The sequence below is a fragment of the Panthera uncia genome (genome assembly GCF_023721935.1).
Source record: "Panthera uncia isolate 11264 chromosome D3 unlocalized genomic scaffold, Puncia_PCG_1.0 HiC_scaffold_8, whole genome shotgun sequence".
NCBI classification, from domain to species: Eukaryota; Metazoa; Chordata; class Mammalia; order Carnivora; family Felidae; genus Panthera; species Panthera uncia.
The window spans coordinates 84,172,878-84,241,979 of record NW_026057586.1 but is presented as its reverse complement, the minus strand read 5'-3'; the positions used below and the strand labels follow the sequence as shown (position 1 = coordinate 84,241,979).

Here is a 69,102-nt window from a genome sequence, read left to right as displayed (position 1 = left end):
CACACACACACACACCGGTTTTAGATCTATATACAGCAAAGAGCTTCAGTGAAAATTTAGTTCTCCTTACATTACCTGCATTTCTTTTCATGTTTCTAATGTTTGGTTCTTGCTATCTTGCATTTTTTAAGCTTGCCCAGTTACACTTTAAGGTATTTGCTTCATTACTAGAATTTATTTCTTAAATAAGTAGTAAGGAAAGAATCTGGGTAATATGTTCCCTGGAAGGGAAAGGTATCTGGCCCTTAGAGCCGATCTTTCACACCGTGTTTATATCTTCCCTTCTCGATACCTTCAGCAGCACCAAGTCCTTCTAGCCAGCATGGCTTCAGAGTGTAGCACAGGCGCTCCTGTCGGTGTGGTTTGTGACTCACATGTCAGTAACATTGGCATATATGGTTTAATTTCGTCCCTCTTGGTTTGCACAGTGGGATTAGGGCTTGGAAATAGCCCAAGAAGCCAGCAGTGAAGACCGGCCATGAAGACAAGCTGCCAAAGGCTATTTGTCCTGTCATTTGATGTATAAATCACAAGGCAGATCCCTTTCCTAACCATGTGTCTCTTGACAGCTTGTCCAAGACACGTTCAGCCTGCCATCTTCTTCGAAGGCAGCCTCAATTAGGGGTCGTGTGTACGTGAGAAGCAAAGATTCCCGTACCTTTTACCTTCTATCATCTGCTGGTGTCTTTATCCCTCCCTGCCACAAAGACTCTGTGAGATTCTGGTTGCCTAGAGTTCTGATTATAGAAGAACTTAAATCTGTTCACCAACCCCCATATCCTGGTGTTTTTCAGTAAAAACAGTAAAACTACATTTTTCAAATTGGAGTTGGATTTCTCACCAAGTGAAGCTCTTGAAATAGTTTCCACAATGGAAGAAACTACCAAATAAGTTTAATTGAAACTTAAAGAGCCCAGGATTTTGTGGATAACTGTGGATAACGTCAGATATTTACTTTCCAGGTGGAAGAATACCTATATATTCCTCCCATTGAAATCTTTGCTTTGTTTTAACCTAAGCAAGACCCTATTTCCTAGCGAGGTATTATTCCTCACTTAGTAATTTAACAGCACCAATACCCACCCCCTCTCCAGTGTTCATATCATGCTTGGGTGTTGAATTCAAGAAATTTCTGTAAGTCTCAGATTCTTTTCTTACTACTTATTCTGGACTATAAGTGTAAGCCACACAATGAGATAAATGCAACACTTATATTTTCATCTTTGTGTAGAATTTCAATTTACCATAAATCATGAGAATTCTGTAATTCGTGTGCCGGATATCTTGGGTCTCACTAACCAGACATACATTCTGCCATTTCTAACCTGGGCCTCAGTTTCCGACTCTTCCAGTCAGTTCTCAAACAGACTGAACCATGTGACATGCTCGTGTTGACCCAGTCCCTCCTTCTAGAACCGGGAGGGATTTGACTTCTTGTTCTTGAAGTTTTGGACTCACAGGTGATCATCTACATTAATGCAGTGTTGTAGGTTGGACGGTCTGAGGACTAGCTGGGAATTTCTTCCAGTCATGCTTTTCCTAAAAATTTTTGTGAAACAAGGACTTTTTTTTTCCCTCTTGTTTCACACTGCATGTAATTTTTTAAAACTTTTTTTATTTAAAACTTTTAGATTTACAGAAGAGTTGCAGAGGCAGTACAGAGAGTTCCCACATACCCATCACCCCACATCCCCTGACACACACACATTGCACACTCCCTGGCACATTGGTCCAGACCGAGAAAGTAATGTTAGTTCAGTATGCTTAGCTAGACTCCAGACTCTATTCAGATTTCCCCAGTTTTTCCACGAATGTCTTGTTCCTCTTCTGGGATTCAGTCTAGGAAACCACACTGCATTCAGTGGTCATGCCTCCTCAGCTTCCTGCAGTCTGTGACAGTTCCTCAGTCTTTGCTGGTCTTTCGTGGCACTTTCTGAATGCATATAGTTTTTGCAGCAAAAATTTAGATACACACACGTAAACGCAGAGTAGCCTGCCCTTCTGGGTTACATCTGTTGTGTCTTGCCCTCCTTCCCTGTCTTTCCTTCATCTTCCCCTTCTTTTTCCCACCCCTTGACTCCAGGATAAATGTTTCTCTCCTGAAGACCTGGTGCCCCTCCCTCTGCTGACAGACAAATTCGGAGTCAGGCTGAGAACTTGAAGCAAGTGCTCTGCCCGTCTCCCTCCAGACTCCCCCTGTGCTTTCATTCTACACCCGGAAATCCATTTTAACATTTCTGTTCCAGCCTTTATGTAATTAGCTGTAATTTCTATGAGCAACTGAATGTCCTTTTCCGATTCTGTGGATGAAAAGTAATAATCCTTCAGTATGAATAGCAGTAATAATCTTTGCTACTGTTTTGGCCCATGAGATCTCAAAAATACATTCTTGGAAGTTGCCAAAAGTAACAAATTAGTGAGAACCAATTGATACCTCCAGCATAAAACTGCTCTGCATGACATCTGTGTATAATTGCTTTGCATGTGTGTATTTTAATTGTTGTTATTTGCTTGGTAATAATTTATTCAAAAAGTAACAGAATTCAGCTGGGGTGGGGGTTAGATTTTTAAAAGAATTCTTTGGGGGTAAAACAGTCTTGTTCTGTTTTTTTGTTTTTTTGTTTTTAATTCTACCTCTTCCAAAGTTATTAGCATGTTTCTTTAAATTCAAATGGATACAATGATATGCAGATTCTGGCATGTCTATGCATAGGTAAACTTGTTCTCCCTCACAGTGAGTAAAATTTCAAGTAAAATTTTGCAAGCATAATAGCCTTAACCCCCTTTTAAACTTCCCCATGATACTTTTTTCTTTACGTTAACTCAAGTTAATTGCGTGTCTGTCACAGGGCAGTTGGACGCTGACCATTCTCTCGGTTGATTTGTGGAATTTTTAACTCTTTGGTCTTTTAGAGAATCCAAGTTAATAAAAGAAACCGATGAAGAAAAGGCTTCCTTGCAGAAATCCATCAGCATTACTAGTGCCTTACTCACCGAAAAGGATGCAGAGCTGGAAAAACTGAGAAATGAGGTAGAGTACCGTCGGCGGCCTCTTTCTGTTCCCGCCGCCTCTTTCTGTTCCCGTGCGTGCGAGCCTCAGCTCACCTGCTGTGTTTCAGGTCACGGTGCTCAGGGGAGAGAGCGCCTCCGCCAAGTCCTTGCACTCAGTCGTCCAGTCTCTGGAGTCCGACAAGGCGAAGCTTGAACTCCAGGTAAAGAACCTGGAGCTTCAACTCAAAGAAAACAGGAGGCAGCTCGGCAGCTCCTCAGGTAAAGTGCCGGCCGCCTCCTGCAGCTGAGCCGTTCCTAGTGAGGTGCCCTGGGATGGCAGCTGTTGCGCCGCCCCCTGCCTCGGCCCGTCTGCCTTTGGCTCTCCTCCCATTGACGCAGATAAGGGTCATGACACAGGTCCTCCGCTCAGGGACGTGCCCGCCATCCCCACCTCTGTAATGTTGGCAGCAATAGAGGACGTGAGTGACGGCTGCCCTCGCGGTCGCAGCCGTGGGCTCTGAAATGCGCTGCGGTAAAGGGGAACAGAGGTGGCCCCTTCGTGAGCACGTGCTACTTGCTTGCTACTTTAACTTCCGGGTGGGTGTGATGGGCGCCCTCACCAGCCGTGGGCCAGCCCGGCGGAGAACGCCGAGGGGGTAGGGCCAGCATCTGGCTAGATCCCTTAGGGCTCCAGATGTGGGACAGGAACCCACGAACTGTTCTCAGAGAGGCACATTTGGGAATTTCACATGAAAATACGTGTCTATCACTGGCCCGTTTGTTATAGTAACTCAGGAAAACAAGATTGCAATTTTTGTAAAATCCACCCCCCCCTTTCTTTGATATAAGGTCATACTGATACTCAGGCAGAAGAGGATGAAAGAGCCCAGGAGAGTCAGGTAATATTCCTTTCCTTTGCGTGGCTTGCTCGCTATTTTTTTTAGTTTTTATTTTTTAAAGTTCATTTTGAGAGAAAGCACAAGTTGGGGAGGAACAGAGAGAGAGAGAGAGAGAGAGAGAGGGAATCCCAAGCAGGCTTCACACTGTCCTTCCAGAGCCCAACACGGGGGGCTCAAACTCACGAACTATGAGACCATGACCCGAGCCGAAATCACTCAACCGACTGAGCCATCCAGGTGCCCCTTACTCACTGTTGTGTTTGGTTTTGTTTTTTAATTTTTTTTTAAGTTTGTTTATTTTTGAGAGAGAGCACGAGTGGTGGAGGGACAGAGAGAGAGAGGAAGACAGAGGAGCCAAAGCAGACTCCACACTGTCAGCATGGATTCTGACGCGGGGCTTGAACTCATGCAACCATGAGGTCATGACCTGAGCCAAAGTCAGATGCTTAACTGACTGAGCCACCCAGGGGTCCCTACGCACTGTTGTTAAAAACCACTTAGCCTTGGGGCGCCTGGGTGGCGCAGTCGGTTAAGCGTCCGACTTCAGCCAGGTCACGATCTCGCGGTCCGTGAGTTCGAGCCCCGCGTCGGGCTCTGGGCTGATGGCTCGGAGCCTGGAGCCTGTCTCCGATTCTGTGTCTCCCTCTCTCTCTGCCCCTCCCCCGTTCATGCTCTGTCTCTCTCTGTCCCAAAAATAAATTAAAAAAAAAAACAAAAAAAAAAACCACTTAGCCTTTTGCATACATAATACATTCATATGGTGTAAACAATAAATAAAAGTATATATGGTAGAAAGTCTCACTCCAAACACCATCTCTTCTCAGTTCCCAGACCTCCAAACAGGTAATCACTCTTATTAGGATCTTCAACAAATCTTTTCAGAGATTTAAGAACATGTCCTATCCTTTTTTTGTTGTTTTTTTTTTTAAACACAAATGGTGGCATATTACATAATCTGGTCTTTTTTTATTGCTGTATAGTATGCATTATGTGGATGTACTATAATCAGTTCCTTGTCAGCTGACAGGACATTTGGGATTTTTTTAAATCTTTTTAGGTGTATTATGAACAATGCTATAATGAATTATCTTGAATATCTGTCATTTTGCAGATATACTAGTATTTTTCTAGGATAGATTCGTAAAAGTAGAATTACTTGGTCAAAAGATTCCTTGCTCCTCTTGACCTTAAAAAGACAGAGTTCTTTTTTGTTAATTTTTTTAATGTTTGTGAATTTTTGAGAGAGAGGAACACAGAGCGTGAGCAGGGGGCAGAGAGAGGGAGACAGAATCAGAAGCAAGCTTCTGGCTCTGAGCTGTCAGCACAGAGCCCGATGTGGGGCTCAAACTCAAGAATCGCAAGATCATGACCCGAGCCAAAGTCAGGTGCCTAACCAACTGAGCCACCCAGGTGCCCCAAAAAGACAGAGATCTTGAAAGCTGTTTCCCTAAAGCCAAAATTATCGAAACAGACTTAGCCTTAAAAATGGGATTATAAGGAGGCAAACTGTTTTGTATTTGGAAATATAATTGCACATAGCAACTAACTTCCACCTTCAATTTTAGCACTATATGTTGGATATATTTATCCTGTTCAAAATTCAAAAGTACAAAAGCCAGCATGTTCATATTTATTTTACCATTCTTTTTTTTTTTTTTGAGAGAGAGAGCGTGAGTAGGGGAGGGGCAGAGAGAGAGAGACACACACACAGAATCTGAAGCAAGCTCCAGGCTCTGAGCTGTTAGTAAAGAGCCCGACACGGGGCTCGAACTCAAGAACCATGAGGTTATGACCTGAGGCGAAGTCGGACACTTAACCGACTGAACCACCCAGGTGCCCCCATCATCTTTAAATAAAAGCAAAGTTCAGTGAGTTTGTGATTTGCTTTAGTCATCTGCTATCTATCTCCTTTGAAAGATATGAAAGGATTCAACAGATGCACTGACTCCCCCTGGATAGTGTTGTCTGCTTAGTCTGTGTGTCTAAGAAGCATAGACTCCCATTAACAGTGTTTTCTTTTCCCCTCTCCTTTCTGCTTCCACTTGTTTCATCTGCCGCTGCCAACACTTTTCTTCCAATCAGCAAATGGTTTGTTTTATGTTTCCTAATTTGTGAGCGTGTGTGTGTGTGTGTGTGTGTGTGTGTGTGTGTGTGGTTCCCCACTCTACCTACATCCATTTTGTGGCTTTTTCTTCTTCCTGAATTGTAGCTCCTAACAGGATAAAGTCTTAGAAAATGTAAGCCTCCCGTCAGTATTGGAAGGGGTATTCTGCAGAGAATCACAAAGCCAGTGATTGCTGGCTTTGTTTTGTAACTTGCCCCGGCAGGGGAGTAAGGCCAAATATTTTTTTTTAATTTTTTTTTAGTGTCTTTTATTTTTGAGAGAGACAAAGACAGAGTGTGAGCAGGGGCGGGATAGAGAGAAAGGGAGACAGAATCCGGAACAGGCTCCAGGCTCCAAGCTGTCAGCACAGAGCCCGACGCGGGGCTTGAACTCACCAACCGTGAGATCATGACCTGAGCTGAAGTCAGACGCTTAAACGACTGAGCCACCCAGGTGCCCCAAGGCCAAATATGTCTTTAAAACATGAAATACATCATTTTCAATATTGTAAAGTAGGACTTAGATATTTAGAGAGATTGGACCTTTTTAGTAGAAGAGGGGAAAAAATTTATTTTTAGAGTGCCCTTGATTTGAAAGGAGATGTTAGGACAAGAGTGTCTCTTCCTCATGGTCACCTTGTTACCCCACTGCTCAGTGAATCTTGGTACAGGTGCTGGCCACACGTGTGCTACCTGGGCTCTGCCCTGTCACTGTGTGCCAGAGTGTCTCCTCAGCTGAAGGGAGCCGGAGCCCTCTCTTGAAAACACCTTCGTTTTGCTCTGAAGATGACGTTTGTTTCCTGTGCCACCGTGACCAATGAGTAAATGTTAAACGGTGGTCGGAGGAGAATTTCCACGAACTTTTTCCAATCTACAGAACATCAAAGTTCTGCCTCTGTTCTACAGTTCAGTGGGACAACTCATTGGTTCCGCTTTTTGTAGAGTCTTGCTGATGTCCGTGTATATATAAAGCGTTTAAACGTGGGTTCAGGAATGGCCACTATCTCCCCCTCCCGTGAGTCCAGCACACCCTGTAGCCATAGCGTGAGAGTATACTTTCATGCCATATCCATCCTCCAGCATACACGCTTGAGACATTTTACACATCTGTTTCTCCCCCCCCCCCCCCCCGGACACATCAGATTGATTTCCTAAATTCAGTAATAGTGGACCTTCAGAGGAAGAATCAAGACCTCAAGATGAAGGTGGAGATGATGTCAGAGGCAGCCCTGAATGGGAACGGCGATGACCTCAACAATTATGACAGGTATTTCATACTAAGCGATACTAATCAGAACCTTAGCTCCATCTAAATAAAGGTTTTTAAAAGTAGGTTCCAGTGGATTGGAGAAATCATTGCCTTGTGGTTACTTGTCCACAAATGGAGTTCCACAAATCTGGCAAGAGGATGATACACCGCAAATGGTTTGGTGTGAAAATTCTGAATGTGGACTGTAGAACTTAACACTCAAGGCTCCCAGACGTGGCCTTAATTCGTTCTTATTTTTTGTCGTGAGTGATACTGTCTCCTGAGTTTCTTCTTACAGAGGGGAGTTTCTGATTTATGCACGTTAACATTTGTAGCGATGACCAGGAGAAACAGTCCAAGAAGAAACCCCGCCTCTTCTGTGACATATGCGACTGCTTTGACCTCCACGACACAGAGGATTGTCCCACGCAGGCGCAGGTGTCAGAGGACCCCCCCCATTCCACACACCACGGCAGTCGGAGCGAGGAACGCCCGTACTGTGAAATCTGCGAGGTGTTTGGGCACTGGGCCACCAACTGCAACGACGACGAGACTTTCTGATGAAGCCCCGGCCCCTCCCCCGCGCCCGGCGCCTCCCCCGCACCGGCTCCTCCCAGCACCGGCGCGGAGGCAGCTGGACACCAGCATCGTGCGGCGGCCTTCAGCGGAACTCACGTTATTTTTGACCCCCGTCAACAAATCGAAGAGAATATTTTGATCTTCAGTACATCACCCTTTTAGTCCCCCCCCCCCCACCAGAAGTTAATAAATACTTAGTAGGTGAGATTTCACCTCTAATTTTGTCTTCTTGATTTTTAAAAGTTCTAACAAGACGTTGCACCAGATGCCATTACATTCACTGTCCCTAGGGAAGCCTCATAGAACAATTCCTACCCTTACAATACCTTATTTAAGTAACTTTAAATTATGCTGTTACTTTTCATATTTGCACTAAAATTTTTCCAGGCTGCATTTGTATATTTAGATGTTTTGGTTAAGCTTTGACACTGGAATGAGTTGGAAAAATGTGCCATTTTGCATTTTCATCTACTCATTTAGAGTATTTTATTCTTAAAGAAGTATCTGAGCTCTTTGCACTACCTGATGTCAGTAGTGCCTTTATTTCAGGCTTGATAATACTTAGGTGTGATTATAAAATCATGAAACAGGTAACAGGAGGGGGAAGCCCCCAAACTGCTGTGGGGACATTTTATAATCTATATGCTGCACCTACTTACTCTACTGTGGTGTTTTGTTTATTGGTTTTTGCATAATTTCAGCTTCTATATATTATATGTATATATTTTTTAAAAATCTATATTTTGGGACAAAATACAATGTCTTTCTTTTCAGATTTTTACCTTTATGAAAAAGAAAACACATCAGGACATAATGGACTAGGCCCGAAGTGATATCACGTGGCTTTGCAAATAGTTTTTTTTTTCCGTTTTCATTTTGTTTCTTTATCAGATATAAATACCTGGGAGAATTTTCTCTAAATCTTTTTCTTTCTTCAGCAGATATCCCCGGCAGTCAGTTATTCAGATAAGAAGCCACTATCAAAACACCTAAATTAACTGATCTACAACCTTTACAGGTTTTTTTTTTAAACTGTTTTTAGATGAATGTACGATGAGAAATTCAACATTGATAATTTTGGATTTTCTTATCACAAAAAAATAAAATGAAGGACCTCAACCATCAGAAGTTTATCAACCAGTTTGAATCTATTTATCTCATTTGAATGTCTTCTACAATATGTAAAAAGTAATGTATCTTCCGTGCTACATGTATAATAAGAACTTCTATAATTGTATATATGCCTTTGATGTATTTTTTCCCTCAAGATTATCAAATGTGTGTCTGACAAGTGAAAAATCTGTAATTAAAATTTTTGGTTATAAACATTATAATAGGAAGTGTTTCACAAAATGTAAAGCAGTATTAAAATTTGAGCAAACGAGTGTTCTGTATCTACTTTAATAAATGGTTATTCTTTTTTGCCAGTGGTAGTAAACATATTCTTCCCAGGTTTATTTGTCATAATGTTTTCTTTTTCTTTAAATGAGTGAGCACTACAGATCCAAATAGCAATTTCTACTGCAGTCTTGTTGATAAACAGCTTTTAAGAAATTGATATATCCTCATCTCAAAGCATCCTATGACCCACTTAAATACCTAAGGTTGTTATCCATTGCTATATCACACTGTATTACCTGACAAAAATATAAACGGCACCACGTAGCACCAACTACCTAACAATCCGTGATGTTTTGGAAAGAAACCCTGAAAATTGCTGTGATATTTAGCAAAATGATTACTGAACCAAACATTTGTTTTATGAGCACAGACTCCCCAACAGGTCGATATTTCCAAAGCAGAGTTATTAGTTGAACAAGAACAATACTTTTACCTCCTTAAATGATACCTTGACACTAGTCCTTGACTTCACTACTAACAGTAGGGAATTAAAAGACTCAAACTGTTTTAACTTATTGTGGTAATCGTTTCGCAGTATATACTTACACTCAAATCCTGTTGTATACACCTGAAACTAATACGATGTTATATGTCAATGATATCAATAAAAACTACAGAAGAAAACACTAAGGTCTGCAATATTTATAGGGCAACTACAGCAGTATAGCAACGTTTCCAAACATCGGATCCCTATACAAGTTAAACACCCATGTTGATCATTACCTAGCATTGTGATCCTTTGGGAGAAGGATAGTTTATCATCCTGCTCTTGCTCATTTACATGCATGCATGCTTGGGATTTCACTAGCCTTGGGCATCTCACCTCTTCACCGTAAGTTTTGCCCTAATATAAGAGTTTGTGACAAGGCCTGCTGAGAACATTTATTTTCACGGTGCTAAAATAATACACCTTTTCAGTTGGGCAAAAAAGTCTGTACATGTGGTAAGAATTTGTGATCTAGATTGAGAATCACTGTGAAAACCGGGTTGAGAATTAGGGCATGAAACAGCATTGAGTAGAAATACGTTATTTTAAAATTTAAACGGTTTTGATGAAATCATGGAATTGAGTGCCAATGTGTATGTGATTGATTGGTTGCTTTTCAGCATCATCCCCAAATTCTGCTCTTTGTTTATTCAGACTCATGGGTGAGTCCTTTCTTCATTACAAAGTGTATGTAAAGGATCGAATACAGCCATCCACTCGAAGAGCAAATGTTTTCAAGCCTCTTTTACATCCCAGACAATTTCCACCCTCGAAGTATTAAAACGAATGAATCATTCTAAAACAATAGTTATTAAGCAATTAAATTCCAGGCACCCTGCTAAGTTTTTAAAATGAAACACGACGTAAATTCCACCCTCTTGATTCTCACAACTCAAAAGGTAACATACGAATTTTACTAATGGAGCGGAACTGGATTCCACATGGGATATTATCTGTGTGAAATACAATGCAGTGAATCTACTGGCGAGAGCTAAACAGACAAGTTTGTCGCAGCCGTTGTCTTTTCTTGGGTAAAATTTAGCCTACAAACTGAAAGAGCAAAGCGGAGGGCTTTCTGACTGCTATAATTTAAAAAGAGTTCCATGATAGCGGGTACGCTTGCTGCTACGAAGAAAGTCGCGATTTTTAAGCGGAAGAAGTAGGACCCAGTCCCCGTCTCTCAACTCAATTCTCAGCGTCCAACGACTCCTGGACTGAGGCAGGGTCTCGATGGGGCCGGGGGTCTTGGGGAGCTTCGGAACCGATGCAGCAGAGAGAAAGCAGCGGGCGCCTGATTCAGCAAAGACGGTAGGCGCCGGCCCACCTCAGCTTCCGCGTTGGCTGGGGAGGTGGGGGGAGGGGGCGGTCAGCCGTCCTGGTCACGTGAGCGCGCCGTCATGTGACTGCGTTCGTGGGCTACGCCTAGGGGGAAGCAAGATGGCGGCACACCTGTCCTACGGACGAGTGAACCTGAACGTGCTGCGCGAGGCGGTGCGTCGCGAGCTGCGAGAGTTCCTGGACAAGTGCGCGGGAAGCAAGGTGAGCGATGGGAGGCGGCGACACTGCTTTCCAGCCCCCCGTCCCTCCTGGCCCAATCCGGTGCCCGATTGCCTGAGCCTCTGGTGCACGAGGTCCCTGGGGCTTCCGAGGAGGGGAGCGGGCAGGACCAATGCGCGGGGGAGAGGGGTCTGCCGGTGGGGCTGGGGCACACGGCAGGAGTCGGCGTGGCATCGCGATTGCTTTGTTGCAGCAGAGTAAGCCACTGTGGTATCCCAGGCCATCGTGAACCTTAGCTATGTCAGGTGGCCCTCAGATCCACAGGGGCAGTTCTGGTGCCCCCTGGGAACAGGACGAATGGGGCGGGCCCGGCCCAAGGATGTCGATGGGCCAGTGAACATGCCTTACAGCGAGCATGCATGTCGTACCTTTAAAAGCCTGTGTAGCACTAGCATCTTAGAACCTGCTGCTCACACGTATTATGAAAGAGGTTGTAGTTATTTGCGGTTTTAACGTGACTTTTCTAGGGTTTGTTTCTCCTGTTAGACGTTTACTACCACCCAGCTCACGACTGAGAAATTGTAGATCAAGGACTTAATAGGATTTCGTCTAAGTGGTGTCATCTTTCTCCTCTCTCCTTAGGGTTTATTTGTCCCCCTAAGTAACTGGCAATACAACTCCGAAAAGGAAAGGAAAACTGGGGAATCTCAGGAATCGGTTTTAGGAGGAACAGAACTTCCAGAGATGGAGTGGGTGCTAGCAGCCATTGAGAGAAAAAGGCAGGCTAAGCCCTAGGTGCCCAGTTCAGGCTCAAGAAAGGATACTGAAATCTGAATAACATCACGGATTGGATCAATGGCAATGTTGTGGGTGTAATATTGTGCTGTGGTTTTGCAAACTGTTACCATTGGGGGAAACTGGGCAGAGCATGCAAGGGCTCTCTCTCTAATATTTCTTACAAATAAAAGTTAATCTACACTTATCTCAGTAAAAATTTCAGTTAAAAAAGGGAAGAAGAGGGGTGCCTGGGTGGCTCAGTCGGTTAAGCCTCCCACTTCAGCTCAGGTCATGATGTCACGGTTTGTGGGTTCGAGCCCTGCCAATAGGGGTCTGTGCTGACAGCTTGGAGCCTGCTTTGGATTCTGTGTCTCCCTCTCTGTCTGCCCCTCCCCCACTTATGCTCTGTCTCTGTCCCTCAAAATAAATAAATAAGGGAAGAAGAAGAAATGACACTGGAGGTTAGCAGTAATAATGTTCATGGGAGCCCAGAACAATGACCCGTGAGTTGTCAGCTGAGTTCTACACTGGGGTTCTAGTCCCCTTATACTATATGTAAGGTCCAAAGTCCCTACGTGGCCCTGGACATGTTACTTAAACTTCCCAAACCCTTTAAAACTTTCCTCTTCTGTCAAAATAAGATTCGTAATACCTACATCCAAGGTTTTAATTTTATATAATTGGATTATGTGACATTTCCATGTAAAATGCTAGACTGAGCTGTTGCCATTGGCAGTTTCCATCTGGTTCAATCTACTCGTTAATACCATGACACAAATACGCAACAAACTACAGTTCCTTCTTCCTGTTTGAGGATGGTGGTTATGTCTTAACTTTCCCGTGACAACAGTAACATCCTTGTCCAGATCCTGCTTTTCTTTAGACCTGTAAGATACGAATGTGATTAGAGCCAGTTAAAATTTTTGCTAATTCAGTTTGAAGCAAATGTTCCTACTACGTCCTCTGACTGCTGCTTTCTGTCGATATTGTTGAAATTCCTGATATTAACCCTAACAAGAGAAAGTTTCTCTCCTCCTACAGGCAATAGTTTGGGATGAGTACCTCACAGGACCATTTGGCCTGATTGCACAGTATTCACTACTGAAGGTAAATGAGCTATTTGGGTTTTGTTTGGGGATTAGTAATTCTGTGCTTTAGTAATAATAGGATTTTACATTTTTCCTGAGTAATTGACTTGCAGAGTTCTTTGATCTTTATAGACACTGATGCTGATGCATGTCTAACATTTTTTATACAGTGGCCACTGGCCAGTGATTTTATACTGATCCTAATTCTAGAGAAATTACTAGCATTGTGTTATGTGACCATCACCTGGTGTCATTGACAGGTCATCATGTGAGTCATTTGAATTCAGATGCAATAGCATTGACTTAATCCTGAAACTTTGTCCTTTATACATCTGGCTTTGGGGAATCTAAATTTTGCTAATGAAGCATTATGCACTTTTGGCTGGGAGTGTTTATGATGACTGAATCTGGATATGATAGGTAAAGTACAGGGTTTTTGTTAACCTTTTGTGTATGTGTTTTCTTAGGAACATGAAGTGGAGAAAATGTTCACACTTAAAGGAAGTCGTTTGCCAGCAGCTGATGTCAAGAATATTATTTTTTTTGTCAGACCCAGGCTAGAGTTGATGGATATAATTGCTGAAAATGTGCTCAGGTATCTCCCAGAGCCTCTGTTTGGACCAAAAGAGGTTGATCCTTCTCAGGGTTTTAACATACCTAACTCTTCCTTGCAACCTCCTTGTCTTGGCAGTGAATCGGAAGGTGGTCTTTTAGAAAACTGGGCAGGTGTGAAAGAATGTAAGAGGGGAATGGGAAGCTCCCATGAACTTGTTCAGACAGTTGGAGAAGGGGGTCATCATATAACCCCGTTTTCAGGACAACTAAAAATTTGGACCTATTATCGGTGGGAAGGACCCTGATTAAAACTACAAAATCTCTAATGGTCATCTTTCAATACACTGTATATAGTGTGCTCAAATTTCATAAGCAAAATAAGTACGAGCCGATTAAAATTTAACGTAGCATCCAATCTATAGAGGAAGTTCTTAGCCCAGTTTGCACTCTGTGGTACAGTTGATTGAAAAGGCCCTTAAAATCTTAAAAGCATATGGGCTATTTTGGGAGGCCCACTGTCAAGGAGACTAGAGGTGGAAGTCAAGAGTGATCTTTCCTTTTTCTGTAAGACTGTGTCACAGCATTGGTTTGGTTAAAGAACCATCTGTTTTTCAGTAAGACACGGACATCCTGTTTCAATAAACCTGAGAGCTTAATGCCCCATAAATGGTTTAAGAGAAAGCTAGAAAATGCTTCACAAAACACTGGCTGTGAATCAACGCCTCTTTCCTCTCAGGGAAAAAAAAAGAGAGGGAGAGAGAGAGCCAACTATGCAGCAGTTTGAGTGCGTTTATCTGATGCCCATTTATTTAGCGCCTGCTGTGTGCCAAGCAACAGGCCAGGCTCCAGGAATAAAATAGATGAAATAGCCTACGACTCGAAGGCGCATGCAAGCTAACAAGTGTTACTTCTCTTGCAGTGAAGACAAACGTGGCCCAGCAAGGGATTTCCACATTTTGTTTGTTCCACGACGAAGTTTACTGTGTGAACAGAGGTTGAAAGACCTGGGTGTTTTGGGATCCTTTATTCATAGGGAGGAGTACAGCCTAGACCTCATTCCATTTGATGGGGATCTCTTATCCATGGAATCAGAGGGTGCATTCAAAGTAAGTTTGACATTTAATTTCAGACTTTATTATTTTTTTTATTATTATTTTTTTAAGTTTATTTTGAAAGAGAGGCACGCACATGCCTGCATGTACAGGGGAGGGGCAGAGAGAGAGGGAGAGGGAGAATCCCAAGCAGACTCCGAGCTGTTAGTGCAGAGCCCGATGTGGGGCTCGATCCCATGAACCGTGAGATCGTGACCTGAGCCGATGTCAAGAGTCAGACGCTTAACCAGTTGAGACACTCAGGTGCCCCTGTGCTTAATTTTTTTATAACAGCTTTATTGAGACAAAATTCACATACCATAAAATTTACCCTTTTAAAGGTGCAGTTCAGGGACGTTGGGGTGGCTCAGTCGGTTGAGTGTCCGACTCTTGGTTTCAGCTCAGGTCATGATCTCATGGTTGGTAAGACTGAGCCACAAGTCGGGCTCTGTGCTGACAGTGAGGAGCCTGCTTGAGATTCTCTGTCTCTCTCTCTCTCTCTCTCTCTCTCTCTCTGTCTCGACCCCTCTTTCCTGCTCATGCACTCTCTTTCTCTCTCTCTCAAAAATAAAGTGTGCAGTTCATCAGTTTTCTGTATATTCACAGAGTTGTGCAACCATCACCACTGTCTAATTTTGGAACATTTTTATCATCCCATAAGAAACCCTCTGCCCATTAGCAGTCACTCTCTCTCCCCCAAGCTACTGGCAGTCCCTAGTCTTGTGCCGTCTGTATGGATTTGCCTGTTCTGGAGATTTCTTACTAATGAAGTCATATACATGTGGTCCTTTGTGTCTGGCCTCTTTCTTAGCCTCATGTTCTCCAGGCTCATCCAAGTTGTAACAGGTGTCAGCTCCCTTCCTTTTGATTGCCAAATAGTATTCCTTTGTAATGATCTCCCACACTGTGTTTACCGTTCATCTAGAGTGTTCGGATCATGATTTTTCACTTGTCGGCCATCACGATGCTGCAAACGTTAATACAAGGTTTTGTATGTGCATGTGTTTTCATTTCTGTTAGATATACCTAGAAGTAGAATTGCCGGGTCATATGATAAAACTCTGTTTAACGTTTGGGGGATCCACAGTGACTGCACCATTTTCTGCTCCAGCCAGAGGTAGATGAGGGTTCCAGGGTTTTTTTTGTTGTTGTTTTTTTTTTTTAATTTTTTTTTTTTTTTTAACGTTTATTTATGTTTGAGACAGAGAGAGAGACAGAGCATGAACGGGGGAGGGTCAGAGAGAGGGAGACACAGAATCTGAAACAGGCTCCAGGCTCTGAGCTGTCAGCACAGAGCCCGACATGGGGCTCGAACTTACAGACCGCGAGATCATGACCTGAGCCGAAGTCGGCCGCTTAACCGACTGAGCCACCCAGGCGCCCCAAGGGTTCCAGTTTTATATCCTCACCAACCTACCATCGTCTGTCTTTTTGGCTTGCCATCCTGGTGAGTGTGAAACATGATCTCATTGTGGTTTTGATTTACATTTCCATAGCAACCAGTGATGCTGATCACCTTTTCATGTGCTGATTGGCCGTCGGTATGTCTTCCTTTAAAGAAATGTCTATTCCGCTCCCTGACACATTTTAAAAATTGGGATATTGTATCTTTTCATTAGAAGAGTTGTAAGAATTCTTAGTATGTTCTGGATGCAAGTCCTTTTTTATCAGATACCAGATTTGCAAACATTTTCTCCCATTCTGTGAGGTTTTTTTTCACTTGGTAAAAGTGGGGTCCTTCAAAACACACACACAGTTTTTTTTTTCCCCCACCACGAAAAATGTTTCTAAGTAAGCTTCACACCCAGCATGGAGCCCATTATGGGGCTTGAACTCACAACCCTGAGATCAAGACCTGAGCCGCGATCAAGAGTCAAGTGAGCCACCCAGGCGCCCTTCCTGACAATTTTTAATTTTGAAGTTCAGTTTATCTGTTTTTTCCTTCTTGTTGCTTATGCCTTTGATGTCCCATCTAAGAAGTCATTGCCTAACCCGGGGTAACGCATTTACCCTGATGTTTTCTTCAAAGAATTTTATGGTTTTAGTCTTACGTTTAGGGCTTTGACCTATTTTGAGTTCATTTTTTTTCTGATGTGAAGTAGGGATCCAACGTCATTCATTTGCGTGTGGCTGTGCATGTGTTCCCGCACCGTTTGCTGGAAGGTGATGGTATTTTCCTCATTGAATTGTCTTGGTACCCTTGTTGAAAATCGGTTGTCCGTAAGTGTAAGTGTTTATTTCCGGTGTCTCCGTTCTTTGCCTTAATCAATATGTCTGTCCTTATGTCAGTACCATACTGTCTTGATTACTGTGGCTTTGTTGTAAGCTTTGAAAGTGAGAGATGTGAGTCTTCCAAGTTAAAGTAGTTAAATATATCACTTTTATTCTTTTAGCTTGTGCTTTTTTTTTTTTAATGTTTGTTTATTATTTTTGAGAGAGAGGGAGAGACAGAATGTGAGCGGGGGAGGGGCAGAGAGAGGGAGACACAGAATCCGAAGCAGGCTCCAGGCTCTGAGCTGTCAGCACAGAGCCCGACAAGGGGCTCCAACTCACAGAGTGGTGAGATCGTGACCTGAGCCAAAATCGGACGCTCAACTGACTGAGCCACCCAGGCGCCCCATTAGCTTGTGCTCTTGAGTGTTAATAAATCCTTTTCCACCCTGAAGATATAGAAAATCGTATATTTTCCTTGGAAAGTCTTGAAGTTTTGCTTTTTATATTCAGGTTTTTAAGCTAGTTTGAATTGTGTGTTTTATGGAGTGTGTGGTGTGAGGTAGGGGCTCGTTTAACTTTTTCCGAGTGGGCAGCCCGTTGTTCCAGCAATGGTTTTCTCCACTGAGTATTTTCAGCATGTGTTTATAGTGACTGTGCACGCCTTCTCCAGTTCTGAGAGTTTTCTTGCAAATGTAATTGTATGTATTTGTTTTATTTACCATCTTTATTTCAAAGAACATTTTCTCTCATAAGAATGTTACCTTATCTGGGGCGCCTGGGTGGCTCAGTGGGTAAGGCCCGACTCTTGGTTTCGCCTCAGGTCATGATCTCACAGTTTGTGGGTTCAAACCCTGCATCGAGCTCCATCCCCGACTCTTGGTTTCGCCTCAGGTCATGATCTCACAGTTTGTGGGTTCAAACCCTGCATCGAGCTCCATGCTGATGGTGTGGGCGCTGCTTGGGATTCTCTCCCTCTGTCCCTCCCGTGTGCGTTCTCTCTCTCTCTCTCTTTTTCTCTGTCTCTCTCAAAACAAATAAACTTTAAAAAAAAGGAGTATTACTTTACATTTAATAAAATGATTTGAAAGTGTTTGAAAACATTATCCTTGCACAGTGATACATTTCTTTGAGTAAGAAACAGTACAGAGTGAAAAATAAGCCTCCCTGTTCTCAAGCTGCCAAATCCCTCCCAGAAGCAATCACTATTACTAATTCTTTTCTTTTTTCAGAGATGCTTTACATAACTATAGCTCATAGTATATATAAAATACCTTTCTCACTTTTATACAAATGGTGTCCTATCCTATGTAAGTTTGGTATCTTGCTTTATTCTCTTAGTAATATATCTCAAGGTTAATTTATACCATACATGAAAATGCTTCTGTATTTTTAATTTTTTTTAATGTTTATTTATTTTTTTAGAGAGGGAGACAAAGTGTGAGCAGGGGAGGGGCAGAGAGAGAGGGAGACACAAAATCCAAAGCAGGATCCAGGTTCTGAGCTGTCAGCACAGAGCCTGATGCAGGGCTCGAACTCAAACCGCGAGATCATGACCTGAGCCAAAGTCGGCCGCTTAACTGACTGAGCCACCCAGACGCCCCGTTTGCTTCTGTATTTTTATTTGAAGATGCATAGTGTTCCATTGTTTGGAGGTATCACGATTTATCAAACCAGTCTCCTTCTGAAGGACGTTGCGGTGTTTCTCACCTTGTGCTGTTGGAGGTGGTGCTATAGTGAATAGTCCTGTACACGTCTGCCCCGAAGCTGTAGGCTTTAACTGTGCTTACTCTCCGTTGACATTTGTCTTTTAATTTTGCTTGTGGTAGTTTTTGCCATGTGTGTTTTTCAGCGGAGTCACATTTGTCCATATTTCCTTCCTAGATTCATGGGCTTGTGATGCTGCTGGTCTGGACACTAGAACTTTTGAGAACCTTCTGGTGTTGTACAAAAAATTATTTGGAACTTTTTCTCCCCCAGTGCGTTGTTACAGTGATCATCGCCTAAAAAGAGTTTACTTGGGGTAGTAGATTTCATTTGGCCGCACTGATTAATTTGAATAACGAAGAGACCTTCTTGGCTCCTTTTTTGCCACATTCCTGATGTTTTGCTTATATACTGAGTCTCATCCAGGGACCGTACAGATTCCCCCTCCCCCCAACATTTTGTGTGAAGAACCTCAGACATACAGAAAAGTTGAAAGCGTTCTACAGGAAACACCCACATACCCATCACTTGGATTCCAGCACTGCCATTTTGCTGTATCTGCACCCTCATATCTGTAATGCTGTGCCCACATGTAATTAATTCACATCTGTGTAATTAATGGGAGTTGGTAGCAGCTGAGGAAGACTCGTCCTGGCATGAGGAAACCTGCCCAGAGGAGAGATTTCCTCTTTGTGTTTCTGGTGATTTGCAAAAAAAAGGGACAATTATTTTCTGCTGCAAATTTCAAGCTCTAGGTTTTGTACGTTCACCTCAGATTCTGTTTAGAAATCAACGATTTTGCCTGGATGGTAAAGCCCCAAGTTCCACCTAATGCTAAATGCAACCCCGATTTCTTTTTTTTTTTTTTTTAATGTTTATTTATTTTTGAGAGAGAGAAAGAGAGACAGAGCGTGAGCGGGGGGAGGATCAGAGAGAGAGAGAGAGGGAGACACAGAATCCAAAGCAGGCTCCAGGCTCTGAACTGTCAGTACAGAGACTGATGCAGGGCTCGAACTCACAAACTGTGAGATCATGACCTGAAGTCTGATACTTAGCCACTCAGGTGCCCCTCAACCCTGATTTCGGATGGAGTTGATGTAATTTTTACGTATTTATGTGATTTTAAGTAGTGAGCATAATTTAGTGGTTTTTGGCATCCAAAGGCACATGGAGATCTTTCTGTGCTTTGGGGATGTGATTGTAACCTTCTCCATCATTGTACTGTGTGAAATGTGGGAATCAGAGGTCAGCCCGTTGACTGGGCCTGGCCCGTTCACAGCACTCAAGAACAGTGCTTAACGTATTGTGGCCTTCGTATATACACATACAAATCAGTGTCTATAAATCTGTCTCCTTTGTAAACACTGTAGGTATGTGGGATTTGGAGGTCAAAAAATATGTGTATTGAAATGTTAATGATACTAACGTTTGTCCCTCTCCAGATGTCCTCCTGGCTTGAAATTCCACAAACTCACAGTAGAGTTAGGATATTTAACACAAATAATCACCCCATCACCAATTATTTTAGAGCAAAAAATTCAAGATTAATATCTGTTAACTTTATTTATTTACTTATTTTTGAGAGAGAGCGAGTGTGCGCGTGCACGCCCCAGGAGACAGAGGTGGAGAGAGAGACTCTTAAGCAGACTCCGTGCCCAGCTCAGAGCCCGATGTGGAGCTCGGTCTCGCGACCCTGAGATCGTGACCTGACCTGAAATCGAGAGTCAGGCGCTTAACCGGCTGAGCCACTCAGGCACCCCGTTGTTAACGTTTAAATCTTTTTTTAAAGATAGACTTGTGGGGGCACTTGAGTGACTCAGCCGGTTAAGCATCCAACTCTTGATTTCAGCTCAGGTCTTGATCTTGTGGTTTGTGGGTTTGAGCCCTGCGTCAGTCTCCATGCTAGCAGTGTGGAGCCTATTTAGGATTCTTTCTCCCTCCCTCTTTGCCTCCCCCTGCTGATGCGCTCGTGTGCACATGCACGCGCGTGCTCTCTCTCTCTCTCTCTCAAAATAAATGAATATTAAAAAGAAAAGAGACTCATAAAAGAAATACCTGTAGTGGTAAAACTTTTTAAGTTAAAAATATGAATGCTATTTGGGAGATGTTCCCTAATTTTTTCTTCCTTGAATTTTGATCTCACTTCCGCTCCAGTCAGGAGTTCTAAGCAATTTTGCCAGAAAGTGTCTCCAGACATTCTTGATCTTGGCCTGGCCCGGTCACTGCAGTGTTAAAATACCCCAGACCTGGAAGAGCCGTCACCTGTCACTGCTTCCAGTAGTGACCACACACTCATCAGTGTCTTTGGGGGACAGCCCTCCTCCCTCCCCCGGGGGGAGTGCACTAGTGCTCTACTCTGTCTTCCCTGATTCTTCCGGTGTCCTTTCCCTCCTGGCTTTGGAGGCTAGAGACACGTTGGGTGGGTGGGTGGAGGGCAGGTGTCTGGTGCTGTGTACCATTTTGACTTATGGATGGGTGATATTTGTGGGGGGGGAAAGTCCAAACAATTCCAAATGATAAAAACTAACATTTATTAAGCACTTACTGTATACTTTAAGTGCTGGAGTTAAATGTTTTACATGCGTTTTCTTCTCCTTATGCTTTGTGGACGATACTCCCTTCTACTGATGGGTAAGCTGAGGCACGCAGAGGTTTTCTCACCCGCCCAGGGAGCAGCTGGGAAGTGGCCCGGCTGGGGCCCAGATCAAGGCTGTCTGAGTCTAGAACCGTGCCCCCCCCCCCCGCCCCCGACGAGGATCAGATCTGAGTGTTTCCCCTCTTACTTCCCAGCTGGTCTTGTGTGCATTTTATTGGCCTTTACAAAATAGACCTTGTATATTGTATATCATAAAATATATTTTCTAAAAATGAGATCATAATCTAAAGATTCTTCAGCCACCCCTTTTCACTTCTCAAGACGTCAGGACCTTTGTTTGTTGGCAGCATATGTGAAAACCTCGTGTTTGTCAAAACGGCTAAGTACCCTGTCGTGTGGTCCTCTGGGGCTCCGGGGGTCAAAGAGTATGTGCCTTTGTGGGTATTAGCATAGGGCCTTCCCAGAATGTCCTGCCAGGGTCTACAATTCCCACGGTGAGTGGGAGAACCCATTCCCCCTGTAAGTCTTTGTTAATCAGTTTACTGACGAGCTCGTAAAGTACACCTGGTGTGCTTGACGAACACTTTTCTTCCAGAAGGCTCGGCCAGTTGCTTCCACAGCTGCATCTCCATAGCACCGCTGTTGGCCTTGTGCTCTAGACTCCCAAAGAGCAGCTTGACAAAACGGTCTTGCGTCCCCCCTCTTTCCAGGCAAAGCGGGAAATGAGTGGAAAACCCCAGTACCAGACAGAGGCGGGTGCTGGCAAGCACCCTATGACTGTGGCCTGGCAGTAACCACCCTTCTCCCCCCCCCCCCCCCACAGGAATGCTACCTGGAAAGTGACCAGACCAGCCTCTACCATGCAGCCAAGGGGCTGATGACCCTGCAGGCTCTGTACGGGACAATCCCCCAGATCTTTGGGAAAGGAGAGTGTGCCAGGGTAAGAAGTGGCCTGTGTTTCTGGGGTGAAGGAAGGGGTGCCCTGCTACCCAAAAGGGGAGTGATAGCAAGCTGTTTACAAATAAGTACAGCCAGTCCTGTTTGTGAATTCACCTAGTTGCTGAAATGTACTCGTAACCCCCCAGACCGATAGTCACGGTGTTTTGTGGACAGGTCCAGGGTAGCAAAAAATTTGAGTTGTCCAATGTGCCTGTTCCCAGCTGACATCCAGTAAAGTGATGCTCTGCCTTCTTGTTTCATCTCTTAGACTATAAACAGGGACTATATAGTGCCGTGTGCTACTTAACGCCATATTTCTTGCACTTTTGTGCTTTTTATCGGTGATCTCACTGTTTCACATGGCCCCACAGGTAGTCCTAAAGCACTGTCCGGTGTTCCCAAGCTCAGGAAGGTTCTGGTGTGCCGTACGGAGAAAATACCTATGTTGGCTAAGCTTCCTTCGGGCATGAGTTACAGTGCTGTTGGCTATGAGTTCATTGTTGGTGAATCAACAGTATATATTAAATAAGGTGTCTTTAAATAGAAACTCACATTGATTAGTTGATAAAAATGTCACCAGAGGCTCATGGGAACTTAACCCCGTGTTTCCCCTCAGAGCAGTGGCTCCGTATTCGCTAAGTCAGTGGTCATGGTGACTCTCCAAAAGTACCATGAATAATGAGAACAGACTGTGTCTGAGCTCATGCCTCGTTGAGTAGTGGCCGGTGTTGGGGTACATGTACATGTTCGAGTGGGTGGCCAACAGCAGACACTCTTCTCTGTCTTGAGCTAAATTTGAAAATCAGCTAATTCCCAGGAAAGTCCCATCTGATCCAATGTTTGATTTCCAGCAAGTGGCCAATATGATGATCAGGATGAAGAGAGAGTTTACAGGAAGCCAAAATTCAATATTTCCTGTTTTTGATAATCTCTTGCTGCTTGATCGAAACGTGGATTTATTAACACCTCTTGCCACGCAGCTTACGTATGAGGGACTCATTGATGAAATTTATGGCATTCAGAACAGTAAGTAAAGCGACATCTGTGTTTACTAACAGGTCACTGGATACAGACATCCAGAAGGTTTCTTCTTTTTTTTGAGATGCTGTCTTTGCGTGTAAATCAGAGGATATTTGAGAAAATAAAAATACTGACTTCCGGCTTTCAGACAAAGTCCAAGCAAAAACTGCTGTCGTCGGTGCCACAAGGGCTGGCCGGGTGCTTTGTGTGCAGACTGTGCTTATCCCCGTGAGCTGTGGCCATGGGTTAGATTCAGGTGGCGTTGCAGTTCGGAGACTGTAGGCCCTCCCGGCTGGCAGTTGTTCAGGAAAGCTTGTCGGAGAGGCGGCATTTGCCCTGGGTTTGCGGAGAGGGCACAGCGTGGGGCACACCATGTCATAAATGCAGGGACGCTACAGGGGAGATTGCTGTGGGGTATATCCAGGGAAGGGCAGGTAGTCGAGGTTGGAGACACCAGATGGAAGACTGGGGAGGCCGGCTAGCAGTTGGGTGCGACAGATTATTAGGTCAGAGGTCACTTTGGCCCACATGATGCTTGTTTCTGTCGGCATTTAAAATTTTAGAAACGTTTAGTAACAATCCTGATTGATTTATTTGTGACCAAAGTGTACCTTGATATGGGAAAAACTGAAACCTCTGTGCCATACGCCATTTTCCCTAAAGCCAAGGGCTTCCTTCTCTCCTGAGCTGGAGAATTCTGTTTCGAGCCTGAGCACTTGATCGGTTCTGCCGGTAAATTCACCCAGGCGCTTGTCTCCTTCCATTGTGGCTCAGGTTATGTGAAGTTACCTCCGGAGAAATTTGTACCTAAGAAACAGGGCGATGGCGGGAAGGACCTTCCCACGGAAGCCAAGAAGCTTCAGCTGAATTCTGCCGAGGAGCTATACGCTGAGATCCGAGACAAAAACTTCAACGCGGTGGGCTCAGTACTTAGCAAGAAAGCAAAGGTGATCTCCGCAGCGTTTGAGGTGAGGCGGTCTGGCTGTCTTGCTGCGCCCAAGGTCACGGGCTAGACTGCCCCTCCCAGGAAGAGGGGCAGAGCGCCAGAGAGACACCCCCCCACCCCCCCGGCCCCTGCCTTGAAGCGGGGCGACAGCGTCATTGCACATTTCTCTCCTAAGGAGCTGTGCGTTTGGTCCTGGGGGCCCCACGGGCCTTCTTTTAGAACTCGTTCCCAGACCCACAACAGAAGGTTTTGAGCCTGCTCCTTTTTTGCAGGGTGGCAGGAGCTGGGTGTGCAGTTCACAGACTTGTGTCGTAAATATTTGCTTTACCCTCTTCTTTTTCGTGATTTCCTACCTCACACAAGATGGAACCAGCTGGGCCATAAATAAAAGATCCCCTAGAATAGAACCTGCAGCTTGGGGTGGAAGCTCGAAGTTTAAGCCAGCGGGTAGGTGACGGGGGAGCCCCGCAGATGTGGGAGGTGATAATGAGAGAGGCAGTTTCATTTTCACCTTCCTGCCTCCTCTTGCCCGGCCACTGAGTTATTCTTGGGGGAGCTCGTTTTGGAAACGTGGAAATTCAGGAAGATGTTAAACCCTGAATATTTAGACTTTGGAAACATAAACTGGGAGAATTTTTGAAAACTAATTTCCCACCGAGTATATATTAGATTTCATCTTTCTTAGGGATTATATTTATTAATTGATTGTCATATATATATATTTTTTTATGTTTTAATTTTGAGAGGGAGAGTGCGAGCAGGGGAGGGGCAGAAAGAGAGGGAGACAGAATCCGAAGGAGGCTGAGCTGCCAGCACAGAGCTCGAACTCACAAACCGCAAGATCATGACCTGAGCCACCCACGCGCCCCTGATATTCATATTTCTGAAGTTCCTTTTGGTTTAAATGATTACATTTTGGAAAAAAAAAAAAAATCACTAAGCGAGGTTCACTTTTCCATGGACGATATTCAAGGTTGAGATCCAGCAGTAAGAATGAGTTTTTTTATTATTCTTCTAGAGGACACTTCTTGCTGCTTACGTTCCCCTCTTGACAGCGTTTCTGTGTTTTACTCGAAGCGCTTGTGGGTAACCTAATAGCGTCCCCCACGAATACTCCAGTGTTACTCCAGTGTCTGCAGATAAGCACTCACGATCTGAGCCCGGGCAGAGGAGGAGAAACCCTCACGCGTTTGCTCTCTGAACTACCAACACGGTCATCAGGCACCACGAACTCCTCTTTTTTGTTTCATTCGTAACGGGGGAGCTGGGTTTGGCCTGCTTTATTTGTATCCCGTTCTTTCTTTCACATCGATCATAAATGAAACGTCCTCTGAGCAACGCGCAGAACGGAGCGCTTTAAAAATACCTTCCCTGCCCGATGGGTCTGCCATTCCATCCATTTCAGGAAAGGCACAACGCCAAGACGGTCGGGGAGATCAAGCAGTTCGTGTCCCAGCTGCCCCACATGCAGGCAGCGAGAGGCTCGCTCGCAAACCACACGTCGATCGCCGAGTTAATCAAAGACGTTACCAGTGAGTATCCCTTGGAGGGAAGGTTTTCATCTGGGGCCGACCTGCGCACACCGGGGTCACTGGCACTGTGACGCCTCCTTGGGAAAGGCAGCTCCGTTTTAACGTGTTATTTGCAGCGTTAATTAAGTGTGTGCACGTTCATAGTTAGAAGTGTTCCGTTCGTAGTTAACCCATTTTTTCCTGTTACTAAAACACTGTAATCCTAAAACAAAATACTTGGAAGAGTGATAAGAGAAAAAAACTCTACTGCGGGTTTGCCGCCATAATGAGGCTCTATTTTTTCAGTCTAGTGTTTTCCCTCTTGCTAAGGGTTATTTAATCAGAGCAGTGTGACGTTTCCACATTTGTTTTTGTTTTTCCCTTGAAAACCTCCTGCAGAATGGGTAGAGAGCTCACACGCTGAGTGTTTTGAAAGAACTCAGAAGAGATATATTAAACCAAAGACGAGTTTATTCCTAAAACATGGGTGCCCCGTATTATGAAGTGTACTTTGAACCTGAAGTAGAACATGGTATTAGAAAATCAGTCTTTTGTTTTCATGTCCGTTGAAATCAGTTAAAACTGGTGGAATTTGCTGATGGTAGTGAAATGCTGGGAAGATTAGCTTTCCCTGTTAGGGCACGGTTCTTGAGATCTGTGTTGAGTCCTGAGGATCGCCAAGGGGTACAGCGGTCAACTACGTCTTGATGTAATTTAGGAGGACAGTGTTGTAGGATTTTCCATGTTTTTAGAAGATTGTTTTCAGATGACAATTTATTCGATTAAAAAAAAATTTTTTTTTGATGTTCATTCATTTTTGAGAGAGAGAGAGACACAAAGAGTAAGTTGGGGAGGGGCAGAGAGAGAGGGAGACACAGAATCCCAAGCAGGCTCCAGGCTCTGAGCCGTCAGCACAGAGCCTGACGCGGGGCTCGAACTCCCGAGCCATGAGATCATGACCTGAGCTGGAGTCGGACGCTTAAGCAGTTGTGCCACTCAGCCGCCCCTCAGATGACAGTTTGAACCTTTTGCTTGCTTTTTTTGCACGTCTTGTTTCTTCATCGTCTTCTGTGTAGAAAAACACAGTGTTCCAGTAAATTAACATTTACTTAATATCTAAGTTGCAAATTTGCTAATTACATTTTAGCCTCTGAAGACTTCTTTGATAAACTAACAGTGGAGCAGGAGTTTATGTCTGGAATAGACACTGATAAGGTATGTGAACAATCAACTAGCAAAGAATTGATGATTTGTCGGATGTAAGATTATAGCTAGAAGAGCAGCTGCTTTGACTCCCATGCCTAGCCTAGGTATTTTTGAGAGCGAGTGCAGAATGTGAAAATCTAGGTTTCACCAAGTAGCAGTTCCTTAACTTTGCTCTGTGCAAGGTGTTTTCTGCAGTGCATGGAGTGATGGAGACCCAGCCCCTGAAATCAGCAGTCTTTAAGGCCTGTACTAGATAAATTAAGAGATATGCTTTCTGAGGGAATTGGGTCATTTAATTCCTTTAAATATCCACTTCTGTTCATGTATTTAAAATTATTTCATTCATAGAAATTCCTCTTTTCTCTAGAAAAGTTCCGGACCGTATGGTCCATAAATCGCCGTTATAATTGAAGCAGATGCAGTCACACATGCCCCAGCCTCCCCGCAGCCTCTCAGGAAGTGGTCTGCAGCGTGTGGACGGGCGTTTGCATCACTAAGTGCATCCTCCACTTTGAAAAATAATAGCAAATATTAAGTTCTTTAGGTCCCCAAAGCGGACGGTGGTATGCATACGTATGTATTTGTTTCCAGGTCAACAGTTACATCGAAGATTGTATTGCCCAAAAGCACCCACTGATCAAGGTGTTAAGACTGGTCTGCCTCCAGTCTGTGTGCAACAGTGGACTCAAACAAAAAGTTTTGGATTATTACAAAAGAGAAATTCTCCAGGTCAGTATGTTTTAAGTTACTCATTTACCAAGGGAGGAAACATCTTTTTAAAAAATACTTCTTGGTATTTTGAATACCAAAAATACTTCCGAGCGCCTGGGTGGCTCAGTCGGTTAAGCGTCCCAACTCTCGAGCTCAGTTCGGGTCTTGATCCTCAGGGTGGTGAGTTTGGGCCCTGCGTGGGGCTCTGTGCTGGGTGTGAGGCCCACTAAAACAAAAACAAAAGCCTTTTTAATTAAAGCTCCTGTTTTGATACATTGTTTCCACGGTCTTTTAGATTTTCTAACAGGTAGAGGGGTTGTCCTTGGTATTGATCACTGTTTACTGTGCTCGCATAATGACACCTGATATTTATCGAGCATTTCCTGTGTGCCAGGCTCTACTGAAAGAGCTTTACTGGGGCTCCTGGGTGGCTCAGTCGAGCCGGTTAAGTGTCCGACTTCGGCTCAGGTCATGATCTCGCAGTTCGTGGGTTTGAGCCCCGTGTCGGGCTCTGCGCTGACAGCTCGGAAGGCGGAGCCTCCTTCAGATTCTGTGTCTCCCTGTCTCTCTGCCCCTCCCCTGCTTGTACTCTGTCTCTCTCTGTCTCAAAAATGAATAAACATTAAAAAATTTTTAAATTAAAAAAAACAAAGAGCTTTATTGTATTCATTCGTTTGACCTTCACTGCAGCCCTGTGCGTTAGATGCTGTTATCACCCCCCTTTTATGGATGAAAACACTCAGGCACAGAGTAGTTACATAGCTTGCCCAAGGTCACCCAGCCAGTAAGTGGCAGAGCCAGTGCCAAAACCCAGGGAACTGGGGTCAGGTGCCCATGCTCTTAACTAGATTGCATTCGATTCAGGAAGGGACCTTTTTGCAAATATTCTGATAATAATTCCTTCGCAGACTTATTTAGAGTAAGCCTGTTTTACTTCATAATTAGGAAGAAGCCACCTTTATTTTAAAAAATTCTGCCCTCTGTTTGAAAACATCTCGGGGAATGTTTATTTGCTATTACCATCCACGGTTAAATACACTGTTGTTAAAACTAAACGCTCATTCAGTTTTTTTTGTTATTCTCTCGTTTTGTCTTTTATTGTTCATTTTTATTTTTTTAATATTTATTTATTTTTGAGACAAAGGGAGACGGAGCGTGAGCAGGGGAGGGGCAGAGAGAGGAGACACGGAATCCGAAACAGGCTCCATCCAGGCTCCCAGCTGTCAGCGCAGAGCCCGACACGAGGCTCGAACCCACAAACCATGAGATCATGACCCGAGCCGAAGTCGGACGCCTAACCAGTGGAGCCACCCAGGCGCCCCCTCTTGTTTTGTTTTTAAAAAAATTACACAGATAATACACGCGTTCTTATCACATAAGAGTCTGGTAAGGTCAAGTACCTGGAGCCAAAGGGGATCCTTCTGCCCCTCGCTCAACACCACCTGCCTCCCCAGATAGGTGTGCTTCCAGACTCTTCTTTGCACTTTTGTACAAAGAATCTTTACGTACACAGACTTGGGGGCGAGACTGGCTGGATCCATGTCTCAGCTCTGCTGCTCATTAGCTGTGTAACCTTGGGCCGGTTCTTTAAACTCCTCCATCAAATGGAGACGATACTACCACCTACCTCACTGGCTTATTAGAAAGATGACTGAGTTAATGTATGCAAAGCTCTTAGAACAGATGACTGCCGCCCCTGCTCACAGAAAGTATGTAAGTACTGACCATTGTTACTATTACCTACTGTATCTTTTATAAAGCAGAAGTAAAATCCTACGGTACATAGTGTTCTATCGTGATAGTTTTTGTCCTTAACATATCCAGATCTTTCTTGTCGGGATGTGTAGATGTCCCTCGTTCTTGTTTTTTAATATCTAATTATATCTCATATAAATACATAATTTATTTGTGAATTGGAAGATGTATATTGCAAAGTACATAACTTATTTATTTATTTATTTATTTATTTATTTATTTGATGCTCACTTAAGTTGGGTCTATAAATTCTGACTTTAAAGTAAAATCTTTAGGGGCTCCCGGTGGCTCAGTCGCTTAAGCGTCTGACTTCAGCTCAGGTCATGATCTCACAGTTTGTGTGTTCAAGCCCTGCGTTGGGCTCTGTGCTGACAGCTCAGAACCTGGAGCCTGCTTCGGATTCTGTGTCTCCCTCTCTCTGTCCCACTCCTCTCCCGCCCGTGCTCTCTCCCCCCCCCCCCCCTCAAAATAAACATTGAAAAAAAAAATAAAAATAAAGGAATAACTTTAAATTCCTCTTCAAAACAGTGAGCTGGGTTCATTTTAATGGGTAGGCAGGTCTCATCCCCCACGGACTTTGGTAACGTGACCTTGAGTACGAACCGAATTGATTTGTGGGAAGTGCTCTTTTTAGAAAGTGGCAGAAACCCTTTTCCTGATCTGACATCAATGCCAAATGACTTCTCTTGCAGACGTACGGCTATGAGCACATACTGACCTTATACAACCTAGAGAAGGCTGGCCTGCTGAAACCACAGACGGGGGGCAGAAACAATTACCCAACGATCCGGAAAACGTTACGCCTCTGGATGGATGATGTAAACGAACAGGTAAGACACACCCCTCCACTTCACCTCCGTTTACCTATTGTTAACGGTTTATTGTGACCACATATGGTACTTGATTTACACATCCACCATGCATTTTCTAGAAACGGTTTTCTAGCGTGTTTGAGAAAGTAATGCATTCGCGTGTTCCATCTCCCAGAATCCCAGCGGGGAGCGGAGAGGGTGCTCTCACACTGGGTGGTTTGAGGAGAGTTTCGGGAGATGTGGGCAGGGTGGGAACCGGTGAAAGGAGTCAGTGGCGATTCCTTGCCAGCCTGGGCCCGAGGGCAAGGAGGAGGAGCTGTCGCAGAAACCCGTTCCACAACCTGGAGAAAAGAGCTGTGTGGAGAGGCCGCCTGACAAGATGAGGGATGAGAGAGGCCTGTGGTCGAGGGACACAGCCAGCCTCCAGCAGTGTCGCCAGAGGAAGCCAGGGCAATAACCCTGACGCCATGCTGCTGCCCACTCCCCGGTATTCCATCCGGTGCCTCCCATTGGCCGAACCCGAATCGGGCACGGGAGCACGTTGGTATAGAACCTGCAGGTTCGCCTCCTGGACACAGAGCACCGAGGAGGGCGGAGGGATCGAAAATATTCAGCACGTGTGGTGAAAATGTTGGCCAATACAAAAGTAAGACGAACAGTGAGGAGTCAGCTTCCCTCCACACCTAACCCAGGTTTTCCCTCAGAAGGAACCACGGTAACCGTTTTTTTTTTAAATCTATCCTTCCAGGAAGAGTCTCCTGTATCTACTGACATTTTAACATAAATGATGAGTATTTTCAGAGCGCCTGGGTGACTCCCATCGGTTAAGCGTCCGACTCGGCTCACGTCATGATCTCGCAGTTCGTGAGTTCAAGCCCCGCGTTGGGCTCTGTGCTGGCAGCTTAGAGCCTGGAGCCCACTTCAGAGTCTGTGTCTCTCTCTCTGCCCCTTCCCTGCTTGTTCTCTGTCTCTCTCCAAGATGAGATGAGATGAGATGAGATGAGATGGGATGGAATGGGATGGGATGGGATGGGATGAGATGAGATGAGATGAGATGAGATGAGATGAGATGAGATGAGAGGAGATTAGTATTTTCTACCACTGACCCTCAAAGCAGAGTGCACTTTGCTTTACATTTACTATTGATGCCAGTCTTTCTAAATTTCTTTTTCTTATTTTCTGTTTTTGGACTTTCATAGGCACTTTATCAGGCTGCTTCCTGCAACAAAACCTAATAATTAAAAAGCCTCCTCTTCCAGTGGCAAAATTGGATTATCTTTCCCCAGCGGGAGTATAGATACTCTTGATTTCTACGTTGTACAGTGTAAACACTATGCTAGTTCCACTCTCTCACTGTTCTCTTTTTTTTTTTTTTTTTAATGTTTGTTTTTGAGAGAGAGAGAGAGAGAGAGAGAGCACATGAGTGAGGGAGGAGCAGAGAGACAGGGAGACAGGATCTGAAGCGGGCTCCGCGGGACTCGAAGTCACGAACTGTAAGATCATGACCTGAGCTGAGGTCGATTGCTCAACCGACTGAGCTACCCGGGTGCCCCTCCCTCACTGTTCTGATCTGCCCCTCCCCACCCCAACCACCACTTACCACTGTGTCTTGAAGATCCTGTGATCTACTTCATTCTTTTTTGTAAGGTTTTTTTTTTTAATGGTTGCAGAGCGGTCTTGCAGATAAACCTTAATTTACGACTTGCCAGATTTCTCTCGCTAGAAATTCAGGGTGTTCCCAGTCTGTTGCTAGCACCCACGGTGTTAGTTTACCGGTTTGCGCTTTGGTCTGTGCTGGTACAAGCCCCCTCTGTAGGGTAAATACCTAAAAGTGGGACAGCCGAGTTCAAGGGGTGGGCTCGTTGTTACTCAGCTAGAGAGCGCCGGCTTACCCTCCAAGAAGTTTCTTGCCGGACCAGGTAACCTCGTTTCACGGCCAGTACCTAGAGATGCTTTGAGTGGCGTTTTCAAGATTTAAGTGGGAAGCGAACCTCTGGCAGCTAAGAATCGGGCCCAGCCGGGGTGGACTGGAGCGGGACGTGGCCGGCCTTGATTTGTGTTTCTGCCCTCACAGGCGAATCGCGTATTTTGGGGTTCCCCGTAAAGCCACTGTTCAGGGACTCTGTGTCTCTATGTCTGTAGGCTTTTTTCCTTTAATTATTTAACAGAATCCCACGGACATATCCTACGTGTACAGCGGCTATGCCCCTCTCAGCGTGCGGCTGGCCCAGCTGCTGTCCCGGCCGGGCTGGCGAAGTATCGAGGAAGTTCTGCGCATGCTCCCAGGGCCCCACTTCGAAGAGCGGCAGCCGTTGCCCACGGGGCTGCAAAAGAAACGTAAGTCGGTGGCCAGCATCTGCGACTGCGCACCGCCGGTGTGGTTTTCGTGGATTATGCGGTTGCCCCGTAAGGTACCCGGGAGTCAGAGTCCGGCGCACCCCTCTCGTCGGTTGCTGGTGGAGGGTGTGGGCACCGGAACCCGCCCTCCCCTCAGGAGTGACAGCTCTTAACCTCCGAGTTGAGGATCTCCGTAGTTAGAGAAAACGGTGAGATCCAGATCGAGTTCCTGAGTGTCCGAGGAATTGTCTGCACCAAGACCCAGTTACAGTTACCATTTTTTTCGCTCCTTACACACGATGCCGTTTTTTTAAGAGGTGGGATGAGAAACACCCATAATAAGTAATTCTTCATTCTGAAATGTTTCCATTTTAGGCCAACCGGGAGAAAACCGAGTGACTCTGATATTCTTCCTCGGGGGCGTAACCTTTGCTGAAATTGCTGCCCTGCGATTTCTCTCCCAGTTGGAAGATGGAGGCACAGAGTATGTCATCGCCACCACCAAACTAATGAACGGGGCCAGCTGGATCGAGTCCCTAATGGAAAAACCTTTCTAGGGTGCCCGGAGTCGGCTTGAGCGAACTGCAGAGGAAGCTCGTTTGGAGAGGCCGCCACGAGGAAGGGAGACCTCACTGAAGAAAAACGGAAGAACGCAGAATTTACTTCGGGGTCAGCTTCTTAAATTACACGGTTTCCTCCTCTCTGCTTCTCTTTTGTGTTTCTAATTTCCGGAAGAAGGAAGACCAGAGGAGAATCAACCTGGGTAAAAGAAACACCAGTTGTTAACGTCCTAAGCTCAGGATCCTCCTTAGAGACTTCTGGAAGCGTGCGAAGGACAGTGGGGATGGATCGTCTTCTGCAGCTGCACACGGGGGGCCAGTGCTTAAAATAAGAAGGCAGGGACTGAGGAAGTAAAAACGAGAACTGGAAAGGCTCACCCCTGATTGGATAGTACCGTCTTTCCCGTCATGCCCAGGGCAGTGGCTGAGTGTGGAGGCAAGAGCTCGTCTCGTCTCGGAGTTGAGATTTCTTTCTCCTGCAGAGCCTGGCACGTTGTGTTTGGCGTCACCCCCCCTCCGTCATATCTGATCGTGAAGGCAAGTGTTGATTCCTTGTGCTTTCTGCTTCCACTTCCTCCGCTTCGATAAAGCAGGAGGCCTGGAGGGACTTCTTTCTCCAGATCGAAGCTTATGTATCATCTGTCTGACCAGCTGAACTCCTGTGGCTCCCGTACTTCTCAAGGGCTTGTTACGTTGAGGGGCATGAGGATTGGGGAGCAGCTTCCTGGGAATTTTCTTAGACGCTTTTCCAAGACACTTGCTTCGCACACGTCTTATAAACTGCAAGACGTTTCCGTGGCAGATGCCTCCACCCGGGGCTTCAGTGTTCTTCCCCGGCCATCACGGGCCCCAGCCTCCAGCTGGTCCCACCGGAGCAGTCGTGACATCAGCATTCGCCGACGCCATCTCCACGGTAGCTGCCCCCGCGTACTTCTGTGCGGCCGCTCCACACTCGGCCTCTGGCAAAACACGGCTCCGCTTCAGTCCCTGGTCCGGTACCTCAGCCTCTTCTGGTGCAGCTCGTCGACGGTCTTGGAGACCAGCTGCTCCTGCGGGAGGCGGTTAGTTAGCCGTGGGGCGGAGGAGCGGGGTGTTGGTGGAGAGGCTGGAAATCGGCGTGCGTCCCCTGCCTCCCTCCTGCTCCGTCCCAACGCCTGGGAGAGTTAAATCCAAGAAGGGGACCAAATGGGTGGCTTCGTGGCCCTTGCACAAGTCTCGCCTCTGCCGGGGGACCACGGTCAGCATCCCTTCTGAGGCAGGGTGTGGTTTCTGTTGTTCATTAGTAACCGTACATGTTTTTTCCTCACTTTGTTTCATTAATGAAATTCTGTCAGCACATTGCATGTTAGGAGTGAAAGAGAAATTCTATAATAAATCTCTTCCAGAGTGAGGTGTAGAAGAGGTCATATTTAAGAGATTTCCTTCTCACGCATTCAACTTGGCCTTGACCTTCAGTGTTTGGAAAGTGGTCTTAAAAAAGAAAACTATCCCCGGTTTAGAAGGTCCTTTTTCAAATACTTGTTATCCCAGGGAGACTACTTTATACCTTCCAGCCCCAGCTGTTGTCAGCTTCAGCTGCCTTAGAGAATGAAATCCACCTTGCCTCTCAATGTTTTTGGCTCATGGGATTCAATTCAAGTCTGGTCAGGTCTCCTTGGCTGGGGTTTTTGTCCTATGAACAGATACTCAGTTGTGTCTCCTGTGTCTGCATTCACTCGTGACTCTGTACTTGGCTTGCTCAGAGCATAGTTAGGTCAGCTCCCAAAATGCATTTAGCAGAAGACTTCAAAACATCAATTGCTTCATTTGTATGCAAATAGAAAGTGGGGGATAATTATATATTATCCGCCTTTGTGTAAGTTCACTTAATACTTGAAGCAGCCTTTGTCTCCAAGGAGTATGCCCTTACTGAGAAAGGGTAGGTGAATGGTACATTTATTCCTGGAGAGGGCAGATTGTTTACATCATGTCTGGACTTTTGTCTAGTTAGGCAGACAGTTCTGCTACACCAGCAACTCCATAAAAAAGAAGTCTGCATAGATAAGTATACATGAGCACTGTTCTGTGTCTTACTGTACACTTTTGAATTTTAGCCAACAGGGAAGCATTTGTAGTTGAACTGTAGAGCAAGAGAATCCAGGCATGCTGAGAGAGACTGGGGACGGATCTTTTGGTTTCTTGGTGCATATAAAAGTTATGTTTACACCGTACTGTAGTCTCTCCAGTGCGCCGTAGCATTGTGTCTAAAAAGATACATAATTCTCAATTTAAAAATATTACTAAAAAATGCTAGCCTTCATCTGAGCTTTCAGTGGGTTATGACCACAGATCACCATAACAAATATAATAATGGTGGAAAAGTTTGCGATGTCACGAGAACTACCAAAATGCGACACGGAGACACACTTGATCTTAGCCAAAAGGCCGAGAAGCGATGACACGGAGACGTAAAGGAAGCAAACGCTATTGGAAAAATGGCGCTGGCAGACCTGCGCAATGCAAGGCCGCCACAAACCTTCAGTTGTTTAAAAAAAAAGAAAAAAGCCCACCGTGTCTCCAAAGCACATCGAAATGAGGTGTGTCTGGGCACCTGGGCGGCTCAGTCGGTTAAGCATCTGACTCTCGATCTCGGCTCGGGTTGTGATCTCACAGTCTGTGAGTCTGAGCCGCGCCTGAGGCCCTGCGCTAGCGCTGCAGAGACTGCTTGGGATTCTCGCTCTGTCTCTCTCTCCGACCCTCCCTACTCGCTCTTGTACTCTCAAAAAATAAATTTTTTTTGAAGACTGGCATATCGCCACGAGAAAGTATTTATATTCAGCAGAAATTCAAGAAGAAATACTTTTTTTTTTTTTTTTAACGTTTATTTTATTTTTGGGACAGAGAGAGACAGAGCATGAACAGGGGAGGGGCAGAGAGAGAGGGAGACAGAATCGGAAGCAGGCTCCAGGCTCCGAGCCATCAGCCCAGAGCCCGATGCGGGGCTCGAACTCACGGACCGCGAGATCGTGACCTGAGCTGAAGTCGGATGCTTAACCGACTGAGCCACCCAGGCGCCCCAAGAAGAAATACTTTAAAAAAAAATACCAAACGCACTGAGTGTCTAAAGCAGACTGAAAGAGAGGCTGTGGTCAAGATGGCAAGGCATAGAAACGCAGCATCATGCGAACTGAATCACGGAGAGACTGAATTATACTCTACAGCCAGATGTATTATACTCGTATAGTTTGAGGACCTCCTGTAGAAAATAGAGGATGCCTTTCTGTCAACCAGTGATCTAAAACAAAAAGGCAGTATGTCCACTTTCTCGGTGGGTCTTACTTCTAAATGAATGCATGTGAATTTCAAGCCACATAATGTTTCTTCGCTTCGTTACTTCATGGTGACCAGAGTCTGCAGAGGCTAGAATACTTAACTGCTCTGAGACATCCATTTGAAGGACAGGAGAGTGTAAGGAGACAGAGCTGAGCCTGCTCTCCTAGCCTCTCTTGTTCATCTGTTGCTGTGGTGTGGGGTGAGGGCATAAATCTTAGCCATACTTTCTTTCCTGTCACTAGGCAGGACACAGAAGCCCTTCAGATGACCAGTTCTCTGGGGGAGCAATTACTACTCGCTGGCTTCCTGGGCAGCTTGATAATGTTCTGCTCCTGTTTTCAGCCAGGCTGCGGCCGGGGCAGTGATTTGATAATAACAGACCCTGATTAAATTAAGGAGCCATTTGCTTGTGGATGATGATGTTGATAAAAGGGTTGATGTCCACACACTCATCTATTTTTAAAGGTCAAAAAACAGTCTCTAATCACAAACTACAGCAAAAAGCAAAATAATCCGAAACAGTATAAAGTTTGTGCTTTCCCTTCGTTGTCCATCTGGGAAAGGGTCTGTTATTTGCTGACATCCTTACTGGCTGTTTTTGCATCACATTTGGAGTTGAAATTAGAAGTAGGCTCGTTGGGAAGGTGACTGTATCTCATCTCTAAACTGCTAAACTCTGTAACTTACAATCAAGCACTCAGGGGCTCTTGGTTCTCTAAGCTCCTGTTTCTCACATACATGCATGCTCGCACTTACGTGTTTTTTCAGACAACAGCTTTTGCTTTAGGTGGAAAGTTGTAAGTGAAAGTTGTATATCGGTTCTTCTACTCTGAGGCACAGAGTAGGACGGGGTTCCTCTCGATGTTGGGTAGAAAAGGATTTGCACTATATCCCACCCGCGGTGTTTAGAAAAGCAAGACAAGAAGGGACATGAAAAATCCCCTCGTGTACCACTTGGCTCAGCCCATCTGATTCGGGAGCTTTGCAGGCATCGTTAGAGCCCTGTGGGCTGTGGCCGTGAAATGGGCGGAGGGCAGGCAGGGTTGCCAGTGCCCTGCCTGGCCTGAGACGGGCCGTGCGCAGCTCCCTGATTGCTCAGGGACCACGGGGAGACTCTGATTGGTCTCTAGACCACACCTAGTTGGTGAGCGCAGCTGCTGCCTGAATATCCCACAGCTCTGCCGAGGCCACTGGAGTACGCACACGCCTACCTTTAGACACCAGACCGGGAGAGGAACCGTGGAGCTGCTGCAGCGGAGGAGTTGTGGAAACTTTGCTGAGTGAGTAAAATGGGGAGAGAAGGAAGCTAGTGGCTGGGCCTGAGGGGAGGTTGCTGGGCAGGACAGCAATGGAGGTAAAGAGATTGTTGCCATTGATTCCATCGGCGGTGGAAGATAACAGGACTGGAGCAGATGCACAAGGGGACAATGGGAAGGAGATAAGCCCGGAATCAAATTGATGCCCGCTTCTTGGCACTTCTGCAACACTGGCTGGCCAGAAGGGCAAGCGTGCCAGGCTATAACGCAAAAGACTCTCAAACGGCATGTTATCAAGCCTTGGGGTCCAGGGAATTGCCGAGGGGCTTCAATGAGGACCTGCTGCCTTCTCCCACCCAAATGGGTCCCTCTCCTTTTCCCCTCCCAGGCAGCACGGGCAGCTGGGGCCGCAGGTTGAGTGATGGGAAAAGAAAGCTTTACTTCATTAGGCCATTAGCAGCACTCACAGCATTAAAAATGCAGGAGGTGGATGGGAAGAGAGAGCCAGGGATGAAGACTAATGCAGCAGCGGAGACTGGGAACAGACAGGCTTCTCTCTCCTCACAACCCAGATCCAGATTAGGAGTCATAGAACAAGGAGAACTTTTGGTTTAAAAGACTTCTATTAGTGTAAAGGCAAAGAGGGCGTCCAGATGGTTGTTAGGGAGAAAGTCAGCACTTGGGGCTTCCTCAGCCTTAGGGCAGCATGTTTACTCTTTTGAGGGCCAGGAGCTAGCCTAGCCCCCCCTGTATCCACATTGTCTGTAACACCGCCTGGCTCAGCAGCGCTTGCGGAGTGGCCGATGGAGGGTGGGCTTACGGGGGGGGGGGGGGGGAACCGTCTTTGCGCGCCCAGGGACTCCAGAGTGCCCCCGCCCCGCAGGTCCTCGGGCCTCCCGCTCCCTGCGATGCCGGCCTCGTCCACCATCCACGTGCTGCAGCTGCTGCGGGAGCTGCTGGCCTTCGTGCTCCTCAGCTACACGGTGCTCATCGGAGCGCTGCTGCTGGCCGGCTGGACCACCTACTTCCTGGTGCTGAAGTGACAGCGCCCGCAGCCCCGCCCCCCGCCCCGCCCGCCTCGTGCCAGCCCCCAGCGGCCGGAGCCACCGCGCGCTGCTCCGCCTCCTGCCGGACACATTCCACCCCCCGACGGAAGAACTCTGCGCCTCGCGCTCGGGCCCGGGCTGCCTCTCGAGGCAGGGCCTCGCCCGGGTAGGTATCCAACTTCCTCTCACGACGGCCGACTCCGCTCCGCCCGCTCAGCCCCAGGCCCGGGGCCCGCCCAGTCCCACGCGGAAGCTGCGGCGGTTGGGCGCTCGTCGCGGTCGTTACTGCCGTTACCCTAAGCCCCGCCCCTTCCCTCCAGACTGTCCAATCCCAACTGTTCTCTCGGGCGGGGGTGCGGTCATGGGGCCAGGCCCACTCAAGAAGAGGCCGCGCCCCGTCCCCCGCTCACGAAGTGGCGTCACTTCCGGCGTGTGCGTCTGGCGTCCGGCCGCCGCAGGATGGCGGCTCTGAGGAGCTGGGTGTCGCGGAGCGTAGCCTCCCTCTTCAGGTACTTCTGTGGTCGGGTGCAAGGGCGGTGCCGCTGGGTGGGAGGCACCGCAGGGGGCGCCATGGCCGGGATGGCAGCGGCCGCCTGGGTGGCACGCTTTTGGCTTCTCGGCCGAGCGGGTCCCGGCGTCCCGCCCCTCTCAGATCCGAGGACCTCCTGACTGTTGCCCCGGGCTGGAGGCCAAGCCCGGGGTCTGTTTCTCGCTGACGGCTTTCTCGTTATTCCACTGGCCGAGTGCCAAGCCCCACAAGCTCGGGCTGGCTTCCTGGAGTGCCTCGGCCTGCCAGCGAGTTCCCGTTAGCCCATCGGAACCACTGGAGGGAGATAAGGGGAGAGGCCCTGGCGGGGGGCCGATCGTTCAAGGAAGTGTTCCCTGAGGGCAGGAGGGGAGTTGGTCAGTCCCCGCGCGGGCACTGCTGGGTGCGTCCTCTGCACACCGGGGAGCCCTTCGCGGCACCTGCGGACTCCAGCAGGTGTTGCCTAGCGGGGACTCTCGGGGACACCTGGAAACCTCAACCCGAGTTCCGGAGCTGAATGCTGCCTGCAGAAGCGTTTATTTTGGCCTGAGGTTTTTTAAAAGCTTTGAGACCGCCTTTGAAACTTCCATACCCGCCACCGGTTAAAGTCCGAAACCACCGGGCTCGCCTCCCCGCGCGGCAGCGGTTCACGGGAGTTGGGTAGCGGTTGCCCTTTCGATCGAGTCCTGGGCCGTCCAGTCCGACGCGCTTCCTCACGAGCCCTGTCATCTGGCGGGCCGACCCAGAGCCTCATTTAGGCTCCTGCTCGGCCCGGTGTGAGTTTTCAGCCCCTGCAAACGAATTGAAGAGACTTACAGATTGGTAGTTACGCCTTATTAAATTTGACTTCTAGGTACAGACGGTGTGTTCCTGTCGTGGCTAACTTTAAGAAGCGCTGCTTCTCAGAATTGATAAGACCCTGGCACAAAACTGTGGCGGTTGGATTTGGCGTGACCCTGTGCGCAGTTCCCATTGCACAGGTAAAAATACTGTAGTGTCACTGTTTCTTAGTGTACTGTGCCCTCTTGAAGTCTCGGGGGTGGGGCGCACCGAGCCCTCAGACAAGGTCTTAGTTTGACCCAGTGCTCCTACCCCCATGCGACAGTTTCCTTTCTACCATACCAGCGTTATTTCTTCATAACTGAACAAATACATTAATACTCCCGTTTCAATGGTCCCATTCGGTAGGAACGGTATGTCAAATTGTACAAAGAGGGGAGAGGAATAAGACGAGGGTATTACAGTATCAACAGAGTAGTCTTTCATTCAACAAAAATTTATTGAGCAGCTTTAATGTGCCACTGCTAGAAATGTAAGAACAAAACAAAGTTCCTGCTTTCATAAAATTTACATTCTAGGGAAAAGGGGAGAAAATAAATATAAACGCCAGGTGATCGGTGCTGTGCAGGAAACAAATAGAATAAGAGAACAGGGAGTGCTTGGAGGGAGTTGTTTTGTTTTTAGGTAGGAAAGGGTAGCCCAGGAGGGCTATTCTCATAAGGTGATGTCTAAATAGGGATCAGAATGAGAAAATGAGCCATGGTAATGTCTTGGAGAAGAGTTTGCCAGGCAGAAGGAACTCTTGAGTACAAAGGGGTAGAAGCAGGTGTATGTCTGATATGTTTGATGAACAGCAAACAGGTTAATGTGGCTGGAGTGGAATGAGAAAGAGAGCGTAATAGATGGGGCCAGAAAATTAGCTGAGGATCAAACTCAGCTTTTTGTCCTTTTTGGCATTGTAAGGCTTTAAATTGTATTCCGAAAAGGAAGGCACAGAGGATTTGAACACAAGGCTGTTACGATCTCATGTAAGTTTTTAAAGGCTGCTGTGTGGAACTAGGAAGACCAATGGGAGACTGTTGTTCTAGTCCAGGATTGGAGCAGGCTGGCAACAGTTTAGGTGGGGAGAAGTTGGACCAAATGCGGTCAGCATGAGTTGCCGATGGATTGAATGTGGAGTATATGCCAAGGTTTTTTATTTTTATTATTATTTTTTTTTTAATTTTTTTTTAATGTTTTTTATTTATTTTTGAGACAGAGAGAGACAGAGCATGAATGGGGGAGGGGCAGAGAGAGAGAGGGAGACAGAATCGGAAGCAGGCTCCAGGCTCCGAGCCATCAGCGCAGAGCCCGACGCGGGGCTCGAACTCACGGACCGCGAGATCGTGACCTGAGCCGAAGTCGGACGCTTAACCGACTGAGCCACCCAGGCGCCCCGCCAAGGTTTTTTAAAAAGCCTAAGCAGGGGCACCTGGGCGGCTCAGTCGGTTAAGCATGACTTCGGCTCAGGTCATGATCTCACAGTTCCTGAGTTCGAGCCCCCCATCGGGCTCTCTGCAGTTTGTGCAGAGACATCTTTGGATCATCTGCCCTCCCCCTGACCCCTCCTGTGTTCGCGTTCTCTTTCTCCCTCTCAAAAATAAACAGTAAAAAATGAAAAAGCCTAAGCCACTGAAAGAATGGAGTTGCCATTTATTGGAGTGGAGGGGAGTGGGTTTTGGGAGGATGAAATCGAGAGTTTTGGAAGTGACAGTCTGAGATGTCTGGTAGACACCTAGGTGCTATCAGGCAGACAGGTGATACGGAAGTGGCGCCTTATTAAAACCATAACTGGTTGTGCGCTTTTTGGGAAAGAGCAAACCCCATTTTGGCAAACTATTTCTGATACTGACGTGTGTGTTTATCACAACAAGAAGATTGATTTCACTTCCCACAAGTCCTTTCAGCATCTTCTGAGGCTTACTCCTGAGACTGCACCTTTTTGTTCCTCGCGTCAAACCTCATCTCTGCTTGCGAAGCATTAATCCTAAAACCCTGACTTGAACACTGGCCGTTTTCTGCCGTAATTAAGACAGCCTTTCTTCCTTCCTTCAAAAGGGTATTTTGGGTCTGTCCTTTCTCAGTTCCTACACCTCTCTTAAGCCCCAGTTACCTCAGTCCCAGGCCACATGGCAGGAGCCTCTGGTCCTTATCCGTAGGAGTGGTAGTTCCTTTTCTGTTCTTCAGAACCTGCAGTGGCTCTCCATTGTGTGCCCCTGCACTCGAGTGTCCTCGCTGGTCTCCCCTTCCTTGTGCCGTCTGTTGTAACCGGGCTAGATCCCTGAACATCCCCCGCATGCAACAGATGTATTCTTTTCTCATTGTCTCTTCTTCCCTGGGCTGCCTGACAGTTCTCATCCTAGCTGTCTCAGGCCCAAGTACCACCTCACTTGAAAGCCTTTCAGAGTTTCTGGCCAACAGTGATCTCCCTCTTATCCCTTGTGTTGTACATTTTGATATTTGGTGATAATCTATCTGGCACTCGCCTGAGTCAGCAGAGCATAGTGGAAAGGGTACAGACTTGGGTGCAGATGTGGTTTGAAGTCTAGCTATGTGGCTTTTGGGGAAAGTTTATAAAACTATTCTGAGTTTTCATTTCCCCATCTGTAAAAAAGAAGTGATAATACGTGGACCGTTGTAAGGAACAAATGAAACGCATTGTAAAGTGAATCGTGAAGACGTAAGTTAGAATATACAAAAGTTAGCTTCCAGTGAACAGTATATATTCTTCCCAGTCTTTCTAGCCCCTGAACGGAAGGTACATAAGGAATACTTATTTGAGTGAATGAAAGATAAATATGGTAAACGAAATTCTGGATTTGTTCATGTGTCAGAGATAATTCTTGATGGCTACTTTCAATGGGCAGCGGTTCTCTGGGCTTACACTCTAAATAGCAAAAACAAGACAACACAGGATTGAAGGAATTGGTTTCTTTGTTCTGATACGATCAGTGCTCTGTTGAGGAAGGAAAAGGCAGAGTCAGGGATGACCCGAAAGTAAAGCATTCCTATGAAGCCTTTGGTAATTCAGCGTAAAACAAAGAGCATCTTTCCAAACGTTCACATTATGCCACTTGGCTTTTCAGGAAAGACATTCGTACGGTAACAGCTTTTTTTTCTTCGTAAACTTGAAAATCTTCTCCAGACATATTTTGGTTATTGAGATCAGGTACTAATGTAGGTCTTTTTTTCTTTTTCTTTTTCTTTTTTATTAACGTTTATTTATTTTTGAGAGAGAGCTCAAGCGGGGGAGGGGCAGAGAGAAAGAGGGACAGAGGATCCAAAGTAGGCTCTGCGCTGACGGCAGCGAGTCCAGTGTGGGGCTCGAACCCACAAACTGCGAGAGATCATGACCTGAGCCGAAGTCAGACGCTCAACCAAGCCACCCAGGTGCCTCTGTAAATCTTTCTTAAAAGAAAAGTGGCTTAACACAAACTTTGCGAAAGCAGGGGAGACCTGTGTTTAGTTAAGGTGGCTACATTACCTTAACTCTTGAGAAGTTATATTGGCTTTTTTTAAATAATAACTGAGGTCAGAGTGAAGAGTCCCCAAACCCCACCCAAGACTCTACTGTTCATTCTGCCCAGAATTGCTCTCCCCCATCCACCCATTTACTTAGACTCTGCTTAATTGTCATCAACTCTGTGAAGCCTTTTCTAAGCTCTTTTCATTCAACATAGAAGAGATTGTTTTCATGTGTGTGCCCCCACTGTAGCCTGTATGGACTTCTGCCACAACTCCGTGGTACTTGACTGCGTTAATTTCTCAAGTTCTCTGTTAGCCCCGGCTCCTCCCCTTCCCCATCTGAAATTTTTGAGGACAGAGAATATATCCTATATATCTTCATATCCCAGGTATCTAACACTGTGTTCATGAATGAATCACAACTTTCTGAAATTTGTTGGTTATAATTACTAGACCTATTTCATGTAAAGAAGTGCTTGGCTTTTTGGAGCAGAGCATAAAGAATAAAAGTGGACAGAAAGCATACTCTGGAGTTATTTCCATATATTGTCTTTATTAGCCCAAATAGAGCCTAATGAGAAAACAAAGAAGCAGCTGCAGTGTGACCAGTGTTTTTCACTTGGCTATCTATGATGAAATTCTCGGTTGGAGCTTTAGGTTAGAAGTTGAGTGAAAATGTTTGTATCTTTCAGAAATTGGAGCCTCATTCTCTTAGCAATGATGCATTAATGAGGAGAGCTGTGTCTTTGGTAACAGATAGCACCTCCACCTTTCTCTCTCAGACCACGTATGCTTTGATTGAAGCAATCACTGAATATACTAAGGTAAGTGTCCTCTTAAGTTTTGATTGTCTAAACCAGGGGTTAGCAAATTATTGCTCGTAGCCCAAGTCTAGCCTGATGCCTGTTTTCGTAGTTCTACTGAAACGTAGCCAGTCTCATTTGTTTTTATGTTGTCTATGACTGTTTTTGTGAATTGAATAGTTTTAACAGAGACTATAGGGCCCACAAAGCCTAAAATATTCACTCTCTGGTCCTTTACAAAAGTTGGCTGAGGCTTCGACCTAAGTCAGTGGTGTTTAGACTTTTTCCAGGAACTTTTTTTTTTTTTTTTTTTTTTTTTTTAAAGTCTTTAAATACAGCATCGCAGTAGAAGACCAGAGAACAAAGCTGATTGGGTTCAGTTAGGGGCAAAGGGGTGCAGAGTCTAACACGTGCAGCACCAGGGGCTTCTCTGTGGGAATAGTTTCAAAACCACTAATCTGGGGCGCCTGGGTGGCACAGTCGGTTAAGCGTCCGACTTCAGCCAGGTCACGATCTCACGGTCCGTGAGTTCGAGCCCCGCGTCGGGCTCTGGGCTGATGGCTCGGAGCCTGGAGCCTGCTTCCGATTCTGTGTCTCCCTCTCTCTCTGCCCCTCCCCCGTTCATGCTCTGTCTCTCTCTGTCCCAAAAATAAATAAAAAACGTTGGGAAAAAAAAAAAACAAACCCACTAATCTGAGCTAATAGGTATCATTTATAGGTTTATTATACCTTTATTTGTTGGCAGCTTTCCCCCTCAGCCTTCTGGGCTTTTCTTCTACGTTGTATTCTCTGTGTGAATTGCTAACAATCTTTTAAAAACACAAAAGTGGACTAGTGGGTACACTCGTGTCCTAGAATAATGCCTTTACCTCATACAGTAGTGCGATTTCAGTGAGGTGGAAGGACTGAAGAGCTGGTTGGCTATAACAGGACTTTATTTCCTTGAGGTGTAATTCTCACTAATCCTAGTATGTCTCACCTATTTTACTCACGCTTATTTATTCTATATTTGTAGGCCGTTTACACCTTGATTTCTTTGTACCGACAATATACAAGTTTACTTGGGAAAATGAATTCACAGGAGGAAGATGAAGTGTGGCAGGTGATCATAGGAGCCAGAGTTGAGGTAAGAAAAAGTTATTAGACATTTCAGTATTAGTGCCCCTACCTCATTCTGGTATCTAAATTAGTAAATTAAGGTGTCTAACCAGTAACCGTTCTCTGAATCTACTACTCTAAGTCCATTTTAATGTGCTTATGAGCCTCTCGTTGTTGTCTGAAGTGCTGTGTTTAATTTACAGATGACTTCAAAGCAACAAGAATACTTGAAGTTGGAAACCACTTGGATGACTGCCCTTGGTCTTTCAGAGATGGCGGCAGAGGCCGCATACCAGACTGGTAGGTCCCAGTTTTCACTACCAGTGTGCCAGTTGAGTTTTCATCTAGGCCTGTGGCTCTGACTGAAAAAATGTCTCCATCTCCATTTGCCAGGTAGTCTGTGTCTAGAAAATGGTGCAGCTGCTGCCAATTAGAAAATGATTGTGTCCAAATGGTTTTTAGGTTTTTTTTTAAATGTTTGTTTATTTTGAGAGAGAGCACAGGGGAGGGACGGAGGGAGAAAGAATCCCAGGCAGGCTCCGCACTGTCAGTGCAGAGCCGGATGCGTGGCTCAAACCTTGAGATCACGACCTGAGCCCAAACCAAAAGTCAGGATGCTTAACTGAGCCACCCAAGTACCCCAGATTTTTAAGCATTTGTGTTTTTTGTGTTTTTTTTTTTTTTTTTTAAGTTTATTTGAGAGCGAGAGAACATGAGAGAGATAGAGGCAGGGAATCCCAAGTAGGCTCCATGCTGTCTGTGCGGACCAGATGCGGGGCTTGATCCCACAAACCGCGAGATCACGACCTGAGTGCGCATCGAGAGTTGGACGCTTAAGCAGCTGAGCCACCCAGGCACCCCAAGCGTTTTATTCTTTTCATAACACCGATATTTATGAATAACTAGTCACAGAGGGACACAGTTGGAGGAGACTTGAGATCATCAATCTGTGTGAACCTTACTGAAACCTGGAATCCTAGTCAGTGGCGGAGCCCAGACAAATAATGGCTACTATTTATTGAGTATATGTTGTAAGTATTTTATAGGCACTTCCAATTTAAGGAACTTGAGGATGATCTTTCCCACTTTACAAATGAAGAAAATGGGGAGAGAGGGTTAAGAAACCCGTGGGGTAAGTAAGCAGCCAGACTGGGATTCAGCCCAATTCTAATGCCTCCACTTTTGTATCCCAGTCATTCACCAGGATGTTTTTTGAACCTCACTATCCATCCAGTGGGCTTGAGCTGAATGTTTTTGAATTTAAAATATTTTAAATAAAACTAGTTTAATCTTACCTGAATTCGTTTCAAACTAGAAGCCTAGGGTCAGCTCTTTTGTTTTCTGACTTCGGGATAACAAACTAGGGGCTCTGGTGCCATATCTTCAAAAAAAGCATATAATATATGTTTGGTTTTTTTAATGTTGATTTGAGAGAGTGCATGAGCAGAGGAAGGGCAGAAGGAGAGAATCCCCAGCAGGCCCCTCACTGTCAGCACAGAGCCCGATGCGGGGCTCGATCACGAGATCGAGACCTGCGCCGAAATCAAGAGTCACCTGCTTAACTGACTGAACCACCCAGGTGCCCCACAACATATGTATGTATTTTTTAAAGTAAAACAAAAAAGAATTGTTAGTGAACTAAAATAAAAGCAGGATTGGAATGAAGAGTGAAACAGCAAATACACGAAAGCAGCACCAGAGCGGTGCCACAGCAGAGGTGGGAGATGTGCAGTGAGCAGGGAGATTTGCTGAGGTGTTACAGCATGAACATTCCCAGGCAACCTTCATCATCCAGGCAGGCTTAGATTGAGCTGGAGAAAAGGGAAAGTGTAAGCATTATCTGGAAAAAGACCTTTTCATAAAACTGATTAAAAAGGCTCACAATTTAAAATCATGGCAAAAAGCTCAATATGAAATATACAAAGAATCCTAAAAAACCTTAAAAAAAACTATAAGAATCAGTCTTATCAGCAATCCTAGATGCAAGGTGACAAATCAATAACCTAGAATTTTATATCCAGCCAAGTATTATTTCAGATATAAAAAGACTCAAAAGTTTACCAACCACATATGCTTTCTGGAAAAACTGCTTTGTAAGTAAAGAAATTAGTTTAAAAAGGAGCAACTGAGATAAAAATAATGAAAAAAATTTAATAAAACTTGTCAAAATTTGAGGTTTTTTTTTTTAATGTTTGAGAGTGAGAGAACACAAGCAGAGGAGGGGCAAAGAGAGAGGGAGACACTAAATCCAAAGCAGGCTCCAGGCTCTGAGCTGTCAGTGCAGAGCCTGACACGGGGTTGAACTTATGAACTGTGAGAACGTAATCTGAGCTGAAGTTGGACGCTTAACCAACTGAGCCACGCCGGTGCCCCCTGAGTGTTAAATTTTTAAATCAGTTCAGGGAAGAAGTGAAAGCATGCTAAGCAGAGATAGACATTGGCTTACAACAAATGAAAACTTGATAAAGATTTAAAAGAAAGAAAATGCGAAGTAAATAAAGGAACAAGTACCAACATCAATAATTGCAATAGCTAAGAATATGTTCAAAAAAAATAATCACAGCAAAAATGATTTACAGAGATACCTAAAACAAAATGTATAGGAAGGTTGAAAGTTATAAAAAGCTAAACTGAGCCATTATTAAGAAAAAGAAAGCTATCCCAAAAAGCTCTAGCAGAGCGATGTCAGAATCCGAAAAAGGATTCAAGACTAAAGGCATTAAAACAATCCAGAAGATATCAATCATTAAGCAATTGCCTGATAAGGAATTCAAAGTGATTGTCATAAACACACTCACTGGACTTGAGAAAAAGGGGATGAACTCAGAATTTCAACAAAGAGAAAATCTAAAAAGAACCAGAGATGAAGAATTCAGCAATGGAAATAAAAAATACACGAGGGAATCAACAGAAGATGAGAGGAGGGAGAGGAATAGATCAATGATCTGGAGGACAGGGTGATGGAAAACAAGCTGAACAGCAAAACGTAAAAATAGGTTAAGGGTACTCGGTGACTTTATCAAGCATAATGACATCCACATTGACAGGGATCCTAGAAGGAGAAGAGAGAAGACGGCAGAAAACCTTCCTAATCTGGAAAAGGAAACAGACATTCAGGTCCAGGAAGCATAAATAGCCCCTAACAAGATGAACCAAAAGAGATCCACACCAAGATATACAATTAAAATGGCAGAAAGTACGGGGAGCCTGGGTGGCTCAGTCACTTAAGTGTATCTGACTTTGGCTCAGGTCACGATCTTGCAGTTCATGATTTCAAGCCCCGTGGCGGGCTCTGTGCTGACAGCTCAGAGCCTGGAGTCTGCTTCAGATTCTGTGTCTTCCTCTCTCTGCTCCTCCCCCATGCTTGCTTGCTCACTCTCAAAAATAAACAAACATCAAAAAAATAATAAATCAGCAAAATAGTTACATGCAAGAGATACCCCATAAGGCTACTAGTTGATTTTTTCAGCACAAACTTTGCAGGCCAGAAGGAAGTGGCACGTGCTGAAAGTGCTAAAAGGAGACAATCTATGACCAAGAATACCCAGCAAGGTTATCATTCAAAATATAAGGAGAGAGAGTTTCCCAAACAAAAGTTAAAGGAGTGCATCACCACTAAACCAGCCTATGGGAAATGTTAAAGGAAATTCTTTAAATTGGGGGGGGGGGGGGGGGGCCATAACTAGAAGAAAATTATGAAAGGAAAAAATGTCACACGTAAAAGCCAATATATAGTAAAAGTATTAGATTATTCACTTACAAAGCCAGTATAGAGGTTAAACCACATAAGTAGTAAAAATTGATACAAAAATGAGTCAAGGGATACACAAAAAGATGTGAAATGATATCATATACGTAAAATGTGGAGAGAGAGTAAAAATTTAGTGCTTACAAACTTAAGAAACCAACTTAATATAGACTCTGATGCATATAACATGTTATATATGAACCAAATGGTGACCACAAATCAAAACCCTATAATAGATACACACAAAAACAACCACTAAAGAAAGCCATCAGGGGCACCTGGGTGGCTCAGTTGAGCGTCCAACTTCAGCTCAGGTGATGATCTTGCAGTTCGTGGGTTCAAGGCTTACCTCAGGCTCATTGCTGTCAGCGCCGAGCCCGCTTTGGATCCTCTGTTCTCCACTTCTTTCTGCCCCTCAGCCTCTTCCACTCTGTCTCTCAAAAATAAAAATTTTTAAAAAGCCATCAAATTCACAAGGGAAAAGAGCAAGAGAAGAACTATAAAAACAACCAGAAAACAATTAACAAGATGGCAGTAAGTACACACCTGTCAATAATTACTTTAAATGGAAGGGGACTAAGTGCTCCAAAAGACACAGAAGACCCACTTATGCTGCCTACGAGAGCTTCGCTTCTGACCTAAACACACGTACAGACTGAAAGTGAAGGGATGGAAAAACATATGCCATGCAAATGAAGTGGGGGGGTGGGGGGGAAGCCAGGATAGCAATACTTCTATCAGAAATAGACCGTGTTAATTTTTTTTAAGTGTGTTTATTTTTGAGAGAGAAAGCATGAGTTGGGGAGAGGCAGAGAGAATCCCAAGCAAGCTCCACATGGTCAGCACAGAACCTGATGTGGGGGTCAAACTCATGACCTGAGCTGAAGTCAGACACTTAACTGACCAAGCCAGCCAGGCACCCCCAGACAAATAGACTTTAAAACAAAGCCTGTAGCAAGAGACAAAGAAGGATATTACATAAAGGAATCAATCCAACAAGACGTAACAGTTAACGAATATGCACGCAACGTAGCACCTAAATACATACATCAAATATTAACAGACAAAAAAGGGAGAAATTGACAGTAATAGAATAATGGTAAGGGATTTTAACACCCCACTTACATCAGAGGATAGATGATTCAGGGGCGCCTAGGTGACTCAGTTAAGCATCTCTTGATTTTGGCTCAGATCATGATCTCACAGTTGATGAGATTGAGCCCCATGTCCAGCCCTATGCTGACAGCACGGGGCCTCCTTGAGATTCTCGCTCTCCCCCCCCCAACCCCCAAATAAATTAAAAAAAAAAAAAAAAAGAAGGATAGATGATCCAGACAGAAAACAGTGGCTTTGAACGACACATTAGACCACACAGACCTAACAGCTAAACACACAAAACATTCCATCACAAAACAGAGTATACAGTCTTTTCAAGTGCACATGGAACATTCTTCAGGACAGATCACATGTTAGGCCACAAAACTAGTCTAAGTTTAAGAAGATTGAGATCTTATCAAATATCTTTTCTGACCCCAATGAATTGAGACTAGAAATCAATTTCAAGAAGAAAATCTGGAAAAATACACAAATACATGGAGGCTAAACAACATGCTACTGAACAAGTGGGTCAACCAAGAAATCATAGAGGAAATAAAATACATGGAGAGAAAAGAAAACACACTGGTCCAAAATCTTTGGGACTCAGCCAAAGCAGTTCTAAGTGTACAGTGATATAGGCCTCACTTAAGAAATAAAAAAAAAAAAACTCAAAAAAACCTAACCTTACACCTAAAGGAGCTAGAAAAAGAAGAACAAATAAAACTTAAAGCCTAGTAGAAGGGAACAAAATAATAAAGATTGGAGCAGAAATAGGAAATTTAAAAAAAAGGAAAGGTCAATGAACCCAAGAGCTGGTTCTTTCAAAAGACAGACAAAAATTGATAAACCTTAGACTCCTAAAAAAAAAAAAAAAAAAGAAAAAAGGACTCGGGCACCTGGGTGGCTCAAGTCTTGGGTTGATGGGTTTGAGATCTCACAGTTTATGGGTTTGAGCCCTGCGCCAGGCCCTGTGCTGACAGCTCAGAGCCTGGAACCTGCTTCAGATTCTGTGTCTCCCTCTCTCTGCCCCTCCCCCTGCTCGTGCTCTGTCTCCCTTTCTCAAAAATAAACAAACATTAAAAAAATCAGAAATGGAGAATACCACAGAAATACCACATACCAATACCACAGAAATACAAAGGATTATAAAAGATTATGAAAAATCATATACCAACAAATTGGACAATCTAGAAGAAATAATAAATTCCTAGAAACCTACATCTTCCAAAAGTGAACGAATAAAAGATAGAAAATTTGGGGCGCCTGGGTGGCTCAGTTGGTTAAGCGGCCGACTTCGGCTCAGGTCATGATCTCGCGGTCTGTGAGTTTGAGCCCCGCGTCGGGCTCCGTGCTGACAGTTCAGAGCCTGGAGCCTGCTTCGGGTTCTGGGTCTCCCTCTCTCTGACCCTCCCCTGTTCATGCTCTGTCTCTCCCTGTCTCAAAAATAAACGTTAAAAATAAATAAATAAATAAATGATTAAAAGATAGAAAACTTGAACAGAACAATTACTAGTAATGAAATGGAATCAGTAATAAAAACTCCTGGGGCACCAGGGTGGCTCAGTGGGTTAAGCATCGGACTCTGGATTCCGACTCAGGGCATGATCCCGCAGTTCATGAGATTGAGCCCCACAATAGTGGAGAGCCTGCTTGGGATTCTCCCTCTCCCTCAAAATTAATATTAAAAAAAAAAAACAAAACACAAAAAAACTCCCAACAAAAGTCGAGGGCCAGATGGCTTCACCAAATTGAATCATACTAAACTTTTAAGGAAGAGAGAATACCTGTTCTTCTCAAACTATTCCAAAAAATAGACGAAAATTTCCAAATTCAGCCCTCCCTGATACCAAAACGAAAGACTCTGCAAAAAGAAAACCAGAAGCCAGCAGTACTTCTGAGGAACATAGATGCAAAAATCCTCAATAACAACATTACAAAAATCATTCATCAAGGCCAAGTGAGCTTTATTCCAGGGACGAGAGGGTTGTTTGATATTTGCAAGTCGGTGTGATACTTCACATTAACAAGAAGAAGGATAAAAACCATATGATCAACTCAAAAGATGCAAAGAAAAGCATTTGACGAAATAGGACATCCATTGATGATAAAAACTCTCAGCAGAGTGGGCTTAGTGGGAGTATCCCCAAATACATTAAAGGCCATACCTGAAAAGTCCACAGCTAACTTCATCCTCAGTTGTTTAAAAAAAAGATTTAAGAAAATTTACAACTGCACCCAAAAGAATAAAATACCTAGGAATAAATTCATCCAAGGAGGCAAAAGATGCATACTCTGAAAACTATAAGGCATTGATGGAACAAACTGAAGACACAAATATTGGAAGGAAATGAACCAAAATGCTAATATAGTTTGGATGTTGGAGTAATGGGTGATTTTTAAATTATTTTATAATCAGTAAATATTCAACACTAACAAAAATATATCATGAAAATGTAATAAAGCAAAATTGAGATTTACAAGGAAAAGTTACGTTTTATACACATCTCAGAGACTCCCAGATCAAGACTAAAAAAGGTAGAGCTGTGAAGGGTTGGAACAATGATTTTTAAAAGCTTCATCAAGTATACATAGTAAATATAAAACTTTGCCCCCCTTCCAAATACATTCTTCTCAAACAAATAGAGCACATACAAAAATTGATTTTACGCCAGGTGACAAAGCCTCAGCCAATTCCCTCTTACCCCCTTCTCTGACCAAAAATCAAAATAGAAATGGAAAAATATTTGAAACGGTGATGACAAGTGCAGTATGCAGCAGACATAGAGAGTTGCAGATAAAGTAGCTGCTAAAGAGACCTGGGGCACCTTTAAAGAGGTATGTCATAAATTCAAAGAACAGCCATGAATGACAGGGAATATTCAGTGTACCGAGTACTGAAAATGAAGAAACTGAACTTGTAACCCATTTAGAAATAGGGGACTGTACCCAGTGTAGAACAAATGAAATAAAAGGTGTAAGAAGATAAAAATAGTCAGAAAGCCAAAATCAGGATGCCTAGGTGGCTCAGCTGGTTAAGCATCCAACTCAACTCAGGTCATGATCTCACCGTTTATGGGTTCAAGCCCCTCAGACTCCTGGCAGACAGTGTCAGGAACTTGCTTGGGATTTGTCTGTCTCTCCCTCTCTTTCTGCCTTCCCCCGCTCATGTGCTCTCGCTTTCAAAATAAAAAGAAAAAGGGCAAAATCTGGTTCTTAAAAAGAAAAAAAATCTTTTTGGCAAGTAGGACTTTTTAGAAGGCAAAAGTAACATTAGAAAGGGCTGTTACAGATACGGAGGGTTTTTAATTGTATCAATATTATAGTCTTTATGGAAACCCCACATTGGCCAAAGAAGTAAAGAATCAAAATAGAGCCAATAACCATAAAGGTTGAAACAGTATTCAAAGACTCTGTGTCCCAAAAGTGGACACTAAACCCAGCTGTTTTGTGGGATAGCTTTATCAAATCTTTCAGGAACATATCCTACGTTACAGAAAGTGTATCAGTACACAGAAAATGATGGCAAGCCTCCCAACCGTTGTATAAAGCTGGCCTAGGCCTGATCCCAAACTGTACTAGGCCAGTACCGAAACAAAAAAAAGAACTATGGTCAGTATCACTTAAGAATATACATAAAAGTAAGATCTAGCCATTTACTGCAAAATACAAAATACTTCAACACTGGAAAAAAAAAAAATCAATATAATTTCCTACTTGAGATTATCTACAGTAGATTAAAGGAGAAAAGCCAGCGGTGTAATATCAATATAGGCCCCAAAAGCCTTCAGTAAAATGTAATACCCATTTATGATTTCAATCCCAGTACAGTTATGAATACAGTTTTATTAACATGATAATCAAGGTTAAGTACTCCTACTTAATGAACTATGAGAGGCATTCCCATCAAGGTCAAAATAAGATGTTTGCTATTCTCCACTAACTTTTAACATTGTGCTGAAGGTTCTTATTAATACAGTAAGGTAGAAAAGAACCACCCAGATCGTCTATAGATGAATTGATAAGTGTGCATATCTGTATGATGAAATATACTAGTAGCAGGTAAACAGAATGATAGAGCCTGAAAACATGTTTAAAGAAAAAGCAAACTTGCAAAATATGTTCAATAAATACCTTTTGTGCCATTATATAAAGTAGCAAAATATTTCTCTGTGCATCCCATATGTACAAAAGATGCAAAAGATGCTCATTAAACTTCCGGCAGAGGTTATCTCTGAAGATTAGGTAGGCTGACGAAAGAGATCTTTGACACTTTAATGAGCTATTAATTTGTCAAAAAGAAATGTGTTACTTGCGTAAATTCATAAGATGTCTAGACTAAGAGCTGTGTAGCTGTAGAGATGGTTGTAGTAATTATGAATAACGAGGGCGGATGGCTGGAGAAGTATGCAGACCTGAACGTGGAGACAGTTCTCTGTGGTGCAGAGAGGGAGGGCAGGGCGAGTCTCCAAGAGGAGCTCAGACGACAGGGAGCCCCAGGCTTTCCTTTTTGCCACCGCGCCTTCTACCCTTCCGCCATTCAGCCTAACCGTGCCATCTCTTGGCAGGAGCAGATCAGGCCTCTATAACTGCCAGGAATCACATTCAGCTGGTGAAGTCCCAGGTGCAGGAGGTGCGCCAGCTTTCCCAGAAAGCAGAAACCAAGTTGGCAGAAGCACAGACAGAGGAACTCCGTCAGAAAACTCAGGAGGAAGGGGACGAGAGGGCGGAACCGGAGCAGGAAGCCTACCTGCGGGAGGATTGAGTGCCTGAGCTGCCCAGCCTTCGTCCCTCCGAGTCGCCGGCTCCACCCCGGGGCCACGATCCGCTTGGCTCTCTCCGCAGAGAGGAGTCAGCAGGTCCTGCCCTGGCCCATCGGGCCAGAGGCCATAGCTGTGAGTGCCTGACCCATTTCCCCACGGACCTGGTTCTTAGCCCTGAGGCACTGCGCGCCCTGTTTAACATTTGACCCCCCCCCCCCCCCCAGCTTTCCACCCACCAATCTTTTCACCTCCCACCCAGAGCATCTCAGCAGCCTGGCCAGAGAGAGGGTCCTTCTTCCGTCCTGCCCGCAAGTTCAGTAGCAGTTTAACCTGTTTGCAGTCGTATTCGCATTTTCAAATCTGATTTAGTCTTTGCTCCCTCCATAGGGACGTGAGTTTTTGGGGGAATGGGGAGCCTGTTAAGATTTTTTTTTTTTTTTTGTTTCTGATCCTTTCTGTGATCTGGCCCCTTTGCCTGTAAGGACACCTGAGGCCCAGGAGCCAAAAGTCCATTTTTCTTAAGGAACTGAATGCAGAGTGTTTACCTGGTGCTCAACAGGACATATTCCAACACACGCCTCTTGTTTCCTTCTTCCTGTATTGTATCTGAAGGAGAATAGTTTGTTTTTTGCACTTCAAAAAATGTCTGTATTCTGGGGCCCTGTGCAGCCTCCTTTGCCTCCCAGCCTGGCAGAGCCCCTAGGGGGTCCGGGAACCACCGCACCCCCACCCTGCCACGAGAATTCTGGCAGCTTCTGCTATGCCGAACTTTGCTCCCATTCAACACATGCCGGTACAGGTCAGCCAGGGGTCAGTGTTTTTAATCAGTTATCAAGGTCTGGGTGGGGGTTACAAAAATGAAGAAATGAAGTCAGCATTTCCCATAGACCCTCAGGTCAAGATTCAAGGTTCTCACGTGTCATCATGATAGGAAAAATCAACACTGGGTCCACTCACTCAACCCACCCCTCAGAGTTGGGGCAAAGGGGCTGCTGCACACCTGAGCCCCTCATCCGTCACCAGCGCCCACATGGTCCACATCTCCAGGGGGCTGAGGCGGTGCACGAGCAGGAGCCCCCTGTACAGGCAGGGGTCTAGGGGGTCCAGGGGCCGCCGTATTCCAAATGTCTTGAAGCCAGCGTGGTGCACGGGACTCACCCCCAGCTTCCTCAAGCACATGCCCACGAAGACGTCGTCGATGGGGAAGAGTTCAGCCTCCTCCACGGCTGCTTGGAGGCGCTGCACGGTGGCTCGGGACATGACATAGCCCCCACCCCCGGCGTAGGGTGGGTAGTGGTGGGCCCTGTACATGGAGGGGGGGATGAAATATTTGACCTTGGTGTTCCTGTTGGGCAGGGCCTGGCGGATGACATCTCCCACCAGGAGGTCCCGGGCCGGGTCCCGGCCCTCCAGGAACTCCAGCACGTTGGGGACGTGGACAAAAACATCGTCATCTCCCTTTAGCATGAAGTGGGCCTGGGGGCAGGCAACTGCCACCCAGCGCTGCAGGTGCAGCTCCTTGAGCGTCAGGTTGAAGAAGTCCTCGGCAAAGTCCCACTGCAGGATGTCGTCGAACTCCCGGCTCTCGTAGGCCAGCAGCTGGGCTGGGGGCGCAGGCCCCGCCACCCCCAGGAGGAACACCAGTTTCAGCTGCCGACCCCTCGCCCAGCCCCCCACCCGGCCCCACGTGCTGCGGATCGCCGCTCGCCGCTCCACGTGGCCGGGCTGCGACTTGATGGCCAGGAGCAGAAAGGTGTCATCCGAGCAGCCGGAAGGCTCCAGCAAGATGGAAAAGTTGCGGCAGTGGCGATAGGTCAAGAAGAGGCGGTGGCGGCTGGGCAGAGACAGGGAGACGTTAGCCACTGTGCGGTTGGGGAGACACTGGCTGCGGCGGGGCCCCGGGGGAGCCCAGAAGGGCTGGCGGGCCGTGGGGCCCCCCACTGGCTTGGCCTCCTTCTTCAGGAAGAGCAGGCAGCTGAGCAGCAGCACAGCCAGGCTGTACAGGACCAGCCAACCCAGCCTGCGAAACATGGCAGGTCCTGCAAAGAGAGAGCCGTGTGAGCCGCCAGCCACGTCCCCGGCCGGCCACCCAGCAGCCGAGTCCCTGCCGGCCTCCCTTCCATTAGCTCTTCTCGGTGTCTCCTGTGCCTCCTTCCAGAGTCCCTCTCCCAGGGGACAGGTAGGCACACCTGCTGTGCCAGCCTTTGCCTTCTGCTGTCATCAGAGGGCTCTCGGGTCAACTTTTTCCCCAAAAGGACTTGCGTTTTTTTTGTTGTTGTTGTTGTTTTTTTTAGAGCAAGACAGAGCAGGGGAGGGGCAGAGGGAGAGAGAATCTTAAGCAGACATCATGCTCAGCTCAGAGCCCGACATGGGGCTCCACCCGGGATCATGACCTGAGCCGAAATTAGGAGCTGGACACTGAGCCCACCGAGCCACCCAGGCGACTTGCAGCCACCTTAAAACTGAGGCACCATGGAGTGGCCTGGCTGGCTGGGCTGAGTCCCAAGAGCGTGCGACTTTTTTTTTTTTTTTTTTAACGTTTATTCATTTTTTTGAGACAGAGACAGAGCATGAGTGGGGGAGGGGCAGAGAGAGAGGGAAACAGAATCCCAAGCAGCTCCAGGCTCTGAGCGGTCAGCACAGAGTCCTATGCGGGGCTCGAACCTACGGACCACGAGATCATAACCTGGCCGAAGTCGGACACTCAACCGACTGATCCGCCCAGACACCCCACAGCATACGACTCGAGTTTGAGCCCCGAGTTAGGTGTCAAGATTACTTAAAAAATAATAAAATTTAAAAAACTGAGAAACCATGAGCACTTGCAGCATGTCCCAGGAAACTCAAGTATCTTATAAAAATGGCACGGAGCTAGTTTAGTTTCCAGTGAAATACATTCTAAGCATTTAGGGCCCTTGAATCTAAAGTCAAACCATTTCCCCTGAAATAGTGTGCACCGTGATCTGCTGGCGGCAGGCCCTGTGCAGGATGTCGCAGAGATGACCGAGGTGCTGCCCCAGGGCCTTTGCTCCTCCAGAGAAAGGGAGCCACAGGGACCCCAGAATACACCCTTCAGGTCTGTCTGAAGCTTCTTTCCCCAGTTTCTTGGAAGTTTCTTCTTTCCCCCAGGTTTTTGGGGGGAGTTACTTAAAATGGGGTTTTAAGAAAAAACCACTTGCACAGCAGAGCATGAAAGGAGAGCTGGAGCTCTGCCTCCCCCGTAGGGCCCCTTTCCCGTCCCTTTAAGCTCTGCTCTTCTCCCAGCCAGTATCCCAGCGATCCAAAGAGAAGGCCCAGAAACGGGAACTAGCAGAGTAACCTGACCAAGATCAAGTCAAGAGTAGCACAGCCAGGCCTGGGGCCCGTCGTCTTCACTTCCACTGCCACGCCATCCTGGTCCTACAGGCCTACACCTCTATCCAGTCTGCCGGCATCGGCCTCATCCCCGTCGTCCTGCCGCCGCGGCTGCCACAAACGCATCTCTTCTAGCCGCTAGGGATGCAGAGGCCGGCAAGGCAGGCAGGGCCACAGAGAAGAGACAGACCAAAAACCAAAACCAATACCCACTTGAGACGGTGCCGAGAAGAAATTAAACCAGCGTAACGGAACACAGTGACTGGGGAAGATTATCTCAAACTGCAGTAGCTGAGAAAGCTCTCCTCGATAAAGGACGTTTGACTTCAAGGGTACTTATTTTGAGAGAGCGCAGGCACACAGGCGGATGGGGAGGGGCGGGAAGGCGGAGAGAGACTCTCAAGCAGGCTCCCCGCTGCCAACGCAGCCGGGACCTGACTCCCGGCTAGATCTCACCAGGGTGGGATCAGGCCCTGAACTGAAACCAAAAGTCAGGCGCGTAACAGACCGAGCCCCCCAGGCACCAAGACAAAGGACATTTGAACAAGAACTGAACGCAGCGAACCACAGAGATCTGGTGGGAGAGTGTGCCAGGCAGAGTTAAACAGAGCTCCCGGAGTAGGAGCAGTGAGACTTCTCTGAGGACTGGAGAAGTATGGAGAAGTGGCTGGAGTATTGAAAGCAAGGAGGAAAGCGGAAGAAGGTGAAGCCAGAGCACGGGAAGGCATACATAAAAGGGCCATCGTGAGGCAAGGGGGGAAGCTTGGGTTTATTGTTATCCTCGGTAGAGATCCACTGGAGGATTTAGCAGAGGTGGTGACAGAATGTACCTCGTGTGAAGGATTCCTCCTGCTGCGGCTTAGATGATGGGTTTTGTAAGGAGACAGGAAACCGGCTAGGAAACTGTTGCGCCGCCAGGTGAGCTACGCGGCTTTCAGGCGGGGAAAATGACTCTCAGGTGTGGGCGATGAGCCCGGGGCCGCGCCGGCCCCGTCGGCTGAGAACTCAGGGCGCAGGGCCAGCGGTTTGGTTCCGGAGGCCGGTGCGCCGCGGCCCCGCTCGCCTCGGCCCCCAGCGCTCCCGCTGCGCGCGCACACACCCGGGCTCCCCCGCACGCCGGACCACGGGCAACTCCCGCCCCGCCCCGGCCCGGAGCACGGTCCCCCCCTCTCGGGCCGCTCCTCTGCTCCCCACCCTACACGCTACTGTGAATCCTGATTCAGTACCTGCGAATGTAGGTCTCCTTCCAAACCGAGAGCCCCCAAGAGCCTGGTTCTTAACCCGGCGTGGGCTTCAGCGAGGGCACAACCCCCACCCCCGCAAGTGTCGTGCTGAGTCCTGAGGGTCTGCGGTTGTTTCTGGGGTGACAGCCGCCTGGGGTCCTTGGGGCTCGGCGACCCCAGTTCATTCTTTCCACGCCGCGGTCTCTAACGGGCTGTTGTGGGGGCCGTCGGCCGGCGGGGTCGCCAGAGCGAGGAGCGGGGGGCCCCGCGGCGGACGCCCCTCCCGGGCCTGAGGACCCGCGGCGGCGCTGCCCGCTGAGGCTGGCCCGCTCCACAGCGCCCGGTTCCGGCCGTCCGGGCCCCGGCGGGCCAACAGCGGCCGAGGGTCTCCGGGGCAGCAGGAGGCCGCCTGGCCCCGACGGTCCACGGCGGAGACGACCCCGCCGCCAGACCCGGCGTCCTCGCGGACGCGCCGGGGTGCAGAGGCACGGGCAGCCCCGGCCCTCTCCGGCACGGCGAGACACCCCTGAGCCCGCAGCGCGGCCCCAGGCGCCCCCGGTCCCGCACAACCCGCCCCCCGCGGACCTACCTGAGCCGGGACGCCGGGCCAGGCACGGGCGTGGAGCTCGAGCGGCCGAGCGCGGACGCGAGCTCTAGCCTCGCACCTCCCGCTCCGCTCCGCTCGGCCGGTGGGCGGGGCCCGCTTGGGCAGCGGGAGAGGCGGGGCTTCGGGGCCGCCGCGGGGCCCCGCCCCCTCCGGGCTCCGCGCACCCGCCGCACACCTGCGGCCGCGGAGGCCGCCCCGCCGCCCCGGCCCACCCCCCGCTCCCGGGCGCGGCGGCCACACGGACGCGGAGCCGCGGTGGTCAGAACGGCCTTTAATCCCGCGCCCTACAGGGCGAACTCCCGGAGCGCCTCCTCGGCCGTGCGGCACTGGTTCAGCTGGATCTGCACCTCCACGGTCAAGGGCTGGGGCTGGTAGTCGCCGTCGTACACTGCAGCCGCAGGCTTGGTCTTTTCTGAGGAGATAAAAACGCGGGTCTGTGAGTCCGAGGGGCGTGCGGGCTGCTTCTCGGCCGTCCTGGACGGGCTCGTTCCGCATCCCCGAAACGCAGAGCTGCCCTCCGAGCCAGGGGGAGCGCGGCTTCGTTGTCAGCGTAGTAAGGAACACACTTGTCACCCCTCATCAGATCGTTTAACCAGGCTCAGCTGTTGGAGCTGCGAGATGAACTAGCCACGTGTCTGGGAAGGAACACCGTTTTCTCTTGACAGAACACCGACAAACCATGGTTATTCGGACGCGGATATTTGGTAGATGTTTGCTAAAAAGCAAACGAAGGAAGCCTGGCATTGCGGGGAAAACAACAGAAAGCATTTTGATACATTTATGACATTTGAGCTTTCGAGTAGAAATTAGAATTTTGGAACATCGCATCTGCCACCGTGAACTTAACCGTTTCCCAACACTCCAAGACTTTTCTAATCATATGGGTGCTGATGAAGAATATGATTTTTGGATAATGTATAATGAAACGTGTCAACGGTTGGAAGATCTGCATAACTCTGTGGACCAGTATTTCACAAATAACCAATGTCTGACGTCACAGATTGTGCAGGGGCAAGATAGCCCTTCAAAATGCAATGTGAAAAAAAAAAGCAATGTAGACTAATGGATTTTAAGGTAACTATGCAAAAACGATAGATTCAGTATTCACACTGTAACAGGCTTTAAAAAACTAGTTGTCAAATTTTGACATAATATCTAAGATATCAGTTATTTGAAAGCCTATGAAAATAGCCCCTTCTTTTCCAGTTTCGTGCCCATGTGAGACTGGATTTTCTTCATACACTACAATCACAGCAACACATCACAAGAGATTAGGGGCTGCAGGAGCAGCTATTCAAATGCAACTATCCTCAATTAAGCCAGACAATAAAGAAATTTGCAAAAGAGTAAAAGAAAATTAAGACCATCTTAACCCCGTAGTTTGATTATAAATCATGCCCATTGTCCATATTTGTATGGGCCCTGAAGTCTGGCAGTGTACATCCTTTGTTCTTTTTCTTTAAAAAAAATTTTTTTTCAATGTTTATTTTTGAGAGAGCACAAGCGGGCAAGAGCAGAGTGAGGGAGACACAGAATCCAAAGCAGGCTCCTGGCTCCCAGCTGTCAGCACAGAGCCCTATGCAGGGCTGGAACCTACAGACTGTGAGACCACGACCTGAGCCCGGAGTCTAACGCTAACCAACTGAGCCACCCAGGTGTCCCTCTTTGTTCTTTTTCAAAGCTGTTTTGGCTATTCTACATCCTTTGAATTTCCATATTAATTTTAGAATCAGCTTGCTGATTTCTACCAAAAAAAAAAAAAAAATCCCCCCAGAATTACCATTGCTATCAGGTTGAATCATAGATCAATCTGAGGAAAACCAACATCTTAACAATCCTGAATCTCCCTATCCATGTACATATTTATCCATTTAAGTCTTTGATTTCTCTCAGCAACATTTTGTAGTTTTCAGTGTATAGAACTTCCACATCCTTAGTCAGATTTATCCCTATTTCATATTTTTCAATGGCATTGTAAATGGTATTTTTAAATTTCAGTATCTAATTGTTTATTGCTAGTATATGGAAATACAATTAATTTTTGAATACTGATCCTGTATCATGCAACCCTGTTAAACTCACTTAATAGTTTTAGAAGCTTTTCTATTTATAGGTATGCAGTGCTATAGATTTCTCTATAAATACTGTTTTACTTATATTCTATTAATTTTGATATTTTATCTTTTCATTTTCATTCTGTTCAAAGTATTTTCTAATTTCCTTTTTGATTTCTTCTTTGACTGATAGGTTATTTAGAAGTGCGTTATTTAGGGGCGCCTGGATGGCTCAGTTGGTTGAGCGTCTGATTTCTGTGCTGACAGCTCAGAGCTTGGAGACTACTTCAAATTCTGTGTCTGTCTTTCCCCCTCTCTCTTTCTCTGCCCCTCCCCCACTCGCACTCTGTCTCTCAAAAAAATAAACATTTAAAAAAGATTTTTAAAAAGTGTGTAATTTAGTTTCAAACAATTGAGAGATCTTACATACTTCTTTTACTGGTTTCTAATTTAATTCCCCTGTAGTCATAGAGGATAGGATACTTTGTGTGTCTTGAATTGTTTTAAACTTATTGAGACTTTATTAATAGCCCAGATTATGGAATATCTCAGTTCTGTGTGCACTTACAGAAGGTGTATTCTCATGTTGTTCGGTGGGGTACTCTACAGATGTCAGTTACGTCAAGTTGATTGGCAGTGTGATTCAGGTCTCCTACATCCTTAATGATTTTCTATTTGTTCTATCAATTACTTAGGGAGGTGTATTGAAATCTCTGAATATAATTTTGGATTTGTCTATTGCTCCTTGTAGTTCTATCAGTTTTTGTTTCATATATTTTCAAGCTCAATTATTAGCTGCATACTTAGGATTGTTACATCCTCCTGACTCCTTTATTATTACAAAATAACCCTCTTTACCCCTGGTAATAGTCTTTCTCTGAAGTCCATTATGTCTGATATTAATAGTTGCTCCTGTTTTTTTATTAGTGTTAGCAAGAATATCTTTCTCCATCCTTTTAATATTTTTGTATCTTTATATTTAAAGTGGGTTTCAGGTAGGTAGCGTATGGTTGCATCTTTTTTATCCAATTTGATCATCTCTGCCTTTTAATTGGGTGTTTAGACCATTTACATTTAATGCGATTGTTGATATAATTACATTTAAGTCTACCATCTTATTTGTTTTCTATTAACTCACATGTCCTCTGTTTCTTTTTGTTTCATTCTTTAAGAATAACTATCTTTATGATCCCTCTTTTTACTCCTTTGTTGGCTTCAAGTGATATTATACCACTTCACATAGAAATAGGAACCTTACAGTGATACACTTCCATTTCTTTCCTTACTCCCACTTCTAGCCTTTTTGCTATTATTGTACATTCTATTGGTTATATATATATATTTTTTTCATTAAACAATTAACTATAATTTAAACATACTTAAATAATAAGAAAGGAGTCTATATTTACTTAGAATTACCATTTTCAATGCTCTCGATTTCTTTGTACAGATCCAGATCCATCTAGTATTTTCTTCTCCTTAAAGAACTACTTTTAACTTTTCTTGTAGTACATGTATGCTGGTGATGCATTCTTTCAGCATTTGTCTAGAAAAGTGTTCACTTCGCCTTTGTTTTTGGAAGATAGTTTCGTTGGGTAAAAAATTTTAAGTTGATGTTTTTCTTTGAGACTTCCTCCACTGTCTTCTATTTGACATTTTCCTGATGACAAATCTGATGTCATCTTTATCTTTGTTCTTCTGTACATAATGTGTCTTTATCACCAACTTTTAGCAGTTTTATTATTATCTAGCTTGGTTTTGTTTTCTTCATGCTTCTTGTGTTTAGAGTTCACTTAACTTTTTGGATTGGTATATTGATATTTTCCATCTAATTTGGAGGAAGTGTTTCAGCAGTTATTTCTTTAGATAGTCTTTCTGCCCTCCTCACTCTCCTTTGGGGACTCCAACTACATGGACATCAGTTCCTCTGAATTTGTCTGAAAATTCACTGATGCTCTATTCATTTTTTTCCAACCATTTTTCTGTTTAATTGTGGATAGTTTCTACTGCTTCCAGTTTACTAATCTTTTTTTTTCTGAATTGTCTAATACGCCACTAATCCCACTGAATGTATTTTTAATGTAACATGGTAGTGTTCATCTCTAAAAGTTTAGTTTATCTTCCATATTGCTACATACCACCACCAATCTTTCCTTTAGCTTCTTAGATATATGGAATATAATTATAACTTCTTTAATGTCCTTGTCTACTAATTCTAACATATGTCATTTCTGAGTCAATTATGAACAATAAATTCTCATTATATATTAAATTTTCTTGCTCTTTCTTTTAATGCCTGGTAGTTTTTCTATTGGATGGAAGACATAAATTTTACCTTGGGTACTATTTTTGTGTTCCTTTCAATATCTTTGAGTTTTGCTTTAGTACATGTTTAAATTTGATCGTTCAAGTCTTGCTGTCCCTTCCTGCTCAAAATTTGTAGTGTTCCCCAGGGCACTGTGCTCAATCCTCTTCTCTGTCAACATAAGCGCACGTACTTTCATGACTTTAAATACCACCTATAAGCTGATTCATTCATTCATTCAATGTCAATGGCCTACTATGCTGGAGGCTGGGGACTGTCTGACTTTAAAGAATGCAGGCATAGCCCCCACTCTCTTGTAGTTTCAGTGTAGTGGACAAGATAAAAGGGAAACCAGGACACAGATTCATATCTCTATAGTTAGCATGGCGCTGAGTACCAAGGATGAAAACAGGATACCCTGAAGAAAACAAGGAAGCCCACACTAATCCAGGGATCAACTCCCCTGAAGAAGGCAACTGAGGCTGAGATCTGGCAAAACAAGTAGCTGAGTACAAAGAGTGGCAAGTGCAAATGGAGTACTCTAGGCAGAACTCTTGGGGGTGGGGGGGAAGTGCTTATAGAACACGGACATTCGGATTTTGTGATGAGCCAGCAGGAAGTCATGGAAGAATTTCCAGCAGTAGAGTGACACAACCAGATCTGCAAACAAAATCATCCCGCTGCTGTGGGGGTGCCGACAGACTGGCCACAGAGTGGGAGGAAGGAGGTGCAGCAAGGTGGCAATTGTGATTGTCTAGCGTGGTGGCAAAGGAGATGGAGAGTGCCCCGGGTGACAATGGGCAGGTGAGGGAAAGGCTTCTTCAGCTTCACGGGCCCTGGGCCCAAGTCTCTCCTGTCCACCCCCGGCCCCACGGTAACTCTCACACCTGTCTTCTCCACACCATCTCTGCTGCCCATTTCCAAGTCAGGAAATGACTTAGCACTTCTTGCCTTTTACAGGGTTTGGTTTTGTTTTGTTTTTAGGTGAATTTTTTTTCATTGAGATAAAATTCTCCTAATATTCAACACTTTAACTATTTTTAAATGTACGCTTCTTCTGTCGCTTTTAGTCTATTCACAGTGTTGTAGAATCATCACCATTATCTAATTCCAGAACATCTCATCCCCCCAAATGGAAACCCAGTACCCATTAGCGGTCACTCCCCACCCCCAACCCCCAACCCCCACAACCACTGATCTATTTTCTGTCTCTATGGATTCACCTGCTCTGGGCATTTCACACAAGTGGAATTATACAGTACATGGCCTTTGGCATCTGGCTTCTTTCACTCTGCATCCCGTTTTCAAGGTTCCTCCACGTTGTGCACAGGTGGCGCTTCATTCTTTTTTGCTGGGTGATCCGATGCACGGATACCCGTGTCCTCTTCAGGCACTCCTCCGCGGATGGACACTGGGCTGTTTCCACTTTTTAGCTGTTGGGACTAGTGCTGCTCTGACCTCATCTTACACCTCCTTGCACCTCGCAGTAGCCTCCCAGCTGGTCCCCTGCCTCCTAGCGCTCCTTCCAAGCCAGCCGGTTCTTTCTAAAACTCAAATCTAAAGCTTACCTATTTCAGACACTTCAGTGACTGCCCCTTGCCCATAGAGCAAGTCCAGGCTCCTCGTTGGGCAAAGAGGGCCGGACGACTGCTGAGCCAGAAGGACGCTGGGCCAGTCCCAACTTCAGTCCCCTATCCCACCTCATCCTGGCTCCTACCCCAGATTGCCTCTCCTGCCCTTCACATAACCCACAGCAGGCTGCTCTTTTCTCAGAGATGCAAGAAAGATGTAGGGTTTGGTCCTCAGAGCGGGCATGGCCTTCCCACTGGCCAGAAGATACAGTTCTCCATTCTTCCATTTCTTTGGTCCCAAATCAGGCTGATCCTTCCCCAGGTCCTGCTACAGTCTGAATGTTTGTGTCTCTGCAAAATTCACGTTGAAATTCTAACCCCCAAAGTGACGGCATTAGGAGACGGGGCCTTGGGAGCTCCTGAGGGTAGAGCCTCAGGAATGGGATTAGCGTCCTTACAAAGGAAGCTCCAGGGAGCTCGCTCACCCTTTCTACCATGTGAAGACATGGCAAGAAGGTGCTGGCTAAGACCCAGGAAGAGGGCCCTCACCTAACGATGCTGGCACCTGGGTCTTAGAGTTTGCAGTCTCCACGACTGCAGGAAAGAAATGTGTGCTGTCTATAAGCCTCCTGGGCTGTGGTGTTCTGTTATAGCAACCTGAATAGACTGAGGTCCTCAATAAACACTCCCTGCTCTCAGTTGCCACCGTTAATTCTTACCTTTTTTAGCTCTCTTGTTCTTGTTCTTTGAATCCTGAGAGGAAGAACCACAACAAGAGATGCTTACTGGACTTGGTGGGCACCGGGGAAGGGGTGCTGTCCTATAGGAAAGCAGGGCAGCTCTAACCTGGCTCCCCATACCTGAGAAGGCTGCCCGAGGAGCCAGTAACCCAGAGGGCTGGGAGCTGGGCACCGCTGCATGGCCTAGGGAGAGGCCTTCCTCCTCCCCAGGCGTCCCAGGGCCCTGCCAGCACGGGGGCTTCTGGAGGAGGTCGGGAGGCTCAGAGATGCCCCCCCCCCCCATAACCCTTCCCTGCCCAGCACTGGTTTCATGGGGAGGGGTGTGACAGAGGCCCTACTGTACCCTGAGGGACGTGAGCCTGTCAGTTTCCAAAGTGCGGATCACCCCAAAGTTGCACACTTCGGACACAAGTGGCTCCCCCGCCAGCAGGGGCTCCAGGACCACCAAGCCACTGCCCAGCACCCGCAGGATGGGCGGGTCCTGGCGGAGCTCCTTAGGAAGCTCTTTCTTCTTGGATCCCTTCTGTTCCTGTGGAGAGAGGTCAGGAGAGTGGACGGGGCCCAGAAGGGACAGTGCCCAGAGTGCCCACGGCCACCACCACCACCACCTCGGGGCACCTGGCAGCCCAGCCAGTACCTTTGCCACCTCTTTCTCCCTTTTCCCTGCCATGTCCTTCCCGTCTTTTCCCTTCTTGTCTTTCTCCTTCTTCCCTTTCTTGTCCTTCTCCCCTTTTCCTTTCTCGGCAGGCAACGGGACGTCAACAGGAGGCAGCACCGCAGGCCAAGAGAGAATCTAGGGGACAGCGAGGCGGCCACGAGTGAACACAGGCCAGCCTGGGGCTGGCTGGGACCTTGCCGACAAGGGAGCGGGGCCCCACGACAGAAGACCGGGAGACAGGAAAAGGGGGATCCCGGCCACCCACCTTCTCCTCCACGATGGTCACGGTGGTTCCCGCCAGCAGGAAAGCCTTGAGTGGCACCAGGTCCTTGAGTGTGTGCTGCATCTCGTAGCTGCAGGGGATGACATCAGTCCAGGGCTTGCGGGCAGTGCTGAAGAGAACGGTCCTTGGGGAGGGGGATGAAGACAGGGGTCCCATCACCCGGGAGGCTGTGGCCGGGGACCAGGACCAGGCCTTTGAGAAGATGTGCACACACGTGCACAGCGGGAGATGAGGCCAGACACAAAGGATTACTGCCCGATGCATTTAGATCAAGGTCAAAGAGAGGCAAACTAGTTAATGGTGTTAGTTGAGTTGACCGTGACCCTTGGGGAGGGGGCAGGGGCCTAAGGAGTCTTCCGAGGTCCTGGTATGTTGTTACTTGTCAAGGGCAGTGGCTACCTGGGTGTCCTCATCATTTGGCTGTAAAGTGGATATTTCTCTATGTGTGTGTTACACCTCAATCGTTTTTTTTTAATGGTAGAACAGATCTGTATGTCCACAGCCACATGGAAAATCAGCAAATTTCAAATTGATATACAGAAGTCTATTTTTTTAAAACAAAAAAGATATGAGTATATATGTTTATATATATGACTGTATAAGAAAAAAATAGGGAACTACGTGCACAAAACTATTAAGAATAACTCATTCTGGGGGCACCTGGGTGGCTCAGTGGGTTGAGTGTCCAACTTTTGATTTTGGCTCAGGTCATGATCCCAGGGTCATGGGATCGAGCCCCACATTGGGCTCCATGTTGAGTGTGGAGCCCGCCTAAGAGTCTCTTTCTCTCTCTGTCTCCCTCTGTCCCTCTCCTGCTCTCTCTGTCTCTCAAATAATAATAAAGAGTAATTCACTCCGGGGCCTGGCTGGCTCAGTCAGTAAGGCCTGTGACTCTTGATCTTGGGTTCCTGAGTTCAAGCCCCATGATGGGCATAGAGCCTACTTAAAAAAAGAAAAAAAAAAAAAAGAGTAATTCATTCTATAGGATAGGTTAGATGGATGCAGAAGAAGAAACTTATTTTCTCATGTACATATTTTTCTAATTTACATATTTTTAAAGCAGAATTATTTGCGGCTCTTTTTTATGTTTTAAAAACTCAACACCACCAAGAACCACAAAGTCGTCGGCTGTGGTTGACTGAGGAGCCTGGCACGGGGGGTGGCTGGTTGTCCCCCACCTTCTCTCTGGCAGCGGGGATGGCCGCTTGCCTGGTTCTGTCACCTGAGGGAACACAGCACAAGTGGATGGGCCACTGCAGCTTTTCCATATTCTCCACAAACCTTATCATTTACCCTCAGTTGAATTTTGTAAAAAATAAACCCAGGGGCGTCTGGGTGGCTCATTCGG

At 46.1% G+C, this 69,102-nt stretch overlaps 5 protein-coding genes across 21 annotated transcripts in view; 3 read left to right on the top strand and 2 right to left on the bottom strand.

The window, feature by feature from the left end:
- CLIP1 (CAP-Gly domain containing linker protein 1) overlaps positions 1-9,330 on the top strand; it is a 125,220-nt gene extending 115,890 nt beyond the window's left edge. For 10 of the 12 annotated variants that reach the window (XM_049619415.1, XM_049619420.1, XM_049619414.1 and 7 more), the window contains 5 exons: positions 2,914-3,031; positions 3,120-3,270; positions 3,841-3,890; positions 7,136-7,260; positions 7,578-9,330. In XM_049619415.1, coding sequence (XP_049475372.1) covers positions 2,914-3,031; positions 3,120-3,270; positions 3,841-3,890; positions 7,136-7,260; positions 7,578-7,803 — 670 coding nt within the window. In that variant the 3' untranslated portion in view covers positions 7,804-9,330. Of the gene's footprint in view, positions 1-2,913; positions 3,032-3,119; positions 3,271-3,840; positions 3,891-7,135; positions 7,261-7,577 lie in introns of those variants that run through there. The other 2 variants (XM_049619417.1, XM_049619418.1) reach the window with 2 other exon arrangements.
- Positions 9,331-11,102: 1,772 nt separating this feature from the next.
- On the top strand, positions 11,103-34,427 carry VPS33A (VPS33A core subunit of CORVET and HOPS complexes). Of its 6 annotated transcripts, XM_049619400.1 has the most exons (14): positions 11,104-11,248; positions 13,025-13,090; positions 13,539-13,666; positions 14,546-14,732; positions 22,055-22,171; positions 23,022-23,196; positions 23,965-24,158; positions 25,542-25,668; positions 26,795-26,862; positions 27,445-27,582; positions 30,012-30,149; positions 32,300-32,468; positions 32,844-32,952; positions 33,026-34,427. In XM_049619400.1, the coding sequence occupies exons 1-14, from the start codon at positions 11,147-11,149 to the stop codon at positions 33,102-33,104; spliced, it is 1,797 nt and encodes a 598-aa protein (XP_049475357.1). In that variant the 5' UTR covers positions 11,104-11,146; the 3' UTR covers positions 33,105-34,427. The 6 variants fall into 6 exon arrangements, 5 of the variants coding, with proteins under 5 accessions (XP_049475360.1, XP_049475362.1, XP_049475357.1 ...); XR_007455250.1 differs by lacking the exons at positions 32,844-32,952; positions 33,026-34,427 and adding an exon at positions 30,421-30,777 and having other exon boundaries at positions 11,103-11,248; positions 30,880-32,397; XM_049619402.1 differs by having other exon boundaries at positions 32,844-34,427.
- Positions 34,428-38,921: 4,494 nt separating this feature from the next.
- On the top strand, positions 38,922-55,534 carry DIABLO (diablo IAP-binding mitochondrial protein). Its single transcript, XM_049619407.1, has 6 exons — positions 38,922-39,151; positions 40,022-40,148; positions 44,145-44,276; positions 45,271-45,381; positions 45,557-45,653; positions 54,765-55,534. Exons 1-6 carry the CDS (start codon positions 39,102-39,104, stop codon positions 54,959-54,961), a joined length of 714 nt encoding a protein of 237 aa, XP_049475364.1. The 5' UTR covers positions 38,922-39,101; the 3' UTR covers positions 54,962-55,534.
- B3GNT4 (UDP-GlcNAc:betaGal beta-1,3-N-acetylglucosaminyltransferase 4) lies at positions 55,168-57,008 on the bottom strand. The gene has a single exon (XM_049619406.1). The coding sequence runs from the start codon at positions 56,988-56,990 to the stop codon at positions 55,929-55,931; it is 1,062 nt and encodes a 353-aa protein (XP_049475363.1). The 5' UTR covers positions 56,991-57,008; the 3' UTR covers positions 55,168-55,928.
- Positions 57,009-60,400: 3,392 nt separating this feature from the next.
- LRRC43 (leucine rich repeat containing 43) lies at positions 60,401-67,986 on the bottom strand. Its single transcript, XM_049619399.1, has 5 exons — positions 67,737-67,986; positions 67,451-67,606; positions 67,157-67,342; positions 66,793-66,826; positions 60,401-60,555 (listed from the first exon to the last, which is right to left on the bottom strand). The coding sequence occupies exons 1-5, from the start codon at positions 67,908-67,910 to the stop codon at positions 60,428-60,430; spliced, it is 678 nt and encodes a 225-aa protein (XP_049475356.1). The 5' UTR covers positions 67,911-67,986; the 3' UTR covers positions 60,401-60,427.
- Between the last annotated feature and the right edge of the window lie 1,116 nt (positions 67,987-69,102).

Bases quoted from the DNA above. Each gene is read 5' to 3' on its own strand.
- VPS33A (XM_049619400.1), top strand. From the start codon at position 11,147: ATGGCGGCACACCTGTCCTACGGACGAGTGAACCTGAACGTGCTGCGC. The intron at 14,733-22,054 runs GTAAGTTTGACA...CCCCCCCCACAG, and splicing joins AATCAGAGGGTGCATTCAAA to GAATGCTACCTGGAAAGTGA. The intron at 27,583-30,011 runs GTCAGTATGTTT...CTTCTCTTGCAG, and splicing joins ACAAAAGAGAAATTCTCCAG to ACGTACGGCTATGAGCACAT.
- DIABLO (XM_049619407.1), top strand. From the start codon at position 39,102: ATGGCGGCTCTGAGGAGCTGGGTGTCGCGGAGCGTAGCCTCCCTCTTC. The intron at 44,277-45,270 runs GTAAGTGTCCTC...CTATATTTGTAG, and splicing joins CAATCACTGAATATACTAAG to GCCGTTTACACCTTGATTTC. The intron at 45,382-45,556 runs GTAAGAAAAAGT...TTTAATTTACAG, and splicing joins TCATAGGAGCCAGAGTTGAG to ATGACTTCAAAGCAACAAGA.
- B3GNT4 (XM_049619406.1), bottom strand. From the start codon at position 56,990: ATGTTTCGCAGGCTGGGTTGGCTGGTCCTGTACAGCCTGGCTGTGCTG.
- LRRC43 (XM_049619399.1), bottom strand. From the start codon at position 67,910: ATGGGACCCCTGTCTTCATCCCCCTCCCCAAGGACCGTTCTCTTCAGC. The intron at 67,343-67,450 runs GTACTGGCTGGG...CTCTCTCCACAG, and splicing joins GGGAGAAAGAGGTGGCAAAG to GAACAGAAGGGATCCAAGAA. The intron at 60,556-66,792 runs GTAAGAATTAAC...TTATCTCCTCAG, and splicing joins GAACAAGAGAGCTAAAAAAG to AAAAGACCAAGCCTGCGGCT.